General features: G+C 38.9%; 1 protein-coding gene across 2 annotated transcripts; it reads left to right on the forward strand.

Moving 5' to 3' along the window:
• The first annotated feature begins 2449 nt into the window (after window positions 1-2449).
• On the forward strand, window positions 2450-57393 carry zpld1 (zona pellucida like domain containing 1). Of its 2 annotated transcripts, XM_062974828.1 has the most exons (11): window positions 2450-2644; window positions 10085-10198; window positions 18645-18865; window positions 28483-28664; window positions 30883-30955; window positions 35335-35432; window positions 39812-39892; window positions 43334-43505; window positions 46050-46158; window positions 51857-51886; window positions 53811-57393. In XM_062974828.1, exons 2-11 carry the CDS (start codon window positions 10093-10095, stop codon window positions 53987-53989), a joined length of 1251 nt encoding a protein of 416 aa, XP_062830898.1. In that variant the 5' UTR covers window positions 2450-2644; window positions 10085-10092; the 3' UTR covers window positions 53990-57393. The 2 variants fall into 2 exon arrangements, with proteins under 2 accessions (XP_062830898.1, XP_062830897.1); XM_062974827.1 differs by lacking the exon at window positions 2450-2644 and having other exon boundaries at window positions 9837-10198.
• The last annotated feature ends 14696 nt before the right edge of the window (window positions 57394-72089 follow it).

Raw genomic sequence — 72089 nt, forward strand, 5'->3', positions numbered from 1 at the left:
CTTTTTCTATAAAAAAAGTCCACAAAATAAGAATGAAAAGACAAGCTGCTAACAAGCTTGTTTAGGGTCAGAAGAGCTGAGATTGTTTCGTAAGAATCTAAGAAAGCAAAGGCAGTTGGGACACATTCCCGTTTCATGTGCTATAAACATAATGTTTTTGACTGTGCTCATGAATAAAGATAATTCTCTTTCATTAAATATACATCGCTCACATTCTAAGCACTACAACAAATTGACCATTTCGCATTTTCAAATTGATGTTGGCCATATGTATGCTTCATCAAAAGGGTGAATTCAAATAAGTGACCTTTGAGTTGTTAGCTGAATTTGTTTCCAGAGACCTATCCTTCACCAAATGGATGCCATGGATATTCACTGAACACCTCTTTTGTTTCTCCCACTCAATACTTGTCAAGCGACTCCCTGATTAGGACCAAAACAGTCCATGAAAAAGGGAGAAAAATGCCCATCTGGCCCAAAGTGACCAATGTGCTTACACTGTCTCAGAGAAAAGGTGCAGAGTGCCTTGATACTGTTGTCATGTCCTCATTAGAAGGCCAGCAAAGATAACTCCCACAACATTATACGGTGCTGGTGGTGGGGATCTGAATTTGGTTCCCAGCTAGTTAGATATTCACCCCATAATCAGTCAACATGATGTACCTACTGTCGATCTTCATTGTACAGTTTTTGACATCCCTCCTCTCATCTAGTTTTTTTTAACTTCTGTAAACTTTAAGGTTCATTAGATATTCCTCACATAGCGAAAGGTGCCTTAGTAACAAACCTAATGTCTAAAAATGCATGCTGCTTAGATTAAAAATCCAGTTATTGATTCCAATCAGATTGGATCCATTAAATCAACTCAGTAAATCAACCCTTATTTAAACTCAGACCTATTGGGACTAACAATTGACTTTAGCAAAGAAAGCTTATTCATTGTTGACAATTATGTTGTGATATGCTAAAAGGTTGCAGGCATACTGTGATAACTATGAGTGTATATGTTTAGAAGTATAGCTGAAGGTCTATACCAATGAATATCCTGCCAACATATTTTAGCTGATGGTTTCACAGAAGGCTGGAATAATATTGAGGAATGGACCCAAGATTTTGTTTTCCTCCTGCCAGAGGGAAGGCTTTTCAAATGTCATTGGAGATCTTCATGAGGCAGCACATTTTAAGTCAGTGTTAATGGAGAGAGACAGGAGTAGTGTTGTAGAGTGATTTTATGTTTTTAATAACCTCCACCAAAGATCAAAAAGGAAGATTTTCTTTTTAAAAAAAATACAATGGCATCATAAAACTAGGAGATTCACATATTATAAATCTACTCAAGGGTAAAAAGGTACTCTTAAGTACATTTGTTTATGATGCTTAAGCAATATTCTATTGCAGATTCCCTTCATGCAGAGTGATCCTGCTTTAACTTTAATTGAGGATCTTAAAAATGTGAATAAATTCTCCTACATTCCAGTCCCTTCCACTTACTATTCCTTTGCAATATCTCTGTTCAGTGAAATCACTGTAATTACTGATTGTATGAGACAGTAGTTAGGTTTTACTCAGTCTTTTATTTATAAAAGCAAGATATTAATGGGAATTTCACCAGATAAATTCAGTGGTTGGTTTTGTTCACCACTATTAATTGGATTTATTTTATTTGACATTCACTCAACTCTTTATGACTTAAACTTGTTCTTGTTTTCCTGCATCACACAATTAATTTCCCATCTTTCTCCCAGTACGAGGCCTGAGGCAGCACCTTTTTTGCTAAAATTTCTTATCTGTTATGTGTTCAGATTTGTGTCTTTGCTCCATCTCTTGATAACCATGGTTAAAAGCAATAAAAATGGAGAGAAGAATGCCTCATTTTTTTAAAGATACATGACTGTAAAGATGAGATAGCAGAACTGCCAAATTAAGGTTCAGTTTCCAGCCATTTGCTCTTTCTCATTGTGTTCGGTTGGCTTTGTATGTATAGATACCTTATTGGTGAATATTGTTTTGATGACAGTTGCATTCAGAATGACATCTCATATCACATTCTGTCTCAAAATGAAATGTGTTTCTCTCTTTTTGCTCATTTGTTTTTGAGTATGATCACAATTGAAAAAGAGTTAGAAACTTCTCACAAAGTACAACAGGGCACTGACAACCTTGCAAGCCAGAGACCGATGTTATCTCCATGCTTTTTTTAAAAAAACACACACACAACAGCAGACAAGATTTTCCACAATGAGCTGATGACAGAGTAATATCTCCAGATTGATTGCTCTCCCCCCACGGACCCCTTGAAATATTTTTACCCTGGAAAATTGTAGATCAAAAGCATCAAACCAAAAGAAAAAAAGGAACACAGAACTGAAGGGAAAAAACCCTATCATAAAGAACCTACTCAGATTTCAGTCTGGTGATGAACAAGCTTGGTAAGTATTTTGAGACCTGGCAGATATTCTCCTCTAAAATCCAGGCAAAGTTTTAAAAAAGAATTTCCATAATGAGTGTCTTTTTCCTCGTCGAAGGAAGTGGAGTATTTTCTGAAAAAGTTCCAGCTAGGCAGTGATGTTAAACAGTTGATTACATGCAGCAGTACAGGATACATGGAGTTCAGCTGACTCAAGTTCTGATCTGGGGGATTTGGGTAAGTTTCCTTCATAGAAACTGCTTAAGAGGTTCCACAATCTATTTGGAGGGTAAACAACAAATGTGAATATTTTCTAAAGTTTCCTTTGTGTCACTCATCTGGTAATATGGGTTCATTGGTAATTCTAGTGGAGCTTGCTGAAAGTTGATTATGGACAAGATAAATCAAACGTCTGTAAAAGTTTCAGTATGAGACGGATTGCGTTAATTTTGCATTCTGGATTGATGAAACCTAGCAATGTGTTAGGCTGCTGTTTGGACTCAGAAGAGACTTAGGATTGGAACTGTCCTGGGATGATGATGCAGATCTAGCACAGAACTTTGCAAGTGGTTCCAGACAGTCTTATCTGGCTGATGGCATCAATCTAATGCATTTCCAAAATCAAAGCCATGTGAGAATCAAATGAGAGGATTTTGATCAATGGGATTTCTTATATGGATTCTACTGCAACAGAAAGGCAGTAATTCAATGCATACACAGTTTCATTATTACAAAAAGTTTCATATTATAAAAAGGCGGCAGATATAATTGTATTTATTTTGTTTCTTTCAAAATGACTCCATCTTCTTTAAGGAGAAACAAGTTGAACTTGAAATAAAATCCTATTTGTTCAATTAATATACCTTAAAATAGCAGATCAATAGTTAAATATATTCAAAACAGGATTTTATCCACCCTTGAGGATAACTAAAGTAGACATTTAGACCTTATCTAACTTTTCTTTATTATGATTATAATTCTTTATAAAAGAATATGGCACGTTTTCTCCCTCCCTCTTTTCATTTAAACTAGACAAGGCATATTTTGAAAATTGCTCCCAGAATAACTGTAAAGCTTGTCAGACTCCAGGATCATTATTGAGTGAGATTCAAAATAAATGAGGAATAATTTTTCTATTTTGCCATAAAAAATTGGGTTCCCCCTGTAAAAAAGTAAAAGGATAGAAAATGTAAAGGCTTAGGCAACTACTGGCATTTTCTATGCAGAAATTTCAGAAAATGTCTATATCAAAAGGTGCACATAATTTGGAGGAGGAGGTTAGAATTGGGTCTATTATATTGCAACCAAATGTTACATTTCTTACAGATAATTTCTTTTTCCGAAGAAGAGAGATCAGAACAGAGTATGAAGCAATAAAATAATACAGTTTTTATTCACACTGAAAACAGAAGGCTTCACTAAGATCTGTGCTATTTCCATCAATCATTTTTGGAGGACTTCTGCCTTGACTTTTGGTTCACTTTGAAAGGATGGACAGAATAATAATAACAACAAAGTGATATTTGTTTGGATCTGTATCCACCTATGCATTTGGAGAAAGTCAACATTGTAAAACAAGAAGCTGCCTGCTACTGAATAAGATCTTCAATCTCAATAGCTCAGTAAATGTCTTCAGAGAAAATAGCAATAGTTGTCCCACTACTGGAACAGAGATAATTTCTATCCCTAGAGCCAAAGTAGATCTTCTGCATGCATCTGACCCTCGATCCTCCCTCTACAAACCCTCATTGCCCCATTACAACCTACATATATCCCATGATCATTTAATTTTTAGGAAAAGGATTAAGAAAAGGAGAATTGTAGGCATTTCTGGGTGAATGTATTTTGCTGTTGCAGCAAAAACTTTGAAGAATAAAATTCAATAATCCTCTCGTTAGCAATATAATTACAAAATATGTCAAATACAGTAATAGATTTTATCAAGTCAAGCCAGCTATAAATAACAGAGCCAAATAAAAAAAAATTCTTGGTATCGTGATTTTTAGGCCTGTTCCTAGGGTTATTTTGGGCATTGATTCAGAAAATTACATTGGATAGACTGCATCAGCTCTAGTTTCTTAGATATGGTTGTCATGGTTTTCTATGAAGACTGGTGGGTGGCATACTGTATTCTATATCTCAAAAACTAGAGCAAAGAGGGGAAAACTGGTGCCATTTTTGGAATCTACAGGTCAAAAATACTCAGAAACAGATCTAACAGTTTAGCCATCAAAATGTGTGTTGGCAAGTGCAATATATCCATCTAGTTATGTATGCACCCATCCACCAATATATTGATCAAAATCCTTTTTTTGGTCTTGATCATTGAAACCATTGATTTATCAACCAACTGGTTGCTAATCATAAAATCTATTATGGAGGTGGTTCTCAACCTGTGGGCCCCCAGGTGTTTTGGCCTACAATTCCCAGAAATGTCAGCCAGTTTACCGATTGTTAGGATTTCTGGGAGTTGAAGGCCAAAACATCTGGACTCACAGGTTGAGAATCATTGTATTAATACCTGTTGTGATAAAAACCCAACTGATTTGTTGGAGTCCATCTTGAAAATTCCGTTTTGGAGAATACAGTAAACAATCATACCAAGTTGATACAAAGTTTTTGTACAATGAAATAAAGGAGCAAAAAGAAAACAAATAGTCTTGCGGTATTTTCAAAAAGTGGACATGTTTTATTGTGGACAGCAGGCCATTTAATCATGTGGGATGAAATATGCTGTCATTCTTTAAGACCTCATAACACTCTTTGGTGTTTAAGAAATGCAGAGAAAGTTCTGGCCTTTTAATCCCAAAATACAGATTGTGGCAAATTTGAAAGATAAAGACTATTGTTCATTAAATGTATTTTTAAAATATTAGTAAACTGTTGTTATGAGCATGGCATCATTTATGCTATCTTCAATTATCTTTGCAGTCAAATGAGTTTCACTATTTCTTAGTTATTAGTTACAAAATTACCTAAGACATTAAGCCTGCAGTTCTAAATGAATTTAAAAATGAGGTTAGTGTTGTTAAACTCACTAGAATGTGTCATAAGTCAATGTACTTATGACCATGCTAACATCATTTGGGTCTTTAGAATGTTCTGTCAAATATGCCAAAACCTTAATAGGTTTCCTATATAGTTCTTGAATAATGGAAATGAAATAATTATTAAACAGCCAATAATACTTCAAAATGTTTTAGTAGAGAATAACTCAACACTTTGAACTATGGACAATTCAGAATGTTTCCGAATTTTTTTTTCATGTCAGGAGCAACTTGAGTTGCTTCTGGAGTGAGAGAATTGACAGTCTGCAAGGACGTTGCCCAGGGGACGCCCAGATGTTTTTGATGTTTTTACCATCCTTGTGGGAGGCTTCTCTCATATCCCCGCATGGAGCTGGAGCTGATAGAAGGAGCTCATCCACGCTCTCCCCGGGTGGGATTCGAACCTGGAAGCCTTCAGGTCAGCAATCCAACCTTCAAGTCACAAGGCTTTAATCCACTACTCCACCGGGGGCTCCAAATGTTTCCGATTGTCTTATGTATATTTAGTGATTCCTGATGCCAGAAATATTTTAGAATACTTTTGTTGTGATTAAATTAAATTTGGTGTGAGGTGACTATCTCTTCCCGAGATCAACTGCAGAATCAGCATCTTCCTATAAGAAAACATGTATAGTTGTCCTCAAAAATTATACATAACATTTCAAATACTTCATTATTTCAATATTTAAGAACATGTCTCCACTAAGGCATTGAATGTTTGCCTATATGTGTCATGTGATCCGCCCTGAGTCCCCTTGGGGGTGAGATGGGCGGAATATAAATGCTGTAAATAAATTATATATATATATATATATATATATATATATATATATATATGAAATTGCTGCAGTTGGATCCTCATGAAAACCAGTTAAATTACCTCATAGTTCATAGTTAAATTGCCTCATGCCACTCTGAGTCCCCTTCAGGGTGAGAAGGGCAAGATATAAATGTAGTAAATAAATAAATAAATAGTTTGCGTGTTTGCATGCACTGTCTGCTATCAAATGGGACATGAAGCAGTGTCTGTTTTTAAAACTTTTTAAAAAAAACGACAGAAGAGAAGGTTCACAGTAGGAACCTAGAAAAATGCATCCTTTGAACAACACTAAGATTACTGAAGAAGACAGAATTATGTTTCCTCAATGATTCCCCCCCTACAGCCTCCAGATTTTTAACATTACTGTAGCTTAAAACTTCAGTTGAGTAATTGGAAATGCAGTTTAGGCATCTAAAGAAAAGGGGCAAAGTTACCAATGAAAAGAGAAGACAACAAATAGCTGTGAATGATTTTCAATGGATCATTTTCTAGAATGCTAGAAATTTTGGGAGGCAAATGAAAAATTCATTGTGGGGAGCATTCGTTGTGCAATGCTCTCATTTTGCTCTACATAGCTACATCCCAGGTCTAGAGTCAATCTTATTGAAATCTATGGGAAGCAGACCTTTTGAAATCTGTGGAAGAAATTATTGATAATTGAGGAGAGGTAAAATTTACCTGATTTGTATTTTCATATGAACCAACCTGATTTACTGTATGTAAACCAGTATGCAATGCAAAATGAAATTATTTTGCAATTCCTTCACTTAAAATTTTTCATTGATGTTCTCCCATCACCATGTATAAAAATGCATACATTAGAGTTCTATGGCTTGAACATAAAGTACAATACCAAACTTTACTGGGGGGGGGGGGGAATACTCTGAAATCCATATAAATTTTAATGCACAACAAGATGTATGCAAGAATGTATATGACGGTTTTATTAAAATCACACAGTTATGGGAAATTGGAGTGGAAAGAACTTGAACTTGGGAACAAATGGATAATATTGAGAACTAAATAGACAAATCCATCTGTCCCTAGGTCCAAATCTCGCATAATGGATCTTCCATCCTTTTCCTTCAATGCTGTAGCCTTTGGAGACGGTTCATAAACTGTTTCCTTTTTTTTAAACTTTTTTTTTAATTTTTATTTATTTATACTTGAAACTTATACATTCTTAAACAAATTTGCAATACAGAGTTATATATATCAAGCTCATATAGTATTTTCACTCTCTATATTACATACTCATATTATTTACCTTTTATTACCCCTCACCTAGTGCTATCCCTTCACCCCAGACCAGCCAGTTACAATATTTATTTCCAAAATTCCATTGTTTCTTTTACAGGTTTTTTCCCCTTACCTTCTACATATACAAACTCTATAAATTTTCCCCATATCTTCCCAAAATCATCCTTTTTTAATATCCCTCTTTTAATTTTAATCTTACATGTCAATTTATCATTTATCGCAATATCCCAAACCTCCTTATACCATTCTTCCAATTGGCACTCCTCACTACCTTTCCATTTTTTGGCTATTAACAATCTTGCTGCTGTTAGCAAGTTGGTGATTAGTTCCTTTAACTCTTTTGATACTTGAATATTATCCATAAATGACAACAGTGCTATTTCAGGCGTTCCTATTATTTCTATTTTGGTGATTCCCTTTATTTCTTTAAAAACGTTCTCCCAAAATTTTTGAACATATTTACAGGACCACCACATATGTATATATGTACCATTTTCCTGGCAGCCCCTCCAGCACTGCTTAGAGTATTTCTTATCAATTTGATTTAATCTAATTGGTGTGAGGTACCATCTCCAAACCACTTTATAATAATTCTCTTTTATTCTTATAAACTGTTTCCAAAGGGGTTGTCATCTCTTCAGAACAAGGTTTTGGCAGTCAAAATGGTTGCAGTGAGAAAGGCTCACTTCTTCCTATTTCTTTTTCATTCTGTGTGCATTTTAATTCCAATTTCCCCAATACATTTTAAAATAGTTCTTTAGTTTCAAGCCATAAAAACACTAAAGCGTGCAACTGAATAGACTGGAAGGGTGCTGGCATAAAATGCAGGCAATGAAAATATAGTGTTTGTTGTTCGTTCAGTGGTGACATTGTTGTACTGCAAAAAAAAAAAAAAAGGTTTATAATGATTACTTTTCCATTAACGCTACCTCATCACAGATTTGAAACAATAAAATTTGATAACTGAATGCCCAAACAATATGCATAACTAGAGTATGCTGATTATGAATATGACAATTGCTCTAACAGAACGGCTTATATATTTATCCATCATGGAAAAGTAGGTATGATACATATGAAAAGTATGGGAACAGAATTTTTATCCTTTGCAGCTAGACAATCCTAAAAATATCAGTGTGCTATCTCAAAAGAAACATATTTAGTAAAAAAAAGTCAGTGTTGTTGAAGGCTTTCATGGCCGGAATCACAGGGTTGTTGTGTGTTTTCCGGGCTGTATGGCCATATACCTCACAACCTCTGAGGATGCCTGCCATAGATGTGGGCGAAACGTCAGGAGAGAATACTTCTGGAACATGGCCATACAGTCTGAAAAGCACACAACCAAAAAGTCAGTGTAAAATAGATGGCTCCATAGACAAAAAAGGACTATAGACTATCAGCTGTTGTCAGAAGATTCAATCAGAAATTAGGAAGGCCAATTATTTACTATGTATTCATACTAAAACCATTCAATGGCAATAATTCACATATCCATTTGTATGTATGGGGAAACCACACTGAATAGTATATTTTCAGACACATTGGAGAAGGGAACTCTACAGCTTCTGCCTTGTGTAATCCTAGGGTGCATCTACACTGTTCAGTTGATTCAGTTTGACACCACTTTAACTGCCATGGCTCCGTGCTATGGCATTCTGGAAGCTGCATAGCTGCACCCCTAGTGGATGAAGTCACTATGCTTTTGTCTCTACACGTATTTTGCAAGTGGTCACACATTTGGTCTGTAAAGACATTGTTATTTGTGCAACTGATGATGTCACTCCTTGGCTATGATTGTAGATCGCCCAGAGTCACTTGCAGTAACAGAAGGACATCATTGAATCTGAATTGTAACTTAATAGCTTGAACATTAGAATATAGAAGAGAACAAGGAAATGGGAGTTCAAAGGAGTACCAAAATATTTGAAAATTTAAAAGGCATAGAGAAAATAAAGCACACTGCAGCCAGGCATTCACATCCATTTTGATCTGAATTTTTAAAGAACCAAAGCCTAGCTGATCTTGGAAGCTAAGCAGAGTCAGCCTTGATTATTACTTGGACAGGAGACTGCCAATATATTTGAGGCTGCTAATACATTTGAGGGGAGGAATTGGCAAAAGTATATTATCTGAATCTTCATCAAGTCACTAAATGTTGACCTGAAGACACACAGACACACAACACACAGACAAAGGCGTATTTTTGGGTATGGCTTTAATGATAAGAGCCATTTGGCAATGGAATAGACTGCTGCTTTGGGGCGTGGTGGACTCACATCTTTGAAGGGCTTCAAACAGAGGCTGGATAGCCATTTGTCAGGAGTGCTTTGATTGTGTTTTCCTGCATGGCAGGGGGTTAGACTGAATGGCCTTTGTAGTCTCTTCCAATTCTTGTGATTCCTTATGACTGCTGTTTCTGAATCAGGCCAAGAGGATCATCATTGTTGTGGATTCTTGTATTTTGATTATGATCAGTTGATGTAACTGTTACAACTTTAATGTCTACGAAAGCAATCCAGGGCAAAGAATAATTGCCTGATGTTCTGCTAGGTTTTGCGATGGAACGAGTATGGCTGCTGCTCCTGCTCACTATAAAGGTGCTCTCAGTGACCACGCAATTCAATGGATACAACTGTGATGCCAGCCTCCACAGCAGGTTTCCGGGTAAGTGCTAATTGCAACAAGTTAATTAAATCCTTCATTATCTAGTTTACAAGAGATGCTTATCAGTAAAAATGACAAGTTTCAAAGTGACTGAAGAACTGGGAGAAAACACCTCATTAACTGTCTAATGGTGAGTGAAATTCCTGTAAACTAGCAAAAAACTACCAGCTGAGTTATATCAGTAGGTGCAAATCCAAACAATAACAACATACTTTCTTTTCATCCAAAGGGTGAACTTTAGAGGTCCTTTTTAGTAAAAATCCACACAATTATTGTTAGAAATATTGGTAACATGTTTTTCCTAGAGCAATGTAGGAAGATGTTTCCTTAGGGTCAAAGAAAATATAACACTGTTCTCAGCAATTGGGTGAAAGACTTTTTAAAAAAATACACCAGCAAGTAAGTAGGATTCCATAATTGGAGTTTGATATAGAGTCAGTGTGAGTCAATCAAGAAGCAACCTCTACTCCTTGTTAGATTTTCATCGAGGTTAGGCATTCTATGCTTGCTACTTACTCTTAAAAAAAGAAGAAAAAGCCATTCATGCAGTTCCTGATGACTGTCATGTCTAATGGTGCACTGAGAGGTCTCTAACATTTCATTTGAAAACTTCCAATGGCTTTTAACTAAATTGCCTGGCTGATGCCCACTTTCCCTAATAATACAAAGCTGAAAATGAATAGCAACACTATGAATATATTGAACCCCAAGTATGTGCTTCCCCTCTAACCTGTTTTAGATGTGAGTCACCAACCTTACCCATTTAGCCCTGTCTATGTAAACCAGTAATTAAACCTGCTCCATTTTTATTGCTATATATTTATATGATTAGTTTTTATGATATGATGTGAATAAGAATATTTTTTCATTCTGTAATAAGTTTTTAATTCTGTTCTATTTGGTGTCTTGAACACTTTGGGGGCAGAAAGGTGAGGTATAAATTAAATATATTTCAGACTGAATTTTGCTTGGTGGTTCTCAATTATGAGGGACTTTTGGTTACCCTTTCAGATTAAAACTTTCAGAATCTTCCAGCCTGCACAAAATTTATAATCCAAATATCTTTTCCAAACTTTGTTTGGGTGGATTGTTTGACCTTGATCTATTATATTGTACTAAACCGCTGAAGTTAAACACCAACTAATTTTGTTATTGATTCTTCTGTTTCCATATATTCTAAAAAAAAAATTAGGACTGTTTAACAGATTCAGGACCACAGTTTAATTTGTATTTATTTATTTCATACATTTGTATCCCACCCTTCTCACCACCCCGGGGAAGGGGAGGACTCAGGTTGGCTTCACAACCAGCAGTCATTACATGCCAAAAACAAACTGTTATAAAAACAATACAGTTAAAAATAGATAATTAAAACATCAATTATAAAAACATCATTTAAAAATTGCACAAATCTAAATCACATTTATGAGGTCACTTGGGGCGATTTTCCAGCCTCTGTGGCGAATTGGTGGGGCAGTGGAGAATCCCAATCCCCGGTGCCCTGTCTCGCCTGCAGTGATGCTTTGCCATCACACATGGGGAAGATTGCCACACAGCTTCCCCATGTACTGGCCCCATGGTTTGCATTTTAGGATGCTTGCACACCACTTGAGTCACAGAGCCATGTCAGAAGTGAGCCTACGTTGTCTGATGGGAAGTGTGGGGCTTCATGACTCAACTGGGGTGAAAGCATCCTACAGTGCTGAAAATGACTTGTCTGATGAGGTCCTAAGTCAATTCCTGAATAAGGAAGGAAACTGGGAAGATTTTTACCAGCTTTCAAACTAATAAACTCAGGGCACTTCTAGATATAGGTTAAGCCCGCTTCAGAGTGGGTTAAAGAAATCCGCTCCATAGTAGGTTTAAGTCCCCCCCTCCCCCAAATGGGCTTTGCCTGTTGGGTGTCTGCATGCCATCCCAAAAACTTTCAGGATGGCATTGGGCCACCCCCCAAAGCCTTAAAAATAATTAAAATTACTGGGTTGCTATAAGGCTGCTCTGGCAGCCCTCCTGGCAGATACCAATGATGCGCCAGGAGGGGCAGAGGAGGAATGATCATTGGTATAGATCAGAAGGGCTGTCAGAGCAGCCTCATGGGTACCCAATAAGTTTTTATTTATTTTTATGGCTTTTGAGGAGGGGGTTGGGGAGGGGGGTGCCCTCTTTGCTTCTCCAGGATCATGGGACTCGAAGAAACAAATTGGATTGCAGGGACAGAATACTGGGACTGCAGAATGGGTCCCAGTAGTCTGCCCCAAATGGGCTCATACCCCATTAGAACTGGGCCTTTCAGGAAGGCTCAGATCTAATTGTGTATCTAAATAATTTGGGACAAAGCAGGGTTTACCTGCTTTGTCTCAAATTACTTCACTTTTACCTGAGGTGTTGTTTGGAAGGGCCCTTAGTCCAATTTGATTTCAGATTGGAATGGCAAAGGGCAAAGTACTTTGAATGATCTACAGACATTATATTAAAAATAAATGGAAGAAGGCTAGGTAGGGTGTTTCTAAAAAAATCCCAAAGTGATTTGTAGGAGAAAGATGAGATCTAAGCTTGACTCATTGATAGCCCCAATGTGTGTTTTGTAACAAGAATGTTACTCATGTTCTTCACTCACAGCACTCATGCAATGGGATCATATGAAGTTAAGTTATCGGAGAAAAAGCTTTATGTGAGGGAAAGCTGGCTGGGATCCTGTGACATCATATGTAACTATGATGACAGGAATCTGTGACTCTTCTTACATCTGATGGTGCAATCCCCCAAAAACCTAGCTTTTTAGCTTAGCAGCACTTAAACTGAAGGGTTGCTTTAGATTAAAGTGTCAGAAAATAACATCTGTAGCACTCTCCCAGTCATATAATGTGTTGATAACAGAAAGTTGGAGAGATTCTTGAGGTTCTGCAACAATTGCTTTTCTCAATGTATCCCTAACCTACCTACCTACCAATGGCACGTGTGAAACCTGTCATTTTTGTTCAAGATATTGGAGTGTGTGGTGGCCTTCCAAATCCAGAAGTTTCTGGATGAAACAGATTACTTAGATCCATTAAAATTAATTTTCAATTCTGGCTATGGAAGAGAAAAAGCTTTGGTCTCCTTGGTGGATGACCTACACAGGGAACTGGACAGAGGGAGCATGTCCTTCTGGGCTCTGCTGGACTGCTCAGTGGCACTGAATTGAACATGTCTCTGACTGTAATAAAGTGAACTTGACTTGAGTGGCATTAAATATCACCTATGGTATCCTTCTCAGCCACCTTGCTGGGATGACATTTGAGGACACTGTTTTACTGCTGCTTCTAGGAAAGGAAAAACCAAAAGGTGGTGCTGGGGGGAGGGCTCCTGTTTGACCTCCTGACCATTGGCATGTGAAGTCCCTTTGTCTCCCATGCTATTTAACATATACACATATACACAAAACCTGTGGAAGAAGTTGTTTGGTATTTTGGAATGGAATACCATCAAGATACAGGTGACAACCATTCTACTACTCATTTCCATCCCAATCCAAGGAGGCTGTTGTGGTCCTTAACCAGTGTCTGTCATCAATTGACATGTACAGTAATACAGACAAGACAGAGATGCTCTTGGAAAATTGAAAGGCAGGTCAGAGAATAGATTCAGCGTGTATTACATGGAGTTACACTCTTCCTGAAGACACATGTCTACAGTTTGGAGATACTCTTGGATTCAACTTTGAACCCGGAGACATAAATTTCGGCACTGGCCAGGAATACCTTTGCACATTTAAAGCTTGTGCTCTAAATGTAACAATTCCTTGAGATGCTGGATCTCATCACAGTGATACATGGCTTAATTACATCCTGTTTGGATTACTGTAACTGGTCTACTTGGAATTACCTTTGAAGAGTGTTTGAAACTTTAACCACTTCAAAGATCTGCAGCCAGACTATTAACTGGGGCATTGTATACCTCTGTTGAAACAGTGCCATTGGTTGTCAGTTTTTTTTTCTGGGCACAATTCAAAGTGCTGATTATGACCTACAAATCCCTATACAGCTCAGATCCAGGCTATTTGGCAGGCACCAGGGAGTATGCTGAATCCGGCAGGCAGTGGGGGAAACCGTTGCCTCATGCCCCACATTGCCAGCATGGCCACTTTTCCCATCACATGGGAAAAAGCATCACCGCCTGATTTCCCCCTGCACTCAACCCAGCTTACCAAATGAGAATACAGGAAGCCCATGTTCTCAGGGCTCTGTCATACAACTCTTCCAGGATGGAGTCCTGCCAGAAGTAGCTGTGTCATGTGATGGACTCCATTGAGCTCCGTCCCGGCTCCATCCAAGAAGTGTCCTAGGACGGAGCCAAGTTATCATGTGATGAGGCCCATGGTGTACCTAATATAGAGCTTTTGCTATTCCCATTGTTTGAGTTTCATAATGAAATCAATGACATTTAAATGTGTTTAACTTTGGCAACATGTTTTTTATTTATAATATCTACCAACATTGACGTAATCTCTCTTTATACTTATTTTTTCACGTTTAAGATACACAGAGCCAGTAAACATAGATATACTTTCCTAGCTCCCAGTAGGAAGATGACATCTTGTTTCATGTACATTTATAGCTGGCACTGCAGCTATTCCCTTTCCTCAAAACTGAATATTTTATCTTGTTGTGAAATGGAACAAACAGGAACCTGTCTGAGTCTTAATATTCTCAAGGGTGGATTTTCACTTGGTCCCACCTCTGACACAAGGCTGTCTGGTTGAAAGCTTGCCTTTATATTGAAAGTATCTTTAAAAATATGGCATTGATGCCCAGTAGGTAAATCTGAATTTTCATTTTGAAGTGAATAGGTGGTTATGATTATTGGTAGTACCAGGGGTTTGCCTGCCATCATGAATTACTGCTTGGCTAATTCACCAAAGTCTGTTGAGAGAGAGAAAAAAAAGAATGCTGATTTTAGACTTTGCTTTAATATTTCAGTTGGCATTTTAATACATCACAACAGTATAGCTCAATCATGCTTCTGCAAATTTACTGATGTAATAAGAAGGATGGTTATACTTGGTAATTAAATTTTTGTCATCAAGTTAGTGACAATAGAACTCCCACTGTGTGCCTGGGGATTTCCTAACATGCCAGACTATCTCTTCCATATGACTGTAACCTTTAAGTTACAATACTCAAGTAGAAAAGAATGAAGCAACAATAGAAACCATGTGGGGGTATTTATGAAGAAACAGAAAGAAGGAGTCAAAGTTTCAGCTAGTTAACTTTCATTTAATCTGTGAAATTCAACCTTCACTTTTCTATAATCCTTCCAATGCCATTATATGTCCTGTCTTGTTACTACAGACATGTGCACATTTTTCTCTCATTAGTTTTGGGATAATTATCGTTCTGTCCTCCATGACTCCACATGCCTATTTTGAGCTTTTTTGAGACTAAGTTAACTATGTAATTATGTAATTAACATAATTATTTTATTAATAGAGTTGTTCCTTATTATTCACTGTGGTTTGGTTTCAGGATCCCTGTGGATACAAAAATCCATGGATGCTCAAGTTTCATTATATACTATGATGTAGCAAAATGGTTATATACATGGCAAAATCAAGGTTTGCTTTTTGGAATTTCTTTTTTGAAACAGTTTCAAACCATGGATGGTTGAATCGATGGATATGGGGGGCCAATTGTACTGACCATCATCATATTATTATTTTCTTCATTTCCCCTGTTGTTAGCTGTCAAGTCACCTATGATTGAGAGACTTCCAAGTCACATTATCTTTAACTACCCTGCTCAAGTCTTTCAGATTTATGCCATGTCTTCCTCAATTGAGTTTATCTATCTGTAATGAAGTTCTCTTTTATTCTGCCTTTTACTGTACCAAGCATTATTGTATTTCTAGTGAGTTATATTTTCTAATAATATGGCTGAAGCATGACAGTCTCAGTTTAAACTTCCTGGACTAAACTGAGTGGCTAACCAGCATGGCTGCTCAGGGGTTTAGGAACAGTCCAAAAAGTAATCCTCTGAACTCTGGTGTAATACTATGTGTAACTGCTTGCTTTAGGTGGAGAAACATCCCTGTGTTTCTACTAAGAGACATCAGGTCAGTTCAATATTGTTTGGGATCAAGGCTGACCAAATATTGAAAACATTTTGCTGTTGGAGAAAAACAAAATAGTTATTACTCACTTTCCATGTACACAACTTAAGAGGATAAACAATGGAATCTTATTTTATATGTGTACATTGTCACTGATACAGTATAAAACTAAGGATGATACAAAAGAGCAAGCTAGTTTTATTGATACTGGGAAGGTCATTTGGCACATATATTGATACAGGAAGGATTTGGTGGCTCTGTTCCCCAAAGCTCCCTTGAGCACTTGCCTAACTGTGCATTGTAACTCTCTATGTTGGAGCATAAACTAAGGATGGGCACTAACTTGTGCATCTGTATCAGATGAGAAATACTAGGTGTTTACACATATGCTCTCTCTCTTGAACTGGACATTTCTAAGTACAGTTTTGAAGAGTGTTCAGTTATAATCCACTGGACTAGTTTTGAAGTAAGTATGGTTATGATGAAGATGTGAGTGTTGGATATTGGAAAGAAAGCCTATAATAGTTTTATGGGATTTGGCTGACCTATTTCTGTTACCTTTTGTAACAATTCTGTGATTCAGACTGCTGCTGCTACTGCTGCTGCTGTCTTCACTGAAAAATGGAGATATTATCACTTGAAAACCTTTCAAAACCTTCCTATTATTATGAAAATCTAAAAAGCTGTTAATGACATGTATGCTCCTACAACCAAATTAATTGGATGCTCCCTGAATGCTCTCTTTGACTGTCTTCTCAGTCCTACATTATATGATGAACAAATCTGCTGTAAGATCAAATATTGTATTCAGAAGCTGGTTGTGATGTAACACCTTTATAATGGTTCCTCACAATATTGTTCCCATTAATACACTACATCAATTGGGTGCTGTTTAAAAACTTTATGTGCATCATTAAGTGAAGTCATGTGTTTCATTGCACTTCTTCTATAACTAACATTTTATTTAAGTAACACTGCTACTTAACAAAGATATTTTGAATTGAGTGCCTGCAAATGATGTGTGTGTGATATTAATGTGTTGCTGTAGTAAAAACATTTGAGTACCAGTGGGGGACTGGCTATTCTCTGTGAGAAGAAAGTATGTCTTTTAATGAAGAGCTCTATGAAAGATGTACAGAAATGTAGCACATGGACCAAGTCACACAGGCAGATACTGTTCACAATTTTGATCTGGTTCTTATGTATCCGAAAACCTGGTTGTTTCAGCTTGCTTTTGACAACACCTAGTCCCTTGTCACATATGCCCAGTCCCTATGTTCCAGAAGATTATGCTGCTATCTCACTTTATCCAATACCTGGCCCTATCTGTCCTGCTTGCACTATCCCATGCCTTTGCCCAGCCCTTGTATGCCCATACCACACCAATTGAAATGTGGAAATTTCACTGCATGTGGCTGTTTGATATTCTTATGTTTTACTAAAACTGTTTTTAACTGTTTTGTTACTTTTATAGTTTTTATTGTATCTATGTTTTGTTTTGATGGATCATTTGTATCTCGGTGCATTGGCTCCATGTGTAAGCCACACTGAGTCACATTTGGGAGATGGTGGTGGGGTATTAAAATAAAGTTGTTGTTGTTATTATTATTATTATTATTATTATTATTATTATTATTACCTTGTCACATGGCTGCTGAAATAGCTTTGCATCATCAGGAGGCGTGGAGAACCTGACACTCCATGCCCCGCATTGCCTGGCTCCAGTTATGAGTGATCCCATATGGGGAAGCGTTGACTACACAGCTTCCCCCAATTGCTTCTTATAACAACACAGGAAGCCTCCAGTGTTGCTACAGTGGTGGCACGTGCCAGCTTCACCCTACATCAACCGTGGAGCCACGCTGGCATCGTTTGCTGGGAGCTAGAGGGCTCCATGGGTGAGGTAGGGCAGAGCCCGCATATTCCACTGAAATCTGCCCTTTGTGATCAGGTGGTCTGTCTAACATCTGTGAAGAATATGTTTTGTGGTCATTTAGATTAACTTTGCTTTGGGTTTTCTTCTTTAGTGATGCGAAAGGTTCAGAGTCTGGGAAAGATACATCTTCCAGATCTCCTAGCCAGCATTTTAACTGGGGAATTTCAGGAATTGTAGTTCAAAAAGTAACTTTTCTAAGGTCCATACAAATCATAATGTTCTGCATGGTCTTTTCAGTTTTGACACCCACAATACAGAATGATCTAAGAAGAAATTCATTTGTGTCAATCCAAACTGCTGACATTCTTAATTTGTTTATGTGACTTGCATTTTTAAATAAATATTTTATATTAGCATTTCTTACAATTAAAATAAAATTATAGATAAATATAAATAACTACTTTTATTTCTGTTTCATTGTAGCGGAAAGAGACATCAATGTCTACTGTGGAGTACAAGCAATTTCTATGAAGATTAATTTTTGCACTGTCCTTTTCTCCGGTTATTCTGAAACAGATTTAGCATTAAATGGGAAACATGGGGACTCTCACTGCAGGGGATTTATAAACAACAACACATTTCCTGCTGTGGTCATATTCATTATCAATCTCAGCACATTGGAGGCCTGTGGTAACTCTTTAATGGTAAGACAAGTGTCTTTAAAGCTTACATGTTGCTTTAAAATTTCCATCACTGTGTAAAACAGTACATATTGCCACATCAAATATATGATTTGCTACCATGTAATAAACAAAAACAAAATATAGCACTGCATTTGTTACATTTCCGTGGAATGAGGCATAATGGGGAAAACTTGCAATGGCAGTACACAATCCATTTCATGTAGTACGTCTTACTAGGATAAGAAGAGGAGAAAGGGAAAGAAGTGTGGGGCTTTCAATCTTCTTTGCTTCTCTTGAGAAGTTGTGTACACCAGTGCTGTTCAAAGTGGTAGTCTCTGGACAAATACCAGTCCATGATCCATTGACTTCCAGTCTATGGTGAGTTTCTAGGTAACAAACAATTGCAGTTAGATGGTAATGGTCTCTTGCAGATTGGAAGGAAAAATCATGTATCTTGAGAGGCATGGGTGTACATAACTATGGATGCTGGAGGAGTATTTTTTACTGAACATAGATTTGGGGATTGAAGAAAGATAGCAAAAACTGAATGAAGTATCCTTTGTTCTTGTGAGCAGGCCCGGTTCTTCATTGAGGCCCATGAAGCCGCTGCTTCGGGCGCAGCCCTTCCTGGGTGCACTCAAAGCGGCGGTGGCGGCGGGAGGCAGTGGTGGCAGCAGCGGCAGCTGCGACCATTGGGTCGCTCGCCACGGAACAAAGAAGTATTTTGTATTCTCGCGAGGTCTTGCAGAAATCTCACAAAATCTCGCGAGAATACCAAGTACTTCCTTGTTCCGCAGCGAGCGACCCAATGGTCACCGCCGGCGGTAAGTTTGGGGTGGGGGGGCGTAATTTTGGGGAGGGGGTGGCCCTAGGTTTGCTTACATACTAAGAAAACCTAGGGCCGCTCCTGCTTGTGAGTATAACATTTCACAGACTTATAGACTTCATTGTGGTCTCTATTCTGTTGTTTTATGCTGCATAGCAACGAGTTGAACATTTATGAAATTATGTTTGAAATTAAGAGGCGAGGTTCAGGAGTTTGGGGTGTTGGTTGGTTACTATTATTTAAACTCTAAATCCCACCCACTCCATTGGTATGCTATTTGCAGTCTTCTCATATGAAGGAAAAAGTGTAGAGAAGGAAAGCAAGATTGTAGCATTGTGACTGGCAATACTAGCTTCCAGTCACAGGAAATTGTTTTACCAGATCACAGAGTTTTGTAGAATGTGTATTTGAGTAGCTATCAGGTCAATTTAGTGCTACTTCCTAGTTCTGTCTCTCAGCAACTGGGATGTTCAAAGTAGTTTAATGGAATGTATGGGACCTGTGAAGGTGTAGCATTGTGTTTCATAGAATCATAGAGTTGGAAGAGGCCTTGTGGGCCATCCAGTCCAACCCCCCTGCCAAGAAGCAGGACAATCACATTCAAAATACCCCCGATAGCTGGACATCCAGCCTCTGTTTAAAAGCCTCCAAAGAAGGAGCCCACACCACAGACCGGGCAGAGTGTTCCACTGCTGAACAGCTCTGGTGTTTGATAGTCAGGTCCTCCTGCCTCTACCTCTGTATGCTTTTTCAAATGCATCATGCTTCTTCTTCTCCTTCTCCTTCTCCTTCTCCTTCTCCTTCTCATCTCAGACTCTTCGTGAGCTCATGGACCAGTCCACGCCAGAGCTCCCTGTCCGCCATTGCTGCCCCCCAGTTCCTTCAAGGTCAAGCCAGTCACTTCAAGGATACCATCCATCCATCTTGCCCTTGGTCGGCTCCTCTTCCTTATTCCTTCCATTTTCCCAAGCATCATGATCTTTTCCTACCCTCATCTCCTTCCGAAGGAGCTTAAAAACCTGGCTCTTCCAAAAGGCCTTTGACACTTAATCTGTTGTTGGACTGATCTATCTGCCCATTTTATAATAGCCCCATTCTTGAGGTGTTGCCAATGTTATATTGCACTTTATTGTCCATTTCAACTGTGAAATTACCTTCCCCATTTTGGCACATTCTGCACTTTGCCTGGGTTCTATGAATTAGTCTCCTGTTTTAATATTGTATGCTTCATGTCGATTTTAACGATTGTTTTTACTGATATTGATGTTTTTATTGGGATAATTGTTTTATTGCTGTGTTATTGATTTGATTGTTTTATCAGGCAAGGCCACATGTAAGCCGCCCTGAGTCCCTTCGGGGAGATGGGGCGGGGTATAAAAATGAAGTTGTTATTATTATTATTATTATTATTATTATTATTATTATTATTATTATTATTCCAAGCTTTTCTGTGTCCTCATGATGTGGCCAAAATACTTCAACTTTGCCTCCAATATCCTTCCCTCCAGTGAGCAGTCGGGCATTATTTCCTGGAGGATGGACTGGTTGGATCTTCTTGCGGTCCAAGGCACTCTCAGGATTTTCCTCCAGCACCAAAGTTCAAAAGCATGTATCTTCCTTCGCTCAGGCTTCCTTATGGTCCAGCTCTCACAATAATAGGTTACTATGGGGAATACCATTACTTTAACTATGTGGACCTTCGTTGCCAGTGTGATGTCTCTGCTTTTCACTATTTTATCGAAGTTGGCCATTGCTCTTCTCCCAAGAAGTAGACGTCTTCTCATTTCCTGGCTGCAGTCTGCATTTGCAGTGATTTTCGCACCTAGAAATATAAAGTCTGTCACTGCCTCCATGTTTTCTCCCTCCCTCTCCTTGCCAGTTATCAATCGGTCTGGTTGCCATAATCTTGGTTTTCTTGATGCATTCTGATCCTATTGCACTTTTTGTGATTTTGATACCAATTAATCTGAAACTATGGAGGGTATTTTTAATTAACACAGTTCTATAGCTTCTGCATTCATCATACTAAAACTTAACCAAAACAGTAACCACCAAAAACAACTCATTTGATCTAACAAAAACATGGAAGAGGTTAAAATCCTGTACATAATATCTTAATCTGATATCTTTTTTGAACAATAAAGCAAACCCTCTACTCATGCTTATGAATGGCCATGCGTTCTAAATTAAAGCCATTCTCTACAATGAGTTCGTTTGTTTTTGTAACAATTTATCCAAAAAAATGTACCTAGATGGATTTGTCTTCAGGAAAAATTGTAGCTATAAATTAACAGTGAAACATTAATACATATAGTTCAAAACACCATGCACCTATTTGTTGGACATTTGGCAAACATAATCCATCTCCATTATTATCTAATTCTGATAAACATAAGACAGTCTGATTCATGGGAGCCATAAAATGTTCAACTCTAGATTATATATTTAGTTCCAAGTTGAATCAGATCAGGGCTAAACTGAGGCAAAGTGGAACTCTGAGCCAAATTGAAGCTAAACGTAATTTGTGATTTGTACTATTGTTACTATATATTCCTAATCATCCGGAGAGGCAATTCTATCTTTCACAGTCTTCTTATACATTCACTGCAGCAAAGAAGGGTACAACCCTTCAGAATCTACTTTCCTTGTAAAATGTGAAATAGGCCAAATAATCAAGGAACATTGTTTTGTCTAAGGATCTCAAGTTTTAACATACTGACTTTTGGAATACAATTTCACTTAGCTATCAATCTTACATACCAGTCCTCAAGCTTCTCTACCCAATTTTATAGAATTTCTGAAGATTTTCAATTGTCAAAAGCCTCAGACTTTGAAATATTTTGCAGTAAATGGATAGAGCTGAAGTTCTTCTGTTTTTAAAAATCTGTTGCTATCATTTTTTATTTTAATGGTACAATATTTGGAACCTGTAATTACAACTGATTGACAATTCATAAAGTTTCCTAAAAGGGCAAACACTTACATTTGATACTTTAAACCAAATTGTTAATGTCCAGCATTATTTGTGAGTTTGCACAGATCATTGCAACCATTTCTATTATGGGTCAAATGGCAAAGATATAAATTCAGAAAATGCACTGCAATAATAAAACCATGGATTGAACTTCTCAGTGTAGCACAGAATAGCTTTTTTCTGAAGCCAGCAGGACTGTTCTGGTGAAAGCAACCTTAGGATTATGACCAATGATTTCCTCTTGCTTTAAATGGCTCTTAAAAGTTCTAACAATTCAGTGCTTCTCCTGCTATAGTGACACAAATCAAGTGGGAACAGGGCAGGGTCAACCACTTCATGGTTGGAGTTCACTACAGAAGTGGAAAAACTGAGCAGGGAGCAATTAAATGCCTTTTGAGAGCCCTAATTGAAAAGAAAATTCAATTTCTTTTGTGTTTGTATATATGCAAATGTTCTGACACATGTTAGAGGCAAAGGCTACTGTTAACTTATCAGGCTGAGAGCTTGGTAATACAATTCATTTCCTCCCATGCAAACATTCCAGTTTGTTTACACTTGAATGAAGTCAGTCACTAGAAGGTTATATTATTACAGCAGTTAGGAAAAGTGTGTGATTATGGGAAATTTTTTTGACTGCATATGTGAGTGCTGGGGTCATCCGAGATGGTGGACTTCAAAATAGTGAAAACTTGCTTGAGGGGGAAAATAGATTTCATGAATCACTTTGCATTGTCAACAACAGCTTTTTATTATCAGAGTGAATATTCCTTTACTTTTTGAATGGCAAAAGATGAGTTAATATTTGGCCAAATATGTTTCCAAGAGTCTATGCCATTGGGAATCCTCTACTAAGAACTGCTATCAAACGTACAGTAGTCCTGGTTTGTAATTTTTTGACTGTAACAAAATTGCAAACTCTTGCTTCCAAATGTGTTTTTGATACAAGTTTTAGTCATATTAAAACAGAAAGTTAATTAATAGGAAACCTATCCTTATCTTCAAATAACAACCTATCCTTATCTTAAAATAACATTTATGGGAACAAAATATTAGGGATGGAAAGAATATTTAAAAATATTAAAATATCAAAATATTTTTCTGAGTGTTGAAATTGTGATGAGAAGTTTATTGGAGTGATGACAATCTTTGCAGTTGAGATTTATTGTTGGCAAAATTTGCACTTGGTTGTTTTGCATAAAAGCTATATATATATATATATATATATATATATATATATATATGAATGATGGCATCATGGTGACCAACAAAACAACAAAACTACAGGCCCCCCAACCTCGAAATTTGACAACACAACCCATCATCCACGCCTCTAGGTTGATACAACAAAAAGAAAAGAAAAATAAAGTCCTAATTAGAGGGAAAGGAGTAATGGTTTTTATCCAATTGCTGAAAGTTAGAGGACTAATTTCTGTCCACTTGGTCTCCTAGCAACCAACTCAGCCCAGGGTACAGGCAGAATTAGGCCTCACTTAGGCCTCTTCCACAGATTATCTAATTTGCACTGGATTATATGGCAGTGTAGACTCAAGGCCCTTCCACACAGCTATATAACCCATTTATAATCTTATATTATCTGCTTTGCACTGGATTATCTTGACTCCACACTACCATATAATCCACTTCAGTGTGCATTTTATACGGCTGTGAAGAAGGGGCCTCATATAATCCAGTTCTAAGCAGATAATATAAGATTATCAATATACAGTAGAGTCTCACTTATCCAACATAAACAGGCTGGCAGGATAAGTGAATATGTTGGATAATAAGAAGGGATTCAGGAAAAGCCGATTAAACATCAAATTAGGTAATCGTTATACAAATTAAGCACCAAAACATCATATTATACAACAAATTTGAAAGAAAAAGTAGTTCCATGCGAAGTAATGCTATGTAGTAATTACAGTAGAGTCTCACTTATCCAACACTCGCTTATCCAACGTTCTGGATTATCCAATGCATTTTTGTAGTCAATGTTTTCAATATATCGTGATATTTTGGTGCTAAACTCGTAAATACAGTAATTACTACATAGCATTACTGCATATTGAACTACTTTTTCTGCCAAATTTGTTGTCTAACATGATGTTTTGGTGCTTCATTTGTAAAATCATAACATAATTTGATGTTTAATAGGCTTTTCCTTAATGCCTCCTTATTATCCAACATATTTGCTTATCCAACATACTGCCGGCCCGTTTATATTGGATAAGTGAGACTCTACTGTACTGTATTTACAAATTTACCACTAAAATATCACAATGAATTTAAAACACTGACTACAAAAACATTGATTACGAAAAGGCAGACTGCGTTGGATAATCCAGAACACTGTATAAGCGAATGTTGGATAAGTGAGATTCTACTTTAATATGAAATAATTACTGGGATAGAATAATGCAGAACAATATAATCTCTAAAACCAGGACAGTAAATAAAGAACAACACTCTGAAAGCAGGGAAATTGGAAATTCCACAAAGGAAACAATCAGGGCCAGCTTACACCTCCCAAATAATAATAATAATAATAATAATAATAATAATAATAATAATACTATATAAATAAAACTTTATTTATATACCGCCCTATCTCCTGGATGGTACTCAGGGCGGTTTCCAATCATAAAAACAACACAAACATTACATAACAACTTAATAACACATTATTAAACAAAGTAAAAATACAATTATAGAAATAACTAACACTTACATGACTTGATCAAGGGGACAGGAACCATAAACCCAATATATTAAAATGTATCATTTTAAGTTAGAGAAATCTTGTGCAATATATTCAGGCCCAGAAATTGGCGGTATTCCAATGTAATTACTGAAAAACCTGCCAACACCACCAGGTCTTCAGTTCCTTATGGAAATTGGATAATGTAGGGGATTGCCTGATCTCTTTTGGCAATGCATTCCAGAGCTGGGGGGCCACTGCCGAGAAGGCTCGTTTCCTCGTCCCCACCAGGGTGGTGGGAGCGTGAGAAGAGCCTCCCTGGATGATCTCAAGGTCCGCACTGGCTCATAGGGGGAGATGCGATCACAGAGATAGGTAGGGCCTGAGCCATATAGAATCCCAAGAAAGGATTCTTCCAGAAAGGAAGCTGAGAAGGGAGTGAAGCACTGTGTATTACCAAAGTCATTATTATTACTATCATTAATATTATTATTATTATTGTGTTGCGGTCAACCGTGAAAATGAATACAATCTGGCTCCAAGTATTCAAAAACACTAAAATCAGAATATATAAAAATTAATGTGGTATAATAAAACAGAACAATACAATCTCTAAAATCAGAACACTGAATAAAGAACAACACTCTGAAAATGGGAATTCCACACAGGAAACAATCAGGGCCAGCTAACACCTCCCAACAAAGTGTTCCCACCATCAAAGTATGGCTAATCCTCTGTTTTCTCAGGGCCACAGACAGTAGAAGCACATAAAATATTGCAAAGAACACCACTCTGAAAACAAGGGAATTCCAGACAGGAAATAATCAGGGCCAGCTAACACCTCCCAACAAAAAAAATTACTCGGGGAGGAAACAGCCAGGCTTTAAAGCTGCAAGGCCATTACATCCTAATTATTTTCCCTAATTGCAGCATTCATACTTGCCTCCAACAGACAAAAAAAAACAATCAGAAATATTGTATATTCACAACCTTTAGGAAATAATATCCCCTGATGGCGCAGCGTGTTAAAGCGCTGAGCTGCTGAACTTCTGGACCGAAAGGCTGCAGGTTTGAATTGGGGGACCAGAGTGAGCCCTCACTGTTAGCCCCAGCTTCTGCCAACCCAGAAGTCCGAAAACATGCAAATGTGAGTGCATCAATAGGTACTGCTCCGGCTGGAACGTAACGCCGCTCCATGCAGTCATTCCACATGACCTTGGAGGAGTCTACGGACAATGCCGGCTCTTCGGCTTAGAAATGGAGATGAGCACCAACCCCCAGAGTCAGACATAACTGGACTTAATGTCAGGGGAAAACATTTACCCTTTACCTTAACTACCACCAATTCCTCAATACTTTATTTCCCATACCACCATACTTCGCCACAGCAACACGTGGCTAGGCACAGCTTATATATATATATATATATATATATATATATATATATATATATATATATATATACACACATACATGTTTTGCATGATTTGTTTTCAAACTAGAAATATTAATTTCTGAAGATAAAATGCTGTTCTTTATATAAATCACCCATGTGCGAATTTTACACAGAATAAATCCCCAATTGTGAAAAACAGCATTATTTGCACATGAATTAAATTTTTGGTTTTGGAAAATTATTTTCCATATACAAAGAAAGGCTCAAATTAGAAATAGCCCTCAAAACCGGTATGGGTTTAATTATTTTCTTGCTGTGGGAAGAAATTTGTAGAAGTTGCTAATTACTGTATCCGAAGAAGAACTTTGTGAAGAATTACATCTAACAAAATATTGGAAGGGCACTGAGGCATGTGTATCAATTATATTCCTATTGCACATGTCCTTCATTGGACCAACTACCAACTTTCCTATGTTTTACAGGCAGATCTGAAGCTGATTCCTTCATGTGTTGTGAGGAACACATTTAAAATCCAACTTGAATGCTTCTCATTTAGTGTTGAAAGATTGGAGGAGGAGTTGGAAGGAAGAAGGCTGTAGGGAATCAAGCTAGAGATACTTTCTCAACCTTCAAAATTCCAGTTTAATCAAAGTAAATAGATAGGTTGTCTTCTTCTGCCAGCAAACAAATGTGTGTCTGCTGAGTGGGCAATGACTGAGGAAATAAGGGGATGTTAAATGCCTCTTTCTGAAAATTAGGTTACTCTTGGGAAGATGGTAGATTTTTTAATATGTTTTGATGGATTTTAACTGATTTTAAATTCTGTGCTAATGCTTTTACATCAATCTGCTTTGAGTTCCCTTTGTGGAGATAAAGCAGGGTATAAATATAATACATAAATAAAACAAATAGATTTTGTGAATTTTCAGATAGTAATTGTTCAGGATGTTCTTGTCTTCCCCTTGGGATGTTCCTAGTTAGAAGGAACAGTATGGCTCCTTGCCACTTGTTTTGGCCTTTGCATTCGCTTGTTCCATTCCACTGCAGCAGCAAATATGTCCCAATATGTTCATTCTGTCTGATGTAACCTTTTCTTTCTAAAACAACAGTAACACTTTGCTATGACTTTATGTGGTGACTTAGCTGCTCTCAGTTGACCAACTGTGCCATAAAAAGAATGCTTTGTTGTGTCATGACATACAATTCTGAAAGGCATTCTGGACAAAGGAGATGCCCTCCCACCACTGTGGCTATTGGTGAAAAAAAGAAACAGAAAGATGGACAGAGAGGACTCAAATCTTTATATTAAAATGTAAGCCTTTTGTTCACCAAAATCCAAAGAATGTACCTTTTCCACATAATTTCCCAGATAGAGCATTTACACAGAAGATAAATGGTATCACAAAAGGGTATGTGAGCATTTTAGTGAAATTTTTGTCTGAACAGTGGAATAGGCACAACAAATCATCGAATGTGATCTCTTCAGCCTAAATGGACCACATGTTACGTTCCTTTGTGTCCTCTGTGATTGCAAAGAAAAGCTTAAATGGAGGCAAAATAACATGGGTGATGGGGAGGAGTTGGTAAGAAGAGAATTGGAGTCTGGTGTTGCAGATAACTCAGATCAAACTGCAAGCTCGATAGTAAATTTGTAATTCCATCCCTAGTAGCTTTTTTTTAAAAGATTCTCTTTTATAGATGTTGCTTTTTCAATTATTTCTGTTGTCTTATCTTATCCAAATAGGTCACCTCGGTTCCAGGTGTTAATGCTTATGGCAATATATCTACAGTCCAGATAGGGAATGTTTCAGGATATATAGATACCCCAGATCCACCAACAATCATCAGCTATTTGCCAGGACTTCTGTATAAATTTAGTTGTAGCTACCCTCTGGAATACTTAGTCAACAATACACAACTTGCTTCGTAAGTATGGGCTCATATTTATGTTTAGTTTCTTCTTTTATGCATCAAACATGCCTTGTGTGTCATTTATTCTTCTGATGAAGCTTCTTAGAGCCTTGGAACAAGGTGGAAGTAGATATGCTTTGTGAACCCAACTATATAAACCAAATATACCAAAGCTGACCCCTTCACTCTTTGTACATAAAAAGTATGAAATCTAAAAAGGAGAGAAGGTGGGGAAGTTATAGGAAATATATACATAAAGGAAGAATAAGGGGAAGGAGGAATATGATTTCAAGGACTTTTGGAACTATGAAATTATTTTAGCAGCAAAGTCTCTACTTTGGTGCTTGCATTTCAGGATAAAAACTAGTTACACATTCTGATTAATCCCACAGCTGTGGAATATACAGTGACATTTTATTTTAACAATAGTTATGTTTCCACAACAGTGTATCTATCTATAATAGGTTGGCAGTAATTGAATCCTATTTCAATTCTGACGTTTTGTTTGTTTAAAATATATTGTAATTTTAAACTTGGATGTTTTGAGCTTTCATATTGGGGAAAGGGTGGGAAAATATTAGAAAATGATCCATAATGTGTTTCTTGAATGTTGTGAAACCTTCATAAAGAAAATTGTGGGTGTTGTGAATTTTCATAGTTCAGGATTTTATTTTGCACAAAATTCCTGCATGTTTTTTTTTTTAAAATTCTCACACACAGAAATCAGTAGAGGTGTGATTTGTAAATGCTTCAGAGGAGGTCCTTTTTGATGAGTAATTCGGAGATATGTATTTATGAATCATCTGAATTTTTGAATTATGAAATGAGCCTGTCTGGATAGGCCCTCTGTGTTCATGTCTGTTGAGTCAAAGATGAAAGTGAGCATTTCTGTTGATAAATGGGTGCAGTGAAAGAGAGAAAAAGGGTGGAAGAATGAGAAGGGATGGGTGGGAGAAAAGAAATAAAGAGAAGAAGTTACAGTTGCCATAAAATTTTAATTTCATTCTAGCTATGATACTTGGCACAAAAAGGATTCCCAGTTTCATTACAAAATCACCCAAATACATCTGTACTACATGTTTATATGATAGTCGTACTGCTTAGGACCTAGAGCACAATGAGGAGGTATGATTAGAAGATTAAATTTAATTCTGTAGAGAAAATACCATTCAGGACATTTCAGGAACTGTAGTTCTGGGGAGCAGACTGGAGCGCTGTCACCAAGGATTCTAGATATCCCACAAAGCTAGATTTTCCAGGTTGGAGAAATGGCAAAATGGCAGGGAATTGTTGTAACCATGCTGCCAGAATATCTATATCTCTAACCTTTGTAGATACTGACATAGCTGTAAGAAAAAATAATATAGTATATCTCTAGTTTCTGTAGAAATCAAGATGCAAGGCAAAATGTCCAGTCACTATTCTGTCCAATTATTCTGAAAAACATCAAGCTGCTGCTACTACTTTTCAGTGTGTTAATGAGTGAAGCCACAGCTGTGACTCACAGCATGTAGAGATTTAAAACTGTAGAGTAACCTGCATAGTAGTAGCTATCCTGGATATGGGAGTTATATACAGTAGTTTTTTCCAAGTTAAGTTTTTTAGCATACAGAACAAGTTAAAGTATTTCTATGGAGGTAGTGGTAGAATAGTATAGTACAATCTGTATCCACTGGGATACATTTCCCCCTGTGGATACCTGAAACAGCATAAATTAGTAAAACCTATATTTTGGTTTTACTTGGGCTGTAAGCATACCGTAGAACAGACTGGAGGACTCAGAAGTACCCACAAACAATTCTGGGAAGAATATTGTTTAGAGTATGGGTAAGTAAAACTGTGGATATCAAATCCATGGATAAGGAGGACATACTGTACTAGGATGAAGAAATATTTAGGGTTTGGATGGTGGTCATAGGCAAAATAGAGGCAAAACTGTGTAATCTCCCTTTAAACCTATGAATAGCTACTGCAGCTCATGGAACATTAGCTGTTATTTATTTTTGGTCACTTTGCTTGATCTATTGTTTTAACTTATGCATTGCTTCGAAGCCCAGTCAGAGCTTCCACTATAATCTTCTGTTTATAGCATTTTATAAACAATAAAAATAAAAAAAGTATTTCTTCTGCTGATTCTTAAAAAACTAACTTAACAAGTAACGTCAATGAAATATGACAATGCTAACAACAACAAAAGTAATCCAAGTGTTTTTGTTTTCTAAATCTTTTCTAGGTCATCAGCTGCTATATCTGTCAGAGAGAACAATGGCACATTTGTTAGCACTTTGAATTTACTCCTTTACAATGTAAGTACAAAGAATTAGATGTCTCTTCAAAAGAGCAACTTGTTCTTTGCTAAGAAATCCATTCTGATTGACCTTAGAATGCTACCAGTCAAATCTTGTAGAAAATGCTACAAATGTCAAATAGTTTGAAGATGCCATTCCACTTCATCTTGTTTCCATTTCTTATCTACTCGTTCCTGGCAGCCAGTGAATATTCCATGTTCATTGAATATGGTATGCAGCACTGGCCTACTGTTAGGGGTTTTCTCTAAGTGTTACATTAAATTTCTGCAAATTTTGGTATTCCCTGATACCCGCCTTCCCCTTGGATATAAGTAATGCTGTTTCAGTTGCATATGTAATAAAGCTCACAATTTAAACCCTGGATATAGTGGGAAATCTGATTGTTGGAAACTATGCTAAAATAGTGATGGAGATTTCTTCTTTGGAGGCTGGATAGTCAGAAGTATTTTGATTGTGTATTCCTGCATGGCAGAATGGAGTTGGTCTGGGTGGGACCTGTGATCTCTTCCAGTGCTGTGTTTCTGTGATTTCTAGTTAATTTATTATTAAAGTATCGATAAGTTAAATTGATTGAATTGTTCAAAACAATTTTAAATTTAAAGTAATGAAAATAATTTAAGCAAACAAAAGCATATTAAATACCTTAATAGATTAAAACAGATTTGAAAAAGGAGACTGAAGTTTGATAGACCTCACATCAGTCTTGATGTGTCTTATTCTACAATGAGGAATATATGCTTCTACATTGTTCACCTCCAGGCCAGTGGCATAACTAATACAGTAACTACTGATACAGAAAACAGAAAATATTTTTGTAGAACACAGCTGATGTTTTTTTTCTGGTCCTTTGGACATGATGAAAGTTAATATTTTGAAAATCTCCTTGGGATTGCTAATGTTTTCACCTTATTAGCATGATAATCCAATTGGACTATATATAATTGTGTACACTTGTATTTCATAAATGGGGACATTGAAAAGAAAATGTAAAAGATTTTTTACTGACTTATATTTATAACAGCAACACTAATCTTCCAAATGTTATTTTTGTGTTGATTAAAATTTTTATTCAACCATTCAAATGCCTGATTTACAAATCAGCTTGCCTTCTCTCAAACAGCATTTTAGTAAATTACAAATCCATTTTTTGGGATTATTATTCATGTCATCATGGACCTGGGTTATAATTCATGCAGTTGATTTAGAAGTCAGTGCTTGAGGCTTGGGAGTGTAATGAGTGAGCTATAAATACCATAGTAGAATATTTTCAATCACATTTAAATGAATTTTCTGTTTGTAAGTTTTGCTATCTGACAGTGCAGAGTTCTGCAGAACATATTAAAATGAGATAGATAGGAGACAATATTGCTTCTAGTCCAAAACAGGTTACTTTTCTGTAACCATGGAGAGAAACTGGAAACTTCCTTTAAACATTTTTTTGGAATAATTGTTCTTGTTTATTTAGTACAGCATACTTAGTTTATAAAAGTTCAGTTGAGCTCTTGAGAATGTAGTTTAAAGAGATTTAGCTTTTGCTGCCCACAGTGAAATTGTAAATATAATCCTTTCCTCTGAGGCAAAGGTCGATAGTGCCCTAGTTATTTTGGTACCAGAGGCAAAAATCTCATAAGGACAATGAACATAAAACTATAATAAATTAAATAGTCTTTCATGGTAACAAAACCTGGTTTCTCAATGCTTGGGCTCACTCTGATATCATGTGCAAGCAATCAGATTCCAATTTTGCCCAAGATGCCATTTGACAATTTGCAATGTTCTGCTTTCTCATTTCCACCCAGGATACTTTTGTGAGTCAGTCCTATATGTTGATCCTGTTAGTATAATCTTAGAGTGAAGACAGATGGGCCATTTTAAGGACAGCAGTAGCAATTGCCTCAACCATGGCAAAAGTAAGCCCGAGGCTGTGGCGCAGACGGGAGAGCAAGCCAGTGCAATTAACTGCAATGAATCACTGACCAGGAGGTCATAAGTTCGAGGCCCACTCGGAGCTATGTTGTTTGTCTTTGTCCTATGTTAAAAGGCATTGAATGTTTGCCTATATGGGGTGAGAAGGGCGGAATATAAATGCTGTAAATAAATAAATAAATAAATAAATAAAAAGCAGAGCTACATAGTAGTAGTAGGAGAACTGGGGGCCTCACTCGTCCTATTTTCTCCAACCCTGGCCAGTTGTAGACCACTTCCTCCATTTACTGGACCAAAATAAATGTTCATGAGTTTTTTTTTTAAAACAGAACTTGTTTCTTGTTCTATGCTGAAATATTTCATATTAATCTGGTGGGTTTTACTTGCTAAAGCAAAGCTATCACTTTGGATGAATTATTCTGCCTGTTTGTGTTCTTCTCAACTCATACATATGTATCTAGTAGGACTACTTGGTGAACAAGAGATGCTGATGGGCAAAGAGCTTTTTTTCTAGAGTCAAGCCCTCATTTTGCATGGAGAGCAGTTAATTAAGCATGAATATGAAACCTTTTCATTTCCATATATTTAAAATTTAATATTCTCTATTCAAACTTTGCTGTGTTTGCATAATGGATTGAGGGACAACTTCACCCATTGTCAGAGATGGTTTAAATACTTTTAGAACTGAGTGCACTCATTGCCAGAGGCCCAGAGGTTGGTAGACTGAAGGTGTTGTTTAACTCCCATACTATTTTGCTAACAAATGATTAATGGCCTAAATGAATACTGCAAATGTCATTATTTGATATGTAATTTAATTAACATTTGACAATTTTTATACACCAGAATTTAATCAAAATTAGAACCAGGCACAGAGGACAAGAAAACGGTTTAGGAAAACCTACTACAGGAAGCGAATAATAAGATGATATTACCTATGAAGGCAAGAAACAACTGCAAGCATGGGGAGGAATGGGAATATTTGTCAGTTTCATCTGTGTTAAGACTTGGATGAAAAAGAACCAATTTCCACCATTTTGGGGGTTCTTTGGAAGGTTGTTATGGCAAGGAGACTTAAACATCCACATTTGAGGTGATTTTTTGCCCCTTCCAAGTTTTCATACCCAAGGGGTTCCAAATCTCTAATTATTATATCTCTTAGATAATTCCGCTGGCCATTTTGCCTTATTTTAGTGCCTCTCCAACTAGATTTTTTCAATTCAGTTTTAGAAAATAGACCTCCTCACAGGCCTAAAATGTTTCAGGGGTGAAACTGGGATTAGGCTGACTATACCTCTTAGAAGCAATGGCAATTTAAAACTGTTGTGGTTCAGGGTTCTTCATACATTTCATAACCTACACTTTGCACCCTTCCGTTATATATATTTACTTGGAAGTATGTCCCACTGAATAAATGTAAGCATGACTAGGATTTGCAACCTAAGCATAATAAGTACTCATTTGTCAGTAGGTTTTGTTCTGAACACTAGCAGGTTTCAAGTTAATTTGGAAAAGAAGAGAACAATAGAATGAAAAGTACTACTAAGTTACTAACATTTTAAAAAAATGTAAGAAATTCTCCCTCTTCCTCCATATTAATCTGAGTACTTTGCTAGGTTAAAAATGCTGAGTGGCTAGATTCTTTATTAGTCATATATCATGGTTAGTATTTCATTTTGTTCCTTGTAAATTATCTGGTAACATTTGCAATTGCCATATACTTTTCTAATAACATAGATCTTGATACAAACTGGCATTCTTTCTCCCTTGTAATCTATGGCATTATTAAACATAGTTCACTTTAAGTGCATGTGGTCACCTTGAATTACATTGATGTGCAGATCCAGTTTTATGTAGTCTTCAGTGCATAATGGGAATTGGTAAATTTATAGCCAGTCTGGTGCATATCCTATTCATTTTTGAATGATCCTAGAGAATGAGCATTATCCACATGGATTGTGCCCCCATCAAGTCCAACTTAATAATCAATGCCAAATATGGGTTTAGAAATCTGGCATACTGCTTCTTTGCTGTAACGTAGCCAAGGATTTGCAGGATAGAACTACAGAGTGAAGGGATTCTACATTACTATTTTCCCTCACAAATATTTTATTTTAAAGTGGTTTTTATTTCATCAAGCAGGTCTGGCAATGAGGGAAAAGGTTTGAAAGAGTACTGAAGAAGAAAAGTGGTAGATAGGAATAATGGCTTAAGCCACTACAGTATGTTCCTACATTAATTGCAAAGAGAAAATGATGTCTTGTTTTCCTAGATTTTGTCATGTTCCCGAAATGCAGCAGTGGAATAGACACTAAATGCATCTTCTTTGAAGTAAAAGTTTGGAGCAGAATGTATCACCTGCACACGTCCAGTGACTATATGTTCCACAAAATAAATATTGAAGTTGTTTACCACCTGACTACCAATAAACCTTGTATTTGTTTTTCTAGGACTCTACCTACAGCCAACAGCTGATCATTCCTAGTATAGGGTTACCTTTGAAAACAAAAGTTTTTGCAGCTGTGAGAGCAACAAATCTTGATGGAAGGTACTGTACATGACATGGTTAATTTTCTGATATATTTAGCACAGTGTGTTAAAGCGCTGAGCTGCTGAACTTGCAGACCAAAAGGTCCCAGGTTCAAATCCCGGGAGTGGAATGAGCGCCTGCTGTTAGCCCCAGCTCCTGCCAACCTAGCAGTTCGAAAACATGCAAATCTGAGTAGATCAATAGGTACCGCTCTGGCGGGAAGGTAACAGCGCTCCATGCAGTCATGCTGGCCACATGACCTTGGAGGTGTCTATGGACAACGCCGGCTCTTTGGCTTAGAAATGGAGATGAGCACCAACCCCCAGAGTTGAACATGACTGGACTTAACGTCAGGGGAAACCTTTACTTACTTACCTCTGCACCAGTTCCATTCATATATATGAAGTTATCTTATACTAAGTTAGAACATTATGCCATCTGGTCTTATCGATCTGGCAGTGGCAATGATCTCCAGGACCATTGGAAAAATTGTCCTATTGTTTGATTCTTCACTATGGGAATCTTCTCCATAGATATAACTATGTACATATGTATGAAATTTGTGGAAACAAATCTTATATGAAAACATTACTGTCATTTTTAGATTGCTAATGCTTAGTATTAGGTTTTGACAGAAGAAATAACAACTTTGCAATTCTTTAATGAGTTTATCTTTGAAGTAGGAATAGGAAAATCGTGAAAAATGAAATGACAATAACCACCATTTAATTTCCAAGTTTAAATGTGCATAAATTCTATCAATGTCAAAGCTTTTTCTAATACAATATCCAGCCCAGAAGGCAACCTGGATTTGATTGAACTGTGAGGCATATTGTATATGCATATGTGCATGTATAATTATAATAGATGGTTGATGACTTTCCAAGGTATGTTTGGGAATAGGAATCCTAGTGACATACTGTACAGTAATGAAGTCATGTTGCTTTCTGCCATGTTTTGTACAGTAATGAAGTCATGTTGCTTTCTGCCATGTGCTTTAGAGACAGAGCATGACACAGACGATTTAAATCCTCCTCTAAAATATTATAGAACGTACAATGAGCTGTGCTTGCTGTGGTGAACCATCACTAAAGCAAGTTGCATTGATGGGAGAGCTGTCTGCTACACATATCTTTTCTTCCTCCATCTATTAAAGTCCCTTTCTTTAAACCACAAAGGTGGGAGCATCAAGCAAAACAACACTATTTAGTAACTGCCAATTATTCAGCTAAACCTTCTAAGATTTTCAGGAAGTTAGGAGTGGTACTTTCTCAACAACCAACAGAATTTGGCCTTTTATGGTTGTGAAACACCAATGGTCTGCTTCTGCCCTCTATGCTCTCTTTTCAGAGGAGGTTTTCTGAGATGTCACCATGAGAGGAGATAAATGAGAGTACATTCTGTATTGTACTACATTACTGGTCTGTTACTGTAATAATAAAAATTCATTCAGTGTACTGTAGAGCAGCTGTTACCTCCTCCTTCTGGGCTTTATGAAAAAGTAAGGCAGATGTACTAAATACCTTAAAGGCACCAGATCCCATCTGATCTTGGAAGCTAAGCTAAGCAGGAAGGGAAATCACCCACAAATACCAGGTGCTGTAGACTGTATTTCAGAAGAAAAAAAACTAAGAAACTCATAAGGTCACCATAAGTTGACCGGTAGCTTTAAGGCACACAACAAAAGCTAAAAAAGAGCTTAATGGCACCATCAACTGTCATGTGCTACCGTTATTTTTTATTCTGTTAGGAAGAACAGTTAGATATTCTCTAACTTTTACCAATGCAGATTTTATTTGTTTAAACTTATTGATGTCCCACTTGTCTCAAAGGAACAGAACTCAAGGCAATAGCAAAATACTTGGGGCCCTTCCAGACAGAGCCCTGTTGGACTTCTGCCTGAGGCATCCAAACAACAGCTCATTTAAAAGAGGAATAATTTGGGACAAAGCAGGTAAACTCTGCTTTGTCCCAAATTAATTAGATACTCCATTAGACCTGGACCTTCCTGAAAGGCCCAGGTCTAGTAGGGTATTGGCCTTGTGGGGACTGAGCCCCCCAGTAGTTGTGGGACTACTGAAGGGGCCATTCCCCACAGCCCAAATCACTTCTTTGGGCTCCAGCAGCAGCAGCTTCGGGCTTCCTGGCTCCCCTGCCTCCTGGCACATCATTCTTTGTGCCAGGAAGCCTACTGGAGAGGTCTAATGGCATCCGATAAGCTTATTGTAAGGGCTTTTTTTTGGGGGGGGGGTGTTGGTGACCCCATGCCCTCCTAGAAGTTACAGGGAGAGCATGGGGACAACAACAGGGAAAGCCCGTTGTTTTTGGACAGGCATAGGGACAGCAACACAGGTGAAAATGGGTTACTTTAACCCATTTTTACCTGCAATATATTGCTGTCTGGAAGCTCCTTTAGTTGCTCAAAGGCAATAAAAGGGAAAACCTAGCTACTTCTTTAGGCAATCTTTCTCTCAGCACAGAATGTGAGAATGAATTTGTCTGTAGTACATGATGTTAAAATAGTAGATTCTTCTGCTTCCCAAGAAGTAGGGACATTAAAACAGCAATATATGGAAGAAAGTTACGAAAGAAAAGAATGTATGCCAAGAGTTGGTGAAAAATGCAAAAAAATGAACCAAAGAAGATTACTCCTTTTGCATATTCAATTGAACAGGAGAAGAAAGGATCATGTCTGATTATGATAGTGGGCTAGTCTCAGAACACTCTTAGATTTCACTCCTGGGCAAGTCATGTTCAACAGCTAAACTGGACTCATGCAAGATTCCTTATGTAGCTCTGGTGAATTAAACGTTTTGTAAAGTAATAGAGAAGGTGACTTCTAAACCATTGCTGAGGGATGCCACTGCATTGAAGAATATGATTGATAGATATATCTAGTAAAGCAAGCTGGACTGCAATATATTTGGACTTATGTTATTATTCAATGAGGACAAGATGTAAAACTATTGATACTATGCAGGATAGTACCCATGCCATGTTCTTAGCAAGATGGTTCACCACTGAGTAGAATACTGGATTAGATAGATCATTGGTCTGATCTAACATAGGCTTGAAATATGTTCTTAGACATTTCAGTTTATAAAAAGAATATGTGAATTTTGACAAAATGATCTCATGAAAAACAAAGTTGCTAATTAAAGGAGTGCAATTCTGGAAGAAATATCACCTTTTGCTCTTTATGATTGCAGAACCTGTATATAGTGGGGGAGACTAGGGATGTATTCACACTAAAATTAATGCGGTTTGGCAACACTTTAACTGCCATGGCTCAATGCTATGTAATCACGAGACGTGAAGTTTTACAAGCCTTGTCTTTTAGCCTTCTCTGCCAAAAAGGTCTGGTATCAAACTACAAGACCCAGGATTCCATAGTCTTGAGCTATGGTAGTTCAAGTAGTTTTAAACTGCATTATTTCTGTAGTGTAGAGACACCCTAGAACTCCTTCTGTTATACACACACACACACACACACACACACACACACACACACACACATACTTGTAGAGAAGTTATGTGTTAAACAGAGATTATTGATATGATTTTATTTATTTGTTTGTTAAGGGAAAAGGGAGTTATATATTAGCAAGGAAAAGCCTAACATGGAAACTAGCTGGAAGCAGCATTTGGTAGGTTACCATGGTAACACAGCTTCCCTTGGGAGAAAAGGGGCGTGGCTAAGATGACAGTTGGAGCACATTCCCTTTTAAAAGTTCAGTTGCTGGGAGGGTTTAAAAAGGAGTGGCTGTTAGGGGTTTGAGAAGAAGAGTTGCGGTTAGGTTTTGGAAAAGATTAGGAGCTGTGGAAATCAGCTAAGGACGGCAGCTTATGGTCACTCAGGGGAAAGGCTGGGAATATAAGTTGACCGGGAGTTTAGTATACTGTTTTGAAGAGAAGTTATTTAAGAAATATCCATTCAAGAAAGACTACATTGTAACTTAAGATCCTGTTTATGTATTGGAACCATACGCTTATGTACAAATAAAGATTGAATTTTGTTATTGTTCACAAAGATCAATCTCCTTGCCTCTCTGTAAGCCTGTTACCTCACATTGGTGGCAGTTACCGTACCTATCTATATAAGTTACCATACTTTTCTATATAAGTTACCATCTTTGCTCATTTAAACCCAATCAGTTCCGTTATCCTTCCTTATCCACTAAATCATCCCTGCCACAGTTCTCTACAATACTATTGTTAGATATAGTGTTAATAAAACTAAAAAAAAGGGGGGATTCAGAGCATAGGAAAATTTGTTTATTTGTTCACTTACTATAGAAGATAATTGCTCATATTACAGTTATCAGCAAGCATTTTCAGTCCATCTGAATATATTGAATTCCAACTTATCTTTTAACTGTTTATTTTTTATTGCACAGATGGAATGTTTTGATGGACTACTGCTATACAACTCCATCTGGAAATCCAAATGATGATTTGAGATATGATCTCTTCTTTAGGTAGGAATGTTCTAAATATCTGTTTCTGCTGTGGTGAGTTATATGAATCAATATAGTAATTATTTTCAAAATGAACTCAAAAGTTCTGATTTAAGTAATGCCTTGGTTAAATGCAATTCTTCTTTACAGTGGGGAAAACAGAAACCAATCCAAGTCATAAGTAACCCTTACAGAAAGATTGAGTCCTTCTGTATCAGTGCAAAATCTATTACCATATTTAAGCAAATGTAAGGCATACTTTTTTTGCTTGAATGACCATGCCAAAATTGGGGTGGAAATGACATTTGCGTAATACTGTAAAGTGTGGGTGGGTGCATGCACAGGAGAGGCAGCGGAAGTGCACACCGGCCTCCCTGCCTGTCCGAGTCACCTTTGCTCCCTCTTCCTCCACTCCCAGGATCCACCCCCTTTGTGCCACCATGCCAAGGCCCGCCACTCTCCACTGTTTGTGAATGAAAGAGCAGCTCTGATATTTTTCAAAATAAACGGATCCAATGTTCCGCTGAGGCAGGATTCACCGTTGTTCAACAGCAGCAGCAGCTTGACTCTCTCTCCCTGGTTAATTAGCGACTGAAATAAGACCTCCTTAAGCCTCCCCTTAGGTGGCACAAAAGGGCCCCGGGAGCACAGGAGGAGGAGACAGCAGTGTTGGCAGTTTGGGGCAGGCAGGAAAGCTGGCGTGTGCTCCCATTGCATCTCCTTTGCTCACGTGTGTCCACCTACTCGCCCTATTTAACTTTCTTTCTGTCCTTTCCACCCTTTCCTCCCTTTCTTTCTTCCCTTCCTCCCTTCTATTTTGTCACCCACCTCTCCTTCTTTCTTTTTCTTTCCATCCTATCTCTTTCTCATCCTCTTTCCATCCCTCCTCTTCTCTTCCTTTTCTTTCCTTTATTTTATTTATTTTATTATTATTACATGCATTTATACCCCGCCCTTCTCCCCGAGGGGACTCAGAGTGGCTTACATTCTGCCACGAGGGCCAGCAACAAATATACTATAAAAACAAAACAATTAAAACATGATAAAAACATAATAAAAACATGATAAAAAGTATACAAAAATTAAAACGCTGCAAAGCAGCGATATTGCACCATCCTCAGTCATTCACTACTTCCTTACTGCCTTCTTTCCTTCTCATCCTCCTTTTTTCTTTTCCTCTCTCATCCTTTCCTTTCCTCTTTTTTCCTTTCTTCTTTTCCTTCTTTCCCTCTTTCTCTCTTCCTTTTCTTCTTCTCATTGTTTCTTCCCTCCCTCCTTCCTTTCCTTTTCTTCCTCTTTCTTTAACTTCTATCCTCCATCTGTTTTTCCCTTTCTTCCTTGTCATCCTCCTTTTTTTCCCTTTTCCTTCTATCTTCCATTCTTCCAATTTACCCATCTTCCTTTCCTTCCCATCTTCCCATCAAGGGTTACCCAATTATCTGGTGTCACTATCAATTGCTGGAAGATTTGGTTATCTAACACCAAGAAGGAATTCTAAGTGCCAGCAACTGTAATACATACCTTTTTGAAACAAATGACAAAGAGTGCCCTTTTGCCACTACACATTACATTCACCAGTATTTTAGTTTTAGGGTTTTGAAAATTGAGGTGCACATTAGATTCAATGGCACACTAGATTCAAGTAAATACAGGTATAAAAATAGTCTTAAACCTAATAGTAAATTAGTAAAAGGTATTAAAAAACAAAGGGCAAGGTTGTCAATGTTATTATATCATAATGTCTTCATCATTGTTACCTGGCCTTGCATTTGGTTACCTTGGTCAAATTTAGGATGTCAGGGTTGCACATCTCTGGGGTCCCAATGGGACAGATATGGCTTTCAGTTGTCCATCATTGATCTAGACCAGGGGTCCCCAAACTTTTAAAGCAGAGGGCCGGTCCACAATTCTTCAGACTATTGAGGGGCCGAATTATCATTTGGAAAAAAAATACAAACGAATCCTATGCATACTGCACATGTCTTATTTGTAGTGCAACAACAACAACAACGAAAGAACAATACAATATTTAAAAATGAAAACAATTTTAACCAACATAAACCTATTAGGATTTCAATGGAAAGTGTGGGCCTGCTACTGGCCAATGAGATAGTCAAGATAGTTGTTGTTGTTGTGTGCCTTCAGTTGTATGTACATATTATATTATATTATTAGCATAACACAATATTAGCATTATATATTACTATATTGAACTATACCACTATACTATTATATAATATGTAATATATAACATATAATTAATATTATTATATGGTATTACTATTAGTATTATATTGTATAACATAAGATTATTATCAATATTATATGTATATACAATATATTATATTATTAAAACTTATAAAAAATATTATATTATAAAACTGAGTGCAGGGGCCAGGTAAATGATCTTGGAGGGCCGCATCCGGCCCCCGGGCCTTAGTTTGGGGACCCCTGCTCTACTGTATGTATATACAATATATTATATTATTAAAACTGATATAAAAATATTATATTATAAAACTAAGGGCAGGGGCCAGGTAAATGATCTTGGAGGGCCGCATCCGGCCCCCGGGCCTTAGTTTGGGGACCCCTGCTCTACTGTATGTATATACAATATATTATATTATTAAAACTTATATAAAAATATTATATTATAAAACTGAGGGCAGGGGCCAGGTAAATGATCTTGGAGGGCCGCATTCGGCCCCCGGGCCTTAGTTTGGGGACCCCTGATCTAGACCAACAGTTCTCAAAGTATGCTCTACGGAGCCCTTGGCACTCTGCAAAGCATACTGGGGGGCTCTGTGGTTCCCTCTTCCTTCCCCTCCAATCTTTCTATCCTCCTTCCTGCTCCTTCCCTGCCTCCCTTTCCACCAAAAGTCTTTTTCCCTAAGCCCCCTTGCAGCCAAAAGCATTTTTCCCCACCACCCTCACCCTCAAAAGCCTTTCCCCTCACCTCTCTGTTAAATTTATGTTGGTCAAAATGTTTGTCTATGTCTGATACATATACATTATTTATAATATATAAAATATATAACATAATATATAATATATAAACAAATATTGTGTTGCTTCTTGGGTGAAGAATATGCTGCAGTAGCAAATGAAATGGTCTCATATGATAATGCCACATAACATTTGAAGTTGTGTATCAAATGTATAGGTTACAAATACAATAAAATAGAGTATTCAAAATCTGGACTTTTAAAAAAATATATTTATATTTATATCAGTCTTTCTTCATGGAACTGAAGTAGTCATTCATCTAGGCATTGTCAAAATCTAGACCAGTTTAGGTTCATTATCTTGGCTACATAATCTTGGATGATGCCATGTAGGAAGACACTAATAATCTCTAAACATGATTCTGTATTTTCTAGCATTTATGACCCTATCATCTTCTTATTTGAGGCTCTGCAGTCTTGGAAACAGAAAAAGTAATCCTCTTTTCTCTTCCTTCAGCTGCGACAAAGACCCTCAGACAACCATAATTGAAAATGGGAAGAGTCAAATGGGCCGGTTTTCCTTTGAGGTGTTCCGCTTTGTGAAGCACAAGAACCAGAAAATGTCCACCGTTTTTCTTCATTGTGTGACAAAGTTGTGCAGAGCTGACGACTGCCCTTTTCTTGCTCCTGTAGGTTTTTGTTTGTTTTGGTAATGCTGCAATTGAAGTTCAATGGGGAAGGAGTTTTCTCTTTTCTTTTGCTCTGTGTAGACATGAGAAACAAAAACCTGAAACATCTACTGTAATTAGTCACACACATAACCCACAATTTTGCATGACAGAGTATGGTGTAAATGTTCTGCCAATAAAACTATGCCACATCCATCCTGAAAACCATACCTTGTGCACCATTTAGCAGTTTCCCCTCCCACCTGCCATTTAGTGGAGAGCATATAGGGGATGGAATTGGAGAAATGTCTGGCTATGTCCTTGAATGATGACAGAAGTATCAAACATGCTTCTCCATTCCCTCTTCCCTCACTCCACCAACCATTGAATGGCCACTGTGAAGGCTCTCACAATGAAATTATAAGTCCTGGGTTGGGTGAAAAACTTTGGTCATTGCAGATGGAGGAACAGCCTCTTCAATGAAACAAAAAAGAGAGAAATGGATTCTGCCATGTATACTACTTATGTATGTCAGTAACAAGATGTCAGTGTAATTGGCATTGCTTAGGCATGTATTTTTAATTTGGTAGTTACAGTAAAGGCATAGGACAAAGTGTCGTAATCTGTCAGGACTTTATTGTGCCCTGAGTGATTCTTTCTAGTACAAGTGCACTTTCTTGAGAGTAAGTGTATCTATTGCAGAAAGATAGTTTCATATAAGGCTTCTGGAAGTGTTCAAGGAGGGAGAGCATCTTCTTTCCATCATGATATCTTTCTGGAAATTCAAGGAGCAAACTGCAGAGAGAATATGCCTAAAATAGGATGGTCTGTGTGGCAGATTGAGGACTTCATCACATTGAGCTTGACAAAATGAGAGAGAGTGGGGAAAAGAGTAGGGTTTCATGGGGTCCTGTCTTTAAAGAAGACGAAGAATCCACTCATTCCTATTCCACTAATATAGCCTCCTCCAGCTTCTAATTCACCATCCATTTAATTCCCATCACATGGGCAGGCAATGACTCCTCCCATTTCAAGGATATCAGCACACTTGCCTTCAAACTCCTTCAAATAAACAGAAGCACCTTTCTTAAGGTGGCACTGGGGTTGTTTGCACTCAAGAACCTTGACTGAGAAAGAAACAACTTTCCCTGGGGCCGTTTGCACTGAGATTTTTTTCCATTGTCCCTCTAAGATTTCGATTATTTATCTTTTTTTTTTAAAAAAACATCACCCTAGAAATGGTTTTAAGTTAACTCTTTCCCACAGACAGTGCATTGGTGATCATAGGAAGTGGTTTTTAAATTAACTCTCATCTTTCCCAGAACCTTTGCATTAATGATTGCAAGAATTGGTTTTAAATTAATCCTTTCTCCAAGCCTCTGTATTGTCAATCTGGGTAAATGGGTACTTCAGCAATAGCGATTAACACCACATTGGGAAATTGGCCATTTGGCCTGTCTCTATGTGGGGAATTTAAAAGTAAGTCACTTGCCAATCCACTCAAGAATTGTTGGAAAAATCAACACTTTAGAAACTGCAAGATATCTCACCCCCACAGTTGAAGCTTGTGTCATGTGAAGGGCACAGTGGGTTGCCATTTCTTAAATGCATAGAAAAGCTGATTTTATTGTGTGTGATGAAGTCATGAGTTAACAGACTTCCAATCCTCTTCCTCACATATACAAGTTACAAGTGACTGGAATGCCTAAGGAGGGATATAAGCACTGTATAAGCATTTGTGTAAACATGGGAAGGGATAAAACTAGAGACAGGGATGTGATGTGTGTACATGTTGTACACAGGAGTGCAATGGCAATATTTCCATCACGCTTTTATCCTTGCTGCATTTTGGGCAATTGTTTGAAAAGTCTAAAGTAAGAGAAGAATGTGAGAACTTGCAATGCAAGAAATATACAGATGGGAATCCCTGTAGATAATTATTTTATCCTTTCACCAAAATTATGAGAAACAAATGTGTTTCTAGAGTAAGTGTGGAAACACTATGGTCTTTGGGTCAAATACAGCCTTTGGGAAAATCCTGTACAGCCTCTGGAATATTTCTTGGACTTTCCAAACTGTTTGGGCTGAAACGAAATTATGCAACCCCCCCCCCTTAAAAAAAATTCAGAGCAGCCAAATATGCTTGTTGGTTTTTTTTGGTACCCCCCGAAACAGCAAGACCCCCTTCTCTAAATGAGTAATGCAACATTGCTTCTAGTTGCAAAATGGTGCCCAGAACAATTGGTTGCAGCTCCCTGGAGCAACTAAAAATAGTCTGGTCTTCTAGGTTTTTGGGCACCCTCCCCCCCATTTAGATACACCAGGCACGGGCAAACTTCGACCTCTAGGTGTTTTGGACTTCACCTCCCACAATTCCTAACAGCCAGTAGGCTCTTAGGAATTGTGGGTGTTGAAGTCCAAAACACCTGGAGAGGGCTGGAGTTTGTCCATGCCTAAGATACACCTTTACTAGAGCCCTGGAAGATCATGTATTATACAACAACATTCAGGATGGAAATGACTCACTCCATTCAAACATCCTGACTGTTTTGGTTGTCTCTCCAGATTTGTAGCAACAGAAAAAGAAGAGATGTGGCAAAAATAACCACTTGGAGCCCTCAGAGCACATCTGGAAGTGCGGTCATCACTGCTGGACCCATCATAACTAGAACTGGTAAGAATATGATTACCATGGCCTGATTTCAAAGTCAAAGATTTTCTTCTTTTTGAGATAGCATCCAGTTGGTTCAAAAGCTTGAACATTCAAACCTTGTGAGGAAATATGAAATAAAGACTCCATATTGCGATGAGTTCACTGGAAAAGGTTGCTATGGCGACAGCTGCTTGGCTATGCCAGCCAGAGTTCTGATTGGTTGCTGCCTTTTGGCTTGGCAGAGGCAGACCAACGTTTTTTCCCCCCAACTGATGTTTTCAGTTTCAGTTTTCAGTTTGTCTTCTCTTCTGGAGAGTCAGAAAAAGGAGCTGACTAGATTTTAGTCAGGAATGTAATGGCTGTCGTGCTCTCCAAAGTTTGACTATTTAAAGAAGGAATGAGGCATATTTAAAAGGAGTGTTACATACTGTTGCCTTGTGCATATGTTTGAACTCTTGAACCTGAATAAAGATACTGTTATTGTTTCACTCAAGTGACAAGCCTTATTACACAGCAGAGTTTATCTTGATTTAAAGATGGTGATAAAGCTTCCGTTTACATCTATATCGTTATTTACACAAATCGCCACAGGTTATGGACCCAGAATTCCCAGATTATCACCAGTTTAAACCATTTAAACATCTGCTTGTGTGTGAATGTCACTTTAAAGAGGCAGTGGCATAATTTTTACAAGGCTGTGCATCAGCAAGGGGGCAAATTACCTCAGAAATGGAGGTGAATCTTGCAGGATTTCCCATGGCAAGGCTTGGAGGAACTACTCCATATGGAAGATTAGAATGGAGAGTTATTTAAAGCAGCAGTCATTATGGGAGTGCACAGTAGCTCCCATACAAGGGCAAGATAAAGAAGAGCATCGAAAAGAAGATGAGAGGGCCAAATCAATACTGATTTTGAGTGTGAATGACAATGAACTGATTCACATTGCTGGCCTGGTGATGGCTCATGAGATTTGGGCCAATCTGAAGGAAATACATGCCTCAAATTCGGCAGCCTCAACAGCTGTCCTGGCAAGGAAGCTGTATAGGACTCGTTTGCAAAGGAATAAGAATTTAAAAGAACACTTGCAAACAATACAGAAGTTATTTTTACAGCTGGATGAGAGAGGTTCTATCTCTCTGAAGTGAACAAATGTTATATTCTGTCATTGCTAGACGATGCACAGGATGGTATCATCAACGCATTAGAGTCATTACCTCAAAGTCAGACAAACCTGCACTATATATGTAGCAGACTGGCAGCTGATTGGGAATGTAAGAAAGAACGTGATGTGGAACATCAGGGAAAGCGGTCAGTGGAAGCAGTTGCGGCAGAGCCTGAGAGAGAGACCGAGAAGGTGTAGGCAGTCAAAAGAAGTGCTACATCTGCGGATCTTCAGGACATCTAAAAAGAGACAGTCCACAGTTACAGAGAAAGAAGATGAACCAGAGGAGGGGCTCATCGCATGCCAACATTGGTCCAATCCAAAGGAAGTAAAGATGAGGACATTTTCTTCATTGACTCTGGGTGGTCTCAACATATTGTAAATAAGAGATAACTGATTAATAATCTTGAAAACCTGAATGTGCGAAAGTTTCTTGGGCTGATGGTGTATGTTACCATGTTGAGGGGCATGTTTATGTAAAATACATGTTTATGTAAAATATTTAGATAAATATTGAAGAATGTATTATATGTACCAGAAATTAAATATAACCTCTTATTGGTGAGTTCATTAGATAAAGAAGAGTATGATATAAATATTTCTGGAGGCAAAGTTAAAATTTTAAAAGGAAAGAAACTTTGTGGGACTGGAAAATTGCAAGGTGATATGTATGTTTTGGTACCTAAAAGGGGTAACCAAAGTGAGATCAATATGATCAGCAAGAACATACCAATACATCAGGGGTGTATTCACGAGTTTGGCTTTGGGACATCCAAGTTTCAAGGTGTTATATAAAATGCAGGAATTTGCTGAAGGCAAATTGTCAGAAATTTCTGATTGTCAGAAATTTCTAGATTGTAATCTCGGCAAAAGGACAAAGGCTCAATCTGCACCCATTAGTAAAAAGAGTGTGAGAAACTCAGAAAAGGCATTTGATTTGGTTCATGCTGATTTAAAACTGCCACAAACCTGACATGATTTTCATTCTCTGATGCAGAGAGGGAATACAGTTGTACTTTTTGCACTCATAATTTACATTACATAACTATATTGATATGATTTGAATCCAGCTCCCAGGGTAAAAGCTTATGGCGTTTCCAATTTGGTGAGGCGCTACTGTTCTCTTGCTGAAAATTCTAAATGTAACCATGACAGCCAAACTGGAACATAGCTATATAATTAATTATATAATGAGAAAGGGTCCCATTTTAGTAACCTATGGCCCTAAGTCCCCTGACCCCTCTCCACAACTCCCTCTTCCAGATATGTCCCCCATAGTTATATTATGTCCTCTACAGGTATCTCAAAATTGAAAATGGCTAATAACCGAGAGCCGTCAGAAGAAATTAGTCTTCTTCACATTCTTCAGATGTATTTATATGGGGGGACTGATGCACTCTAGGAGGGTTTTTTGGGTTGAAAAATTATACTCTAGAACATTTCTATCCCTTCTGTCCCTTGAATTTGGGACAGGTTTGTCACAGCTGCTTTCCACGTGTTAAAGGGAAATTTTAGAAGCAAAGAACCAGCCATAGCTACTTAAATATGCTCCATGGTTGTTTTAACACTGGCAGCTAGATTGAGCCATCTTGCAGTTGATAGGGACTCCCTCAGCTGCCTTGGAATTGGCAGGGAGTTCCCACTATACAGATGTACTGAACCGTGCAGGCCCAGAAAAGCACTGGCAGGTGTGGATCCTCTCTGGGTCTACACACCACACACACATTCTCCTTGGAAAGAGAGTGCATGTGTGATGTGCAGGCCCAAGCCTACCAGGGCCTGCAGCCAAGTGCCTCTTACTCAGCGCTCAGCTGCAGGCCCTGACAGGCTCTGGCAGGCTTGGGCCTGAATGTCTCACACATGCTGTCCTTGAAAAGAGAGTGCGGTGTGCAGACCCAGAAAGCACCCATGCTTGCCAAAGCTTTTCTGGGCCTTCACGGTTGCGGAGCAAGGCTGCCAGAAAACGTTATGGAGGACAAGTCCCTTCAAGACTGTTCATTGCCGCCAATGGGACAAAAATATTCATTTTTTTCAGATGCCGAACAAAAAAGCTCATTCGGAAAGGCGCCCGTTTTTGACACTCAAAAACAAAATGGGGCCTTACAAATGAAACAAACAGAAATAGATAGCAATTCTATAAAAATTCACAAGACTAGTGTTCAGTGTGGCTGAGCAACCACCTGAAATGTCCCGCCCCCTCCGTGTCACGAATGTTACCAGCTACAATTCCCTCACTTATCTGATCCTTGGAGTACACTGACACAAACAATGTGCTGTTCACTAAGGCAGCTAGGGGGAGGAAAGCCCCCCTGTTCCCCCACCCAGCCTCCCCAGACATTGTAGGTGTGTCTGTTGTGGTTGGAAACAGATGCAACATGAGGAGAGGAGATAGGAGGGGACTGTCATCCTGCATTCTTGGCCCACCTGAGCCTGGGGACTGTAGGATGGCTTTTAATGTTACCATTTCCATTTAGGTCAGTGTTTCTCAACCTGGTTTTCCCAGAAATCCTAACAGCTGGTAAACTGGCTGGGGTTTCTGGGATTTCTGGGCCAAAAACATCTGGGGACCCCAGGTTGAGAACCACTGATTTAGGCCCTAACTCAGGATTCCTAACTTCAGGAGACAACTAGAATCCTGGATAAGGGTTTGGGTTTACCTCCAAATTATCTTAACCTAGGGCAAAGCCATGTTAAGATATATTCCCTCGGGTTAAATTGGATCAGCCCCATGCAGCTGATCCCTCCTCACACCTAAGTGGTCAGTGCAGATGTGCCCCAAGTGATCATAGACTCTAACTGTGAAGGCTTTGAATTTTCACAGGGAGCCTTCATGCATACAAAAACCTCCCACCTTCAAAAAGCCCCATCCAGAATGTGAACAGTATGGTGCCAGTTATGGGGATATTAGAAGCTTTGAGGCCAGTGAATGTATCTCTGATTTCCCCTTGTACATGATGAAGAAAGGCTTGTACAGGATATAAGGCACATAGACATTTTATTGCCATGTTTAGAGTGTCAGGATTTATTTCTCAAATGAGAATGGCTTGTACATTTTGAAATTTACTGTTGATTACAAAAGTTCAATTTCTTAAGTGGATGTTTGGCATATGGTAATTCATTTCTTCACTTCCTTATTTGTTCTTCATCTGTCAAAGTTTTCGTTGTCAAATTATATTACTGTCACAGTACATTTAAGTTGTCGCTGTCACATTATGCGGGTATTGCAATTAATATATTGCAAAATAAATAAATAAAATAAAAATCCAGATTGGAACTGCATATTATTCCTGACTCACATTCTCTCTTCAAGTAGGAATAGTTGAAACAATCAATATGTTGATGTCCAGTCACCAATTGTGCTTCTTCTGTAAGAGGGGAGAGAGAAAAAAAAAAAACCACTTCATAGCCAATGCCTAGAAAGGGGTTGAGTCACCTGCCCTAGATCAAATATTGAATATTGATCCAGTTTTTTTAAAGAGGAAAGGGAAGTAAGGTAGGATATAGATGGAGAGAAAAGGCAAAGCGGGGAAACTGGGGAATAGAACATTGTAGTCCTAATTTCAGCATTGTTAAATGAAACTTTTAAAAATATGGCTACAAAACTAATTTCCGGAATAAATTAATTTGGAAAAAGGTCTGTTAAATCTGAAAATAATTGATCAGTGATGGTCAAGACTTTAATATACAGGGCAATCCTAAACAGGTCTATATAAAACTAGTATTGCTCTATATAATAACAGTAAAAACAGTATACACACAGTTCTGGAAGAAGGCAGACCTCCCAACAATAGAAGAACCGGATAGTCTTTAAAATAGCAGAAATGGACAAATTAGCAATGATGAACAAAGAAAAAAAAAACCACACAAAACTTTATCAAGGACTGGGAACAATTTCTAAACCATGTAAAAATAAAGAAAGATGGAAAAGTTTTTATAGAAGGCTTCATAATTTAACCTGTAGGAAGTTTACAAATAATAAATATCAGGACAGAAGGAAGAATAGAAACACAATGTAATAGGAAGGTAGAACAGAATTATATTTGAATGTCTCCAACCCAAGGGACGAGAAGTTATTAAATTGGGAGGGGTGGGAGGTAGGGAGAGTATAACCAAATACGAATATTGTATAGATGTTAGGAAGTACTGTATTGGTTCATGCATATATACATGCATATTGCTTTGTTTCAGTGTTTTATATGAATATGTAAATTGAAAATAAAAACATATTAATCCAAAACATGGCTACAAACTAATTTCTAGAACAAACTAATTTCCAGTCTTGCTAAATCTGAAAATAATTGATCCGTGATTGTCAATATGCAGGGCAATCTTAAACAGGTCTACATAAAAGTAAGTTTCATTGAATACAACTAGGTTTACTCCCAGGAAGTGTGTATGAGACTGTCTTCTACCTGATTCTAACCAATGCAATTATCAGTAACAAATTATTTATCTGAAATAGCTGTAACTGCTGAAAGTGTTCAACGTGAAAGAAGAAATAGGCTTTGGAAAAACTATATACAAATTACAACATATCTATTTTTATCTTTTACACAGATGAGACTCCAACCAATAATTCACAACTTGGTAAGTTGTTCTTATAACTGCAAACTACTCTTTTTAAAAAGGGATATTTGAATTTTACACCAATGACTATTGGAACGATTTGGATTTAATCTATATTGCAATATTTTTCATTCATTTACAGCAAGAAAGTAAATGGTAAATGTTGAATATCCAATTAAATTCCTATGGCCATCTTTGATAAGCTTAACAGATTTCACTCTTTAAAATGGATCTGACATTTAAAAAGCCAGTTGCAGGCCAGCTGATACTATTGTGACCTGACATAGGTCATTTCACATGTACGTCTGCAAACTTTCTGTAAGAAATTGTAAAACAGAGAGAGCAAAGAGGGAGTTTGCTGTGCTGTAGTAGTAAGGAAGAAGCCATTTAGCAATTAATTGGGGGCAAGAGCCAGCCAAAGTTATGCATTCTAAGTACCACTAATGACATTTGCGGTGGTGGGGGATTAACTATGCTACTCTCTCAAATCAGAATCAATAGAGCACAGCAATCCATTCTAGAACCAATAAGATGGCACAATCCTAATCACCTTGGGGACAGGAGAGAGAGACTGCAGCAGTGCCACTGCCCTATTCAGAGCCTTACAATCATAGAATCACAGTTGGAAGAGATCACAAGGGCCATCCAGTCCAGCTCCATTCTGCTAATTAAAGCATTCCTGACAGATGGCCATCCAGCCTGTTTAATAACCTTCAGGTGCCCCCTGTGCAGTGGGTAAACCCTTGTGCTGGCAGTCCTTGCAGATGGCCAATTCTCTCACACCAGAAGCAACTTGCAGTTTCTTAAGTCGCTCCTGACACAAAAGCTTCAGAGAAGGAGATGGCACCAAACTCTGAGGTTGATGTACAGTGATTAGTGTGGAAGGAAGAAAAGCAAGGTTTTCAAAAAAGAACTTTTCCCTTTAACTTAAGCCAAAGGAAGGCAATGGACTATTCTATATCCAACACATTTTGGGTTTTGGTGGTAGGGTAGGTAGGGAAATGGAGCAAAGTAAGAGCATGGTTCTATACGTAAGGATTCTGTCCCCTCCCTCAATAAAATGTTCATTGAGGCCCCACATTTCTAACATTGCAGGGATCTCAAAGTTCAGTTGAGCATTTAGAAATATAATTTGGGCATTCAAAAGAAGAGACAAGCAAAGTTTTCAAATCAATGGAAACGTAGAAGACATGAGGCTTCCATCTATGGCCCTTCCGTCCATATCCTCCAACTATTCTAATATGGCAGAGAAAGTCCCAATTAATTTTCTGCTGCTTTAAAAATGTCTCAGTTAATTGCTCCTCTTCATGCTCCTCTTATCCTCTGTTTATTTTTACAAAGAATTATGCTTATTTTTACAAAGTGAGTTCAAAGTACAAAAGTACAAATTTGATTAACTCAGCATGAAAGAGAGGACAGGAGAGGGTGTAACCTTGCCTTTCCCAACAACTAAAAGAAAACTCCTGAATTTTATTCTAGCTTGTGTGTGCCTCCTCGTTAATAACTTCTGCCAACTTGACTACACTCTGGCCACATGCATCCTGGTTTTAATTTGTAAAATGTTGGAGAGTATTCTCTTCCTATTTATGGACCTCCTAATGCAGTTGTAGAAAATATTCTGTGATCCCAGTTTCCCCTCCCAGGGAGCAAAGGAGTGCCTCTATAACTGTGAATAATAGGGAACTTTCTATATAGTGTTGTGTGGTTTCCAGGCTGTATGGTTGTGCTCTCCTGATGTTTCACCTGCATCTGTGGCTGGCATCTTCAGAGGAGAAAAGGCTGCTAGAACACAGCCATACAGTCTGGAAACCACTGAACATTCTTGTGATTCCAGCTGTGAAAGCCTTCAGCAATACATTGAACTTAAATATCTTCAGCTGGATCATTCCCAGAGTTTGCATAATAATATTGTGACACATATATTTCCAATTTCTTTTCGTTGTAGGCAATCCAAATGGATCTTCTTTCCAGCTCAATTCTGTCACCAGTGCGTTGATTTCAGGAATAGTAATTCTGGGAATTATGAGCACCGTCTTCTTCACATTCTCCCTCCTCCTCCTCCACAGAAAATGGCCCAGCAGTAGCCCAGTTTTGAGTGGTGTACGAAACCCTGTTTTTAACTAGAAAGAACAAATCAATGGGACATTCTCTGTGGGACTGCCAAGAAATGTATTTTCTTTGAAGTGTCACCAAGGCAGCATTCTGCCACTTTCAGATTCCAGCTAGTCTTTCTTGTAGTTTTATACATGTTATTGTATAGATAATAAGCAGTAAAGATGATGGTGGCTCTTTTTCATTTATGTTTATGGTTATGTGAGTGATTGAGCTATTTGACATTTGCCAACAGGATTATAGATAATTGAAGTGGTTTCAAACATCCAAGTGGCATCATAAAGGGTTTTTTAAACAAGCTTCAGGCAAAAAAGAAAAAAGAAAAAAGAAGAAGCTTGAAGCAAAAACATCCTCCAAATATATCCATATTATACAAACATGACTGTAATAAAAGACCTGTAGTTAATATGCCCTTTTGAATGGGGCAACCTCTGTGTTTATTTCTTTCTTTTTTTTTTGACAGCGTTATACATTTTATTCCATTCTTTATGAATTCTGGTACTTGAAGCACATAGTTTTCATTTTCTACTGCACTGCAGAAAAGAGCAGCAGATAGTTCAATATAATCATAATGAGTAGCTATAGTTTTTAATTGCTTGGGAAATATAATCAAATGGGATGGGGTGAATGTTACTCTGTTTTAGGTTGAGTTCATATTGTGAAAGGAATTACAACAATGGACATATGACTGACTTGTGCTTAATCATATTTTTCCTAAGCCAAAATGTTTTGTGTTGCAAATTTAGGATTGAACAGAAACCATTCAATGTTCTGGAAATGCATTTGGCAGTGTTGAAAAGCATCCACTCATTTGAGATGTATAGCTAGAAAAGAGTCACCTATTTATTCAAATTGTCCCTTGCTCTTTCTTTGAATTGAATTTCTTTAGCCATAATTATTTATATCACCCAATAGCAAAATCCAACCTCCTGTGTTGTGGGGAAGGAACTCACATTTCTGCCCCCCTTCTCCCTGGCAGCCCTCACAGCCCCACAAATGCCAATTTAGGGTATAGGTGGACCCTTTTGAGTGGAGAGGGTTGTGGACAGAAATAAAAAAAAAGCTTACATTAAATTAAGGGGACACATTCATTTACACAGCTCCAGTCCAAAGTGTTGTAAACTTATTGCTGGAACTATTGTATGCAAAAATATTATTTTTCCATAAGATACAATACTTTTTTGGGTGGGTGGGAAGGGGTACGCATTATTTTTTTATGAAAAGGCCCCTGAAATGCAAAAAGTATTTGGGTGGTTTCTGAATTGGGAGTCTTGGTGTATTGAGGCTCCCTTTTTCACTGAAGGGAAGAAAAAGTGTGCATATTATTTACATCTGTACTTCACACATTCACACATTGAAAGGGGTCCTGCAAATTTGGCTGAACATCTGGAATTCTTAAAAGTCAAGTTCAATTTGGTTTGGTCTGTAAGTGTGTACACCTGAATTTTCTTACAGGGCTCTTTGCAGATGGTTGCACTGACTTTAAAGTTTAACAGCTGGGCACATAGGGGCATTTGGAGGCATGAGTTACATGTATGCTCACTTCCTTCTTCCCTTCTGAACCATATGTATATGCAGGTTAATGTGTTTGCATAGGGCTTGCTGAAACTAGCCAACCTTTCAATGCTTGGTAGGCTTTCTGTAGAAGAAGATATATGAACTATTTTATGCTTAGTTTTTACTCCACCTTTAGGATGAAGGATAGTTCACAAAGACCACTAGAGAAAAGTATTTTCCCAAATGCCTTCAAGTATTCGTGAGGCTTCAGAGACACTTTGGGCCTCATTCAAGCTATGATGAAGTAAAAAGGTGTTCATGCTAGAACATATGCTTTCTCCAGCGTATTTATGACTGCAAATTGTATGAAATGTAAAACTCTTAAAAATCCAAGTTAATTTTCAGGTAATCTTTTAAAGCCCCCCCCCCCCTCCAATGATCCAACAATTTTGGATTTTTGGATTTAACATCAACTAGAAGTACCCCCCCACCCCCCAAAAAGCTGGCCTTTTATATTGTTTTAAAGTTTAAAGTGTATTATGCTTGATATCTACTTTTTCTTTCTACTTTCAGTTAGCCATATGATACTGTGACCAGACATATAACTAAAGCTAATAAAAGTAGTGATTGTCCATTATTGCTATAACACTGAGATGTAATTCAGCTATGTCAAGGCTATTGAAAAAAATGGGATTAATGATATGTGACCTGTTCTTTGTTTTTGTTACTTCCAAGCTCTGGTTGTATTTTATTATGGAAAGCCAATAGCTAGAATTCTATTTAAGTACAATTCTGGCTTATGCCGATATCTGTAGATTGTATAGGCTTGTATCAATACCTTCCTCAAAGAGGCAATTCTCCTTTGCCTTGCGGTACAATGAGTCTATCTAAAACTAGCATATGAACACATGTCTGCCTCCCCTGACTAGAAAAGTCACTGGGGTGGATTGGTGTGCACAGGTGCACCTGTGGTACTTTACACATCACTGGGGGTGAACAGCATCTTGACTCATAAGAACTTGATGAGAGAAAACTATTTGAGAAGTGTGGACCTTGTGTCTTCCCAACACACTTTGTTCCATACCTTCTACAGCAAGGGAAGTTTGTCCCAAGACATGTTGTTTCAATAGTTAAATAACGTTAGCAATGGCCACTTAGAGATGCATGTACAGCTCACCAAAAATGTTTGTACTGACAATAAACAACACTGTATAATGGAGAACATATAATGGGATATAGTTGGATGCTGATTTTATCTGCCAGATGCTAACATTTTGGGTTTGTGATCATCACTACATTGAGCGAACAGAATTGCTACTGTACATATTGCTTCAGACAATATATTTTTGGCATTGTTCAGTTTCCTGTGTTAATCATGTCTCTGATTTTTTTAAATCTGGAAACCTATGCAAATATCAGGGTTATTTCGCTTCCATGACTACATATAAAGCACACACAAATAATTCATATCACGCCATATCTAAATGGTCTGTAAGGCCTGTTTATAAACATCCTGCTTGCTGCAGTATCAGTGCTTTCACAGCAAGGGGCCAGCCCTGCCATTACATGGATAAGAGGCAACCACCTCAGGTGCCAGGGGATGATAGGAGAAGTACAATGTTAAATAAGAAAGCTGTATTGCAAACTGCTTGACCTGCACCCCTTAGATAGCATATTACTTTCAGATATGACAAAAAAATGTTGCCTTGTTGTCAGTCCAGCTGGATTTGTATATGGGATGTATGCTATCTTGTTCTGCCACAGGCGCCAAAGTGCCATGGGTTGGCCCGGTTTCACAGGTACTGTGTTTGGTTTTCTCCAGTCTTATTACCTCAAACATATTTTTGCACTTCAGGGTTTAGGTCTGATGATATGTAAAACATGATTGTTTAATAAAACAATGACAAAAATCAGATAAATGTTTGTGTGAGCCCTTTGTTCAACATTTACCAATATGAATTTTGCTGCAGATCTTGTTACATTAGCACAGTGGTTTTCAACCTGTAGGTCCTGTTTTGGCCTTCAACTCCCAGAAATCCTAACAGCTGGTAAACTGGCTGGGATTTCTGAGAGTTGTAGGCCAAAACACTTGGGGACCCACAGGTTGAGAACCACTGAATTAGCAGGTTGTCTTCAGGGTAATGAGTCTCTCCCTTTCTCACTCTTCTTCACTATTCCCAAGCTGCCTGTTGTCCTTTTAGTTTATATTTTATATTTATATGCATTTGTTTCTGTTTTTATATGCTGTAACAGTGCTTATACACTAGCAATATTACTTTACTACTACTGCTTCTGGTACTAAACAACAATAGTGTGAAAAGTTTAGGTCACAAGGATTTGCACAAATACGATTGCAGGACCATGGATTGACAAATCCGTGCAAGTGGGCTACTGAAGAAAGTTGCCAAAGTGATTGTGTTACTTCTGATATGTTTCCATTATCAATGATAATGTGGCTATAGAGCAGGCCTGGGCAAACTTTTTCCCCTTGGGGCCATATTGTGGGCCCTGTCAGGAGGGCTGGCCAGGCTGGGAGGGAGGGCAGCCGGGCACATTCTGGGTGGGATGAGACCAGGAGGGTGAGGCAGGGACCAGGAGGGGGTGAGGCAGGGCCTGGGTCATCCTCAGGTTGTCCTCCTGGCATAAGGTCAGGGATGCTCACCCCATCCTTATGCCAGGAGGAAAACAAGATGTGCGGCAATTGCCCTGATCCTCCTCCCCAATCCTCCTCCCTCGATCTTTGGGCTGTCCTCTCAGCATTATGCCGGAAGGAGGGCGAGACAGGTGATGTCTGAGAGCGCTCGGGAGGGCTCTCAACCCACTGCATGCCTTCCTCGAGTCATCCTCCCATCATAGGTACAAGGCAGCTCGCACTGTCCTTATACCAGGAGGAGGGCAAGACACGAGGTGGCTGAGAGTGCTTCAGAGTGCTCTCAGCTGCTGCGTGCCTTCCTCCCCCATCCTTTCTGCATAAGGATGCAGTGGGCCACTGTTTCCTTATGCCAAGAGGACATAGGTATCCGGGGGCCACATCTGCCCCTGGCCCTTACTTTGCCCATGCTTGCTATAGAAGAATAGTGGATTTTTGTGATAAAGTCTATGTCAAGGAATTGATATTTTTGATATGTCTGAAACATACGTTATTCATTATCCACATAGTCATGGTATATTCAGAAGTACCACTGGATCTAGGCCACTAAGTTGAGGTCTGGGGTCCTACAGACTGGAAAGCTGGGTTTCCAAGTATGGTTGCAACACAAGCCTTTATAAATTACTTTCAGACCAGAAATGCTTGCCCATCTCTGTCTTTCTTTGTCTCTTTTCACTTCCGTTCACTTCCTACACCCTGTTTTTTTCTTCTCTTTATGTGGTACTGGTACATTCTTCCTGTGTTTTTCTGTCTTTCAACTCTCAGAAGGGGTTCCGTGTGGAGGAAATGTCATTCACACTGAGAAAATTTTCATTTCTCCAAAGAGAAGGCTCACAGGGGTCCAGAGGCATTAAGAGAAAATTAACATGCTGGGAGCACCTGCAGTTAATACTTGAAAAGTTAATACCTGGAATGGATACATGCCCTCTTCTGAGAGTTAAGAGAAGCAGACAGCATTTCTACCTGGTGGTAAGATGAGGGAAAGTGGGAATTAGAGTAGGTTAGTGAAAGAGAGAAAAGAATGGGAGATATATATCAAAGGAGAAAGTGTGTGTATGTATATGTGAGAGAAAGAAGGCGGAGGTCAGGGAGAAAAGAGAGAGAAAAAATAGAGGAGTAGAAAGAGCTCAATGAGAGCAATGTTGGGAGAATGTGAGTTATGGAAGTGGGTACAGCACACTTACAAGTATGTGCGTGTGTATATGTACATGTGAGGCACAGATATATTTGGCCCAGCTCAATAAGCCTGGCAGGGCCATTGTGCATACAGCATTGGCCTTGTTGCGTGTTTTACATGCTTCTCAATTTAAATTAGCACTAGGCTGAAAACCTCTACAATTGTTGTCTTCATGGTTTGGAAACACTTATTTGCTATGATATTCCTTCTGAATTGTTCAGCCACAGGAGAAAATATAACCCATAGTCCATCAAATCACCAAGGGCTTGGATGTGAAAATACCATCTATCATGGGGACTGTGGGTCTCATAGTCCAAAACAGTTGGAGAGCCAAAGTTACTCTTCTGCTGATTGAAACAAACATTTGGGTTAGTCAGATGCCCTGCTCATGTGGTGAGGAAAGCAAAGTGGAACCTTGACTGCTTCTCTCATTGATTTGCATCCAGGTATAAACAAATGGCCAGAAATTCCTTAAAATTCATTCTGATTTGTTTCTGCAAGCTTGATTTATTGTTGTGAGTATAAAAATTCCTATGGATGTTTTTTGTGCACACACACACACACACACATACATGCCACAATTGAAATTTGCACACATTACAAGGGCATGCATTTCTTAAAAAGGGAATAAAACGGTTTTGCGTGTGTTTTCAAATACCACATTTTCCAGTGTATAAGATGACTTTTTAACCCAGGAAAATCTTCTCAAAAGTTGGGGGGTTGTGTTTATATGCCGGGTGATGAAACTTCCGAGCCGGACTGAGAGTCAGGGAGGAGAGGCAAGGGAAACGGGAGGCACAGCCCGTGAGGAGCACACTTTAATCGCTTTTGTCCCTTTCTGCTTCAGCAAAAACACCCAGAGGGCTGAAGTTTGCCCATGCCCATTCTATATTATAGAATTAATGCATTGACCCCACTTGAACTGCCATGACTCGATGCGATGGATTCATGGGAGTTGTAGTGTGGTGAGGGCCAGACCTCTCCAATGGCCTTGTAAGCTCAACCTCTTTCAAGGCCTCACCTCATTGCCCCAGGATCCCGTGGCAAAGACCTCCGGGGGTTGGAGGGTGGCGGAGGGGCGGGGCCATAAGTGGGCCTTGATGATGTTCTGGGAGACGTACTGGGCCAAAACCACCTCCATGCTTCACCAGACAGGCTTCTTCCTTCCCGCTACAGCCGAAGTCTGCCCCTGGCTTTCATATGCCTCCTTCCCATTTGACAGCGAGCACCACGTGAGATAGCATCCCATAAAGGACAACACTCTTTTCTGGGAAAGCTGCTGGAACAGACTGTGTTCATGACTCCTCCAATTAAAACTACTCAGAAAGGACAAAACTACAAGGGCTTCAGCTACACCAGGCATGTGCAAACTTGGAAGAGGGGTAGTCTTATACAGCAAGTATATCAAACTCTATATTTTAACTGGAAAAGTTGGGGGTTGTCTTATATACCCAGTCATCTTATGCGCTTGAAAATATGGTATATACATTTGTGTGACTTACTAAAATGTATGCATTTCACAATGATAAAACTGCATGTATTTAAAACTATGTATTAAATGCATAGATTTCAGCAAGGCACACAAAATGTGTACATTCAAAAATGCACACTGAACAGTTTTATCCTTTTCTTTTCTAAAAAAGAAATGACAATAGACCCATTCCCTCACAGTTTTATCAAGCTACTCCTTGCCTGCTAATGCCATTTAGCAGCCAAAAGCAACTTCAGTTCCAGCACTTCACCAGCTTTTGGTAGCTTTAAATCAAGTATGGGGAACAGACTCAGTAATATAATGCAACTCAGTACTAATTCCTTATTAAAGTTCCTTGCTTTTGTTCTTGTTTTTAATTGTCCTGATTTCTTCAAACGCTAGGCATCCTTCTTGTCCCAATTGCTTTATGTTAGCTTTGCTCAGCAAGGAGTCATTAGTGGGATGTTTTAACACCAAGCTTGTTGTTCTTGATGCTTTGATTGACTTTCTTAATTCTGCTTACAGGTGTACCCTAGACAAGCAATAATCCCTCTTTATGATAGTATGCAAATTGCATACTTTTTATTGTCTTCGACTCAGAAAAAACAACTGTGCCATAGTCTTCTCCTTGCTGTTTGCATTACAGTCTCTCCATGACTCTGCCTTTGGCGGGGAAATATACCTTCCACAATTTCACGATGGCATATGCACAGTTAAATTAAACATCTACACGTTGCTTGATTTGATGTGGCAGAAACAACCATTTAATGTAAAGTGGCTCATAAATGTGAGAGTTGTGAACATATGACTGAACGCGAGAACATTGCAATGTGTATATTTGGATGTTTTATGCAAAGCTGGATGAAACATTATGGCAGGTACACTTACAACAGAGGGATCTGCCACTGAGCAGTAATATCACTGCAAGGTGCCCTTCTCCAATTCTGTGCTCTGTTCCTCCACAAAGGGAAAATGGCCATCAAATTCTCTATGCCAGACATTTTCCAGGATTGGATAGGTGTTAGGTTTTATTCCACATAGCACTGCCAAACATGCCCTCCTCTTCCACCCCTTATTCCACATTACGGAAGGTACTGTACCATTCTGCTTTATTCATAGATTCACAGAATCAGACTTGGAAGAGACCGCAAGAACAATTTAGTCCAACCAACTGCTGTGTGGGGATATACAATCAAAGCACCTCTGAAAGATGACCATCCAGACTTCTTTTAAAAGCTTTCTCCGCCATACCCCAAGGACACAATATGTAGCTTAGGGGTGCTCTTAGATCCAGCACTGCTCCTGGAAAGTCTTGTGTCTGCAGGTTAGGAGTGCCTTTGCTCTGCTTCTGTCCAAGTGCCCGTTGTCCCCTTTTATGGGGGAAGGCTAGCCTGGCCACATAGTTCATGCCTCAGTTGCTTCTTGATTAGATTACCGTAATGCTATCTACATGAGCTGCCCTTGAAAAGTATTCAGATTGCAGGTACTGTGACATCCAGACTGGTGTCAGCAGTGCATTTTAGAGATCACATAACACTGATTCTGCAGAATTGCATGGGCTTTTGATTTACTTCTGAGCTTAATTCAAGGTCCAAAAAGTCCTAAGTGACTTGGGCAAAGACACTTGAAAGACTGCTGCCTCCCATATGATCCTGCTACTTATGTGATCTTTAGTTGTGTGTCCTGACACTTTGTGAAGTTCAGTTGGTGGAGAAACATAACAAGGCTTTCTCTGAAGCAGCGCCTCATATATGGAAATCCCTACCCAAGGAAATTGGACTGCCCCATCAGTTTTAAGATTTCAGTGGGCAGCCCAAAAAAGTCTTCTTGAGAAAAGGTCTTCCTAGAAGATCTTAGAGTTTGGGCAAACTCATGTGGCAAGATATGGCCCATCAAATGCTGTAGCTTGGATCTTCAGACATGGGAGCTGCCTTAGATAATATTTCCTACTCCTGTATCCAAACTAAATCTTCTATGGTTCAAAATCATATTGAGAAGTTATAACTTCTGAGCATACTCACCACTTACATTTTAGATTTCAGGTCACAAGGCATGCTTCTAAAATCTCCATTATACGAAAGGCTCCACAAACCATTGCAAGTATAGATCAGGCCAAGGCACAGGGTGCATATAGACTGTAGAATTAATGTACTTTGACATCATGTCTAACATGGCACAATGCTTTGGAATCATGGGAGTTGTAGTTTTACAAGGACTTTAGTCTTTTCTGGTCCCTTCCCCACTGCCCCTATATACCAGGATCTGATCCCAGATTATCTGCTTTAACTGCAATATATGAGACACCACTGCCAGATAACCTGGGATAAACAGATAATCTGGGATCAGATCTTGGGATATAGGGGCAGTGTGGAAGGGGCCTCTGCCAAAGTGCTGGTACCTCACCAAACTGCAACTCCTATGTTTCCATAACATTGAACAGTGGCTGTTAAAGTAGTTTAGTAAAGTGGTTTAAAAATTCTACAGCATAGATGCACCCCAGGCCAAGGCATAGTCAAATATCTCTCTATCTACTATTTCAACAATGAACTAGTATATATGAACAACATTAGAAGTTTTCATTAAGCTTTCCTCTTATGTTGTAGCTGATTGGCCAATCTGATTTATCCTTATTTTTTCCACATACACGTGTGTGTAATCACTACTATCTCTGTGAAAGATGCTGCCCTTAATCTTGAAATATCCATCTGAAGTCTAGAACAGGATCCTTATATTAAATGGGGGTGCATAACCACTGTGTAGTTATGGTTGATGAAAGGTTTCTGTGCTATCTCTCCCTTACAGACAAGAATAGTGGATGCTATAGTTTCCCACCCCTTTTTTGACTACCTTTTTATTACGGCTGTTATTCACTGAGGCTACTGTTCTATTTTCAATTGTATCTTTTGAGCGTTTGAAGCGCCTTTTATCCAAGTTGGCAATAAAAAGTGTCAATTATGGGTAAAAACTGTGGTTTTCTAATCTCCTTCCTATAATGTAGGGCTAACCTATGATGGCTCACATTTGATTCTTGAATACACGTCCTATGAGAAAACATCAAACAGTTCATCAGTATGCCATGAAAACTACAATGACATCTGTCTATGTAAGTGGGCAACTCTGAAGGAGTCAGCATCACACACCGGTTTCATCTACAGTGTAAAATGAATGCAGCGTAACATCACATTAATTACCATGGCTCAGTGCTATGAAACCATAGCAGTTGTAGCTTTACAAGGGTGTCAAACTCATTTTCACCGAGAGCCACATTAGCCTTATGGTTGCCTTCAAAGGGTTGTTTGCAATTATAAGACTTTATGAATATAACTATGTTGCCCTGGTACTGAAAGCCTTCTGGGCCACATAAAATGATGAGGCAAGCTGGATTCAGCCCATGGCCCTTGTGTGCTTTAGATGTATCCTCAGTTTTGGTTCTGAGTCCCCCCAAAAAGCAAATATGGAGGGGACAGGAGAGGCAAAGTGAGCAAGATTTGACTGAAAATTAATACAATTTTTAAACATTTGATGGGAGACAGGGTCTTTGAAAGTATTTGAGGGCATCGAGAGCTGAAAAAATGGGGAATATTCCATTTTTACTGCCAGGGCTGAGGACAAGTATTTGTACATGCCTCTGTGCCATGTGCCAAAACAATATGGTGGGTTTGGGATATTGTACCCCTTGTCTGTGGTGCTGTGTTCTGTTTTGCCTCAGACAAGATGCCCAGAATCGTGTTGTTCACTTATATTTGCATTACAGTTCACTTATGTTAACGATAAGACTTTTTGCAGGTTTATGTAAGGCAACCCTTAGAGACCTTCTTTCACCACAATTAGGCATTGCTTTCATGAAAATCATGGCCAGACTTTTACTTTTCCTCATGGGATGCTATGTTACCACACTTTCCCATCTCACAGGTGTGGAGAAATAGCATTCAACTGGCAGTCAACAAGATTTGGGCTATAGGGGCATTCTGCCTGCTTGATATTTGTATGTTTTCTGCTGCAGAGTGAATATCAGCTTATTTTAATTAAGAAATTGTGCATAGGGAAAACAAAGCTTAGTAGTAATGAGATAAAAAGACTTCCTTTGTAACCATGATGCAATAAAGTTACATTTCAAAAGAATTATAGCAATGAATTACTTTGAGAATATTGTAATGTGTGACAGGAAGGAAGAATTGCTTTCAAAAAGTCTGAGAAAAAGCCTGAACAATTCAACCTAGTGCTACAATTTCCATCTGGTTACACCCCTCCAACCCAATTCTTTAGTGTCTTGACTACACCAAACTGCTAATGAAAATTTTCAATGATTTGGGGCACTATCAGATTGGTCTAAAGCAGTGGTTCTCAACCTGTGGGTCCCCAGGTGTTTTGGCCTACAACTCCCAGAAATCCCAGCCAGTTTACCAGCTGCTAGGATTTCTGGGAGCTGAAGGCCAACATATCTGGGGACCCAAAGGTTGAGAACCACTGCTTTAGACCAATCTGATGGTGCCCCAAATCATTGAAATTTTTCATTAGCAGTTTGGTGTAGTCAAGACACTAAAGAATTGGGTTGGAGGGGTGTAACCAGATGGAAATTGTAGCACTAGGTTGAATTGTTCAGGCTTTTTCTCAGACTTTTTGAAAGCATCAGAATTGCATCAGAACAGTACCGGACTACAGAGGCTATATTTGAATACCTTCCCCTTAAAATTACAGCATCAAACGCCACAACCTCCTAGTAAATTTTCTCCATCTTGAGAAATGCATGGTTGAAGGATGGTGTTTTAGCTAATATTTCAAAGTGGGCTATGGAAGACTATCAGGCTGATGTATCTAGCAGGGGTGCTGATGGCATCCATCTCCTCATTCCCCCATAATAGAATCACAATCTGTTTGATAAATTAGGACCAGTGATAACAAGACTCTTCTCTACTTTATCTGATAGTGAATGTACACTAAAATATAACATGACTCAACTAGCAAATCCCTGGGACTGATAGAGAGTTGCAATTGGTTTGTTAGCACAAGTGTATTTTGTTCCTGAACCAGCATGTTTTCAAATCAATGAAAGTCTACATGAGGGAATGCTGTGTTGCCACTATTGTTAAATTTAATGCCAACAAATTTACCGAGGCATCATATAACTGGAATCATTAAGGTTAGTACACATAATGTCACAATGTCAGCAGTATGGAGGTACGTTCACAAGCTGTTCCAAATTAGCATTGCTTATAGCGTAGTTGATGACAGGCTGCAGCTCATAATCATCCCGACTGAAAAAATACTACATTGGCAGTTGTCAAACTTCACCTCCTGCTGTCAGGAAAAGAAATACAGTGACATTAAAGACCAGCATTAAAAACACAATGAAAGTGTCAGGTATTTATGTATCAATAGGTAAATAAAGAGCCTGAGAATTATTTGTTTGTTCTTTAGTTGTGTGAAGACACAAATTTAAGGATGGATGTAACTGCAACTGGATTCTTTTGGGAGGAAATTGTGCAACTTCTGATTTATAAATCTTCTTGTTTTTCTTAGTTATTTCCCTGTACTGTATACTGCAGCATTTGATAGAGGAAACCAATAAGTGATTTTGTGTTATCTTCTCTTTGCCATTCTCAATAGTGTGTGCAGGGTGCCCTTAAGTAAGATATCCTCACTGGGTTTTGCTTCTCAGTGATTTCACCATTATTGGCAGATGCTGCTGTTATTCCTTCTTTCCTAATCATTGCTTTTATCACCTTAGTCCCCTTCAGGGTAGAGAAAGGTGGGGTATAAATAGGGCAAATAAATATTGCTTGCATTCCATGAGAGGCAAATAACAATTACAATATCAACATTGTCTGAGACAGATAGAGAGCCAGTGAAGATGAATAGGCCATGATGATGTCACCTCTTGATGAAGTGTTCAATGGTTGAAAGGGTCCAAAGAACTCTTTCCAGTGGACCAATGCTTGGGGCTGAGACCTCAGCAGGTATTTGATCATGTTGACCCTTTTTTGGCTCAACTCCCTACATTTGCATGCATAGGTACCCATTGACCATTTTGTCAGTGTTTATTTCCAACTGAACTTTCCAGTACTCTCGAGCCTTCCGGAGAGCCAGATTATTACAGGAAATGACCACACGCAGGCTTCCTCTGAAGTTCCAGACAAAATACAAAGAACTATACAAAGCTGAGCACGATTTTCTAGTAGTCTCTTTCAGTGGCAGCTGCAGATTGGTGAATGCCCTGCACTCTGGACTTCTTTTACTGATAGACTCCACCCCTGCTATCCTTTTAGATAGATCAACTTTTAAATAAACAGGCACTAATCATAGAATCATAGAGCTGGAAGAGATCACAAGGTCCATCCAGTCCAACCCTCTGCCATGCAGGAGTGCACAATCAAAGCACTCTTGATAGATGGACACCAAGCCTTCATTTAAAAACTTCCAAAGAAAGAGATTTCATCACACTCTGAAGCAGTGCCAATTTACCATTGTGCTTAGGTGTGCTTAAGCACAGGGCCCTGTTGGTCATGGGGGCACATCTACCTGCCAATTTGTAATGATAGATTTTGCTTATCTGGTGCAGTTCTAATTTGAAGATGTTATGTTTCAGACATAATGATAGAATTGATAGTCTATCGGAGTGTGCCACAAAGCGTGCAGCATAGGTCTACTGGGCCTACCTCTTTCAAATAAAAGGCCTCGTAACTTAATTAGCACAGGGACATTTAGGACATTTGCCTTAAAATCGGCATTGCTCTGCAGCAATATCTTTCACTGTCAAATAGCTCTTACTATCAGGAATTCTTCTTAACATTCAGGTGGAATCCATTGCTCTTTGTTGCAGAGCAGCAGAAAACAAGCATACTCCATCTTCAACATTGATGGTAGTGAATTGTTTTCTCAGCTTCCATCATTTAACTGCATCAAATTAATTTTCAGCTGTGGGTTTTGGGCTTGTGTGAATATATGTGTTAATAAAACTGTGTTTTATTTGTACACATGACCATACTGCAGGGAAGGACAGGGAGACATGCCATGTATGATGTTAAGGAAAGTGTCTATTCTGATTCACATTTGTATGTTCAGCAAACTTTGACCAGAATTGTCAAAAAAAAGTTTGGAAGAACTATGTTTGTGTGCTTGATGGTAACACAATTTTAACACAATTTAAGGCAATCTTAGTGCCAAGAAACTTACCTGCATTTTTGGCACATCTACACTATAGCATTAATGCAGTTTGACACCAGGTTAACTGCCATAACTCAATAGGATGGAATCCAGGGATTCGTAGTTTGGTGAGGTAACAGCACTCATTGGCAGAGAAGGATTTCTTTTCTTTTCTTTTCTTTCTTTCTTTCTTTCTTTCTTTCTTTCTTTCTTTCTTTCTTTCTTTCTTTCTTTCTTTCTTTCTTTCTGTCAAAAGCATTGCATAAATAAATAAGTATAACATTGATAAAATAAAGGGAACACAAGCAGCCAAATATTTTTAGGCCAAAAACGGGCAACAGCAACTGCACTCTCTGCAGCTTTAAACAGTTTTTCCTCTGTGCATGAGGCAGGGCTTTGTGGGCAAGCATACAGATAGTGAGTTGTTTGTTCTGCTCCTCAATCGCACAAGGTAGAGAATTATTCTTGGTAGTACCATTTTGCCATGATGTCTTTTGATCTGCCAATTTCACTTCTGAGGATGTTCAGGAATTTCAAAGTTGCCCATTCTTGCTTTGCCCCTGAAGGAAGACCCTCATGAGGGGGCCCATCCAGTTGGTATTGCCTGATTTTTCTGCCCACAGGGAAATTCTTGCTGTTGCTGAAGAAACAGTAAGAGGAGTGGTGGTTCTCATGAAACTTTTCTTTGATTTAAGTCTATTGGGAGGAGGCTGATAGCCATACAGTAGGTGGCTTTCACAGTGTTCAACCTTATTTCTCTCACAATTGGCAACAAAGTTCTTATTAAGTCTGCACCCCATGCACTATCACTAAGTTTTTGCAGGATGTTATTGCGTGCAGCTACTTTGTGCTTGGTGTTTCCTCAATGTTAGTGTTCAATCTAAGGTGATGCTGAGATATTTAGGGTGGGAACAGTGATCAAGCTCTTGACCTTCCCAGGTAACTTTCAGTTTCCTGTTGGCTTCATGATTACATAGGCAGAGAAAGATAAAGACCATATAAAACTACAGCATCTATGATTCCAAAGCATTGAGCTATGGCAGTCAAAGCGGTGTCAATCTACATTAATTCTACAGTGCAATTGTCCTGCTGGTAGTTTACATAACAGCGAAGGTATTGTTCCAAAGTGGCATTGGTGCGCTCAGTTTGCCCATCCGTTTGGGGATGATGAGCTGAAGATAAACGAGAGTCTATGCCCAATAGTTCCTGTAGTGCCTTCCAAAAACGAGAGGTGAATTGAGATCCACGGTCCGTGACTAAACTCTTGGGCAATCCATGTAGTCTGAAAACATGCTGAAGGAATAAATCTGCAGTCTCTTTGGCCGTGGGGAGACCATCGCAGGGAATGAAATGGGCCAACTTGGTAAAAAGGTCCACCACCACTAGGATCGTGGTATATCCAAGGGAAGGTGGTAGGTCAGTGATAAAATCTGCAGAAATTATCTCCCATGGGCGAGATGGAGTAGGAAGGGGATGCAGTAGCCCTGAGGGCTTCTCCCTTCTTATCTTGGAGCGCTGGCATACCGGGCAGGTGTTGACATAATTCTCCACGTCCTTGCGGATCTTGGGCCACCAGAAATCTCGTAGGATCAAATGCATGGTTTTGAAAAGTCCAAAGTGCCCTGCTGGTTTGCTGTCATGGCACAGACGAAGTGCCTTTTCTCTGCCTGGTCCTGGAGGGATGTAGACATGATTTCTGTAGCATAATAGCCCATCTTTAAGTGAGAAAGGGAAACATAGTCCTTGGCGAATTTGATCTTGAGCCTGTTGACTGGCTCTAATCTCTTGAGCGCAAAGGGGTTCTGGGTTAGAAGGAGTTGGTTCAACTGGAGTGGATTTGGTGTTTCCCACTGTGAGCGTGGCAAAGTTCTCGGGTTGCAGCAATCGGGATTCAAAGGTCTCTCTGCGTCCTGCAGCATACTCTGGTTTTTGTGATAGAGCATCTCCTTGCTTGGTCTGAGCTGGGGTTATATAATGGATCTGGAAGTCAAAACGCTCAAAGAATAAAGCCCAGCGCTGCTGCCTCTGATTTAGTTTGCGGGCAGTTCTTAGATGTTCCAAATTACGATGATCAGTATGAACCTCAATGGGAAATTTGGCCCCTTCTAACCAATGTCTCCAATTTTCAAAGGCTGCCTTTATGGCCAAAAGTTCCTTCTCCCAAATGGTATAATTTCTCTCTGGGGCTGTTAGTTGGCAGGAGTAAAAGGCACAAGGATAAAGATGTTCTCCAACAGGCTGCATGAGTACAGCCCCAATTGCCACATCGGAGGCGTCAGCCTGCACAACGAAAGGGGTTTTAGGATAAGGGTGCTGTAGAATTGGCTGGGACGTGAACAACCTCTTTAATTGTTGAAACCCTTTCTCTGCTTGCTCCGTCCAGCGGAAAGGCTGTTTCCCACGGATGCAGCTGGTGATTGGGTCAGACCAGCGGGCAAAGTCTGGGATGAATTTGCGGTAGTAGTTCACGAACCCCAAGAAACGTTGTACTTCTTTCTTGTTGGTTGGCGCCCGCCATTCCAATACTGCTGAAACCTTTGCCGGGTCCATGGAGAGCCCTTGTGGCGAGACACGGTATCCCAGGAAGTCTACCTCTTGTAGGTCAAAAGCGCATTTTTCCAACTTGGCATATAGTCCATGATCTCGCAATCGTTGTAGTACCATCCTGACGTGCTTCTCATGCTCCGATTGTGATCTAGAAAACACCAAAAAATCGTCCAAGTAGATGATCAAGAACCGATCTAGATAATCCTGGAAGATATCATTGACAAAATGCTGGAACGTTGCAGGAGCTCCGGATAAACCGTAATTCATGACTAGGGACTCGAATAATCCGAATTTGGTCTGGAAGGCGGTTTTCCATTCGTCCCCCTCCCTGATGCAAACTAGATTGTAAGCCCCCCGGAGGTCCAGCTTGGTGTAAACTTTGGCCCCTCGAAGTCGGTCTAATAGGTCCGAGATCAAAGGCAGGGGGTAGCGGTTCCGCTTCGTGATATTGTTCAATGCTCTATAGTCCACAACCAAGCGTAAATCCCCTGACTTCTTTTTCACAAACATCACCGGGGAGGCAGCTGGGGATTGAGAGGGTCTGATGAATCCCTTGAGAAGATTTGACTCTATGAACTCCCTGAGAGCTTCTTGCTCTGGTTCAGTCAGGGAGTAGAGGTGTCCTCGCGGGATCGGGGCCCCCTCCACCAAGTCAATGGCACAATCGTAGGGTCTATGCGGGGGTAGTTTCTCGGCTTCTTTTTCATTGAAAACATCCCAAAAGTCTGAGTATTTCTTGGGCAAGGTGATGATGGGTTCAGCGTCTGTGGCATGGCAGACCTTGGCTACAAGACAATGGTTTTGGCAATATTTAGAAGCAAACTGCAGTTCTCTGTTGGTCCAGGAGATGTTTGGGTCGTGGAGTGTCAGCCATGGAATTCCCAAAATCACAGGGAAGTGGGGGACCTCGGTAACAAAGAAGGAAATCTCTTCCATGTGTTCCCTTATCCACATTCTGGTGGGCTCAGTCCATTGGCTTACTGGACCCGTCTTTAGGGGGACGGCCATCTATAGCCTGCACCACCCGGGCGTTCTTGAAATCGTGATATTGTAATCCCAGAGAGTCGGCATACTCTCTGTCGATGAAATTGTTTGTTGCTCCTGAGTCTATCATGGCATGGATCATGACGGGTCCTTTTTTCGCTGACCACAACGTGACCACTAGGAGAAATAGGACCCCAGTTTGCGGCTCTTGAGTGGGGTTTTTGACCGGGTTGGCGAGCCTCTCTACGCCCGGTCGCTGGCTTCCCCCGCCGGCTTGGCTCCAGCCGCCTCGGCCATCTCCGTCTCCGCGGAGGACGCCGCCGCCAGACGAGCGGCGGGCTTCCTCTTGGCTGGACATTCTCTGGCGAAGCGGCCCCCGTTCCCGCAGTACCAACAGAGGTTCAAACGTTGGTGGCGGGCCTTTTCGGCTACATCTATTCTGGGGCGCACATTGCCCAATTGCATCGGCTCCTCCTCGCTTCCTCTGGGGTATGGGGCTGGTGGTGGGGGCCTCCATACTGGACGTGGCTGGATACTGGCGGAAGCAGGGGGTTTCACTCCTGCTCTACCACTCTGGCCTCGGAGCCACTGTTTTTTGTTGGCAAGCAGGACTTCGGCTCGCAAGCAATGATTGATAAGTCTC

This window comes from Anolis carolinensis, chromosome 3 (assembly GCF_035594765.1).
Source record: "Anolis carolinensis isolate JA03-04 chromosome 3, rAnoCar3.1.pri, whole genome shotgun sequence".
In the NCBI taxonomy this organism is placed as follows: Eukaryota; Metazoa; Chordata; class Lepidosauria; order Squamata; family Dactyloidae; genus Anolis; species Anolis carolinensis.

Excerpts from the sequence above, each read along its gene's own strand:
- zpld1 (XM_062974828.1), top strand. The coding sequence starts at position 10,093 with ATGGAACGAGTATGGCTGCTGCTCCTGCTCACTATAAAGGTGCTCTCA. Across the intron at positions 18,866-28,482 it reads CCTGTGGTAACTCTTTAATG|GTCACCTCGGTTCCAGGTGT; the intron begins GTAAGACAAGTG and ends TTATCCAAATAG. Across the intron at positions 39,893-43,333 it reads AGATATGATCTCTTCTTTAG|CTGCGACAAAGACCCTCAGA; the intron begins GTAGGAATGTTC and ends CTCTTCCTTCAG.